This window comes from Anser cygnoides, chromosome 4, assembly GCF_040182565.1.
Source record: "Anser cygnoides isolate HZ-2024a breed goose chromosome 4, Taihu_goose_T2T_genome, whole genome shotgun sequence".
NCBI lineage: Eukaryota > Metazoa > Chordata > Aves > Anseriformes > Anatidae > Anser > Anser cygnoides.
In genome coordinates, this window is record NC_089876.1 from 15,352,756 (window position 1) to 15,424,844 (window position 72,089).

Genomic DNA, 72,089 nt, shown 5'->3' on the forward strand with positions numbered 1-72,089 from the left:
GATTCTGGCTTGTATATTCTGCTACATATTTGGAATGGAGCTCCTTAGCTCCACAGTCTGAGCAGAAGTGGACTTGGCAAAGGAGAGGATCTAATCAACTTCATTTGTACTTTGCCTTCTTTCACAGAAACTGGGAACATATGTCAAATCAAGAAACCACAGAAGTGTCCAGGATCATGGTTTTCATTTTTCTGGAAAAATAGAACAGATGGAAGGCCAAGTAACCACATCTATTCATTGTACGTGACTTTCTGTCGTGGGTGTGTAAGAGGTTAAGTATCAGCCTTTCTCCTGTTGTCTGCCAATTAGATTTTAAGGAGTTTGACATGGAATTATTCTTAAAGACTTCTGTATGAGGCTGACAAAATCAGCTAAGTAATAAGGAAAACAAACAAACAAACGAAAAAGCACTGCACTGTGTAAAATACAGTGAAATACAGTAACTGCAAGACTTAAAGAAGTTGAGAATTACTGTGGTGTGCTGCTATTTTTCTATGGGAAGGAGGTTAAAATCTCCATATGGTTTGGTCTTATTATAGAATGATGCACATAGATACTGTAATTTCATACACAACAAGTGAAAAGGGTGATTTCTGCATAACAATATGTCACTTCCTTCTATCCCAGGCTGCTCTGTATTCTGACCATTCTGGCATGACCTTTCTGGTGTTGAAATCAAGCAGCTCCCTGACAGCACGTGTGAAGGGTTTAGCTATGTTTGGTGTTCAATATAAAGATCCAGGCGTGTCGTTTTGCCATGGTGAATTTAGAGTGAAAGAATGGATTAGTCATGGCAAAAATGCTAAGTATAGATGAAACTCAGCAAAAGCTATGGGCTTGTTTTCTAGCACTTTGGTGAGGCTTGTGTCTTTCTATTTATTTGAAAGGTTTTTGCATATTTGTTTTCTGTTATTTTGGGTTTTAAACATGATGGTAGCTAAGAGTGTGCTGGACGAGATAGTGCTGCAGATGAAGGGAAGCAAAGACCACTCTAACAATACTGCCTTTCCATACAGAGAAAAGATGTTTATTATTTATATCCATATTGCCTGAGAATTGCCCCTATGAATAGGAGTTCACTACGATGGTCTCAGCAAAGACCCTCAAAAGCTTTAAAACTAGTTATAAAATGGCTATAGGCAATAGCCACAGGGCTACAAGGAAGCAGTGGCATGGAAGCCATTCCTCAGAAGAACTTCCAGCCGAACGAGCATTCTGCTGTCCAAAAAGTTTGGGTGGAAAGGAAAGGGAAAATATGGAGGAAGATTTTGATGGAGAATAATAAAGTATAATGTTGTGAATATTCCTAGTTCAAAGCATAAATTAGTCAGAACTAACTCCAAATCCATGGGGACCGTACTTTGTGATTTCCAGCACCTATGGCATGGCAAAGTCTGAACCCTAAGCAGCCATGATTGCCTTCAGCTGATATGAGGGAAGAATTGTTTTTGTCTTTCTGGGTGATGCTCAAGACACTCCAAGGCAAGTGACATTGGGGCCAGTTAACTCACCGAGTTCAGTGTTGTGAATAAGTGTAAGACTCACATTTTCCTGTTGTGAGGCTTGCTTTTTATTTGGGACATCTGTGGTCAAAGCAATCTGTGTGAAGTTCATGGAGCTACACTGTTTAATTTTTCTCTGGGAGATTCAAGTAAAATGCTCAGCAATTGTGAGATTTCTATGCTCAGCACTTCTGTCTGTCTAGATTCTTTGTCCTCCTAGGAATGCACCAATGCCTCATCATACTTCTAAATGCTGAGTTTTGAGTGGAGTTTCCTTTAATGCACATTCATTGGAGTATCACAGTCAAGGCTGATTGATTTCAATTCAAAAATAAAAAGGCGTGATATTCTCACATTTATCAATATTCCCCCCCCCCTTCTTTTTTTTTGGGTTTTTTTCTAAAAGGACTTTGATTTTCAGGTTGAGATTTTAAACACACATAAGTCTAAGCTATGTCTAAGAAATTCTACACTATCGTTACCACAGCAACTAGAATTATTATATATGCCAATTAAGGATTGTAAAACTAATGACTACACAGAGAAATGTCAATTCCTACAAAAGGAGTCTCTATTCTGTCTAATAAGAAGCTGTTTTCTCGAGTTTGTGGTTTTATGTGAATAGAAACACACATGCAAATAGTGACGTTTCTCCAAACCAAAAGTCTTCCAATTAAATTGCAATATAAACTTTGTATTGCAGAACTTTCTATTTTTCTGGCTACATTTTCCTTGACTTTTGACTTAGCAAACAATAGTCCTTTTCCCCAATAGCTGCAAATCTAAATTTTAAATATATATAATTGTAATAATTCTGAATAACAAACAATGAGATAATTTAGATCCTAATTACCTGTGGCTTAGTTCTGCAAATCTGATTGAAGAACTTCTGTAGCAATGAAATTTGCATTTAGAGCAAAATCCTGTATATAAAAACACGTTAATATTGGAGTAATTAATTTGTTTAGTAGTGGTCTTCAATTTATCACCCTGCACCTAGAAGTGGGTAGAGAGCTATGATGAAAAAAAAAAAAAAATCACAAAAATTGGAACACCATCTTTTGACAAAGAAACTGTATGAACAGGATTCTTACTGAATTTAAAACTGTGAAGTATATATGTCTATACATAAGCTACTCATCCTAGATTTCTTTCACAATCATTGGAAAGTAGCAGTCATTACTAAGGTGCTATTAGACATCAACATGAAGGAAGGGAACTCCAGCCTATTCTTTCCACTGACTTTGAACACCGGGAGCTCAGACACATTGCTCACCATTGCAGACACCACAGTGAACTGAATCCCACCCCATATAACTTTTGCCCCATTACTCTGTATCTCATATGCCCCACTACTACAGTAACATTTCAATGAGGAATTTCTCAGGCATCTTGAGAAGTCTAAAATATGATGACATTAAAGCCCAGTTTTGCAAACCGTGGAAGACATATCTATGGTTTAGCAGCAGCAACAGCTCAATCCTAATAGCCAGAGTGCTTTAAATGTTCCCTTATAGATCCATGTACCAAAATACTTAACAAAAGAGTAAATCTTCAGAGAACTGAGATAATTTTACAATTAAGACTGGTCCAAACCTCTTTTTAGGGCCCTAATTTTGTCACTGACAGCAAGGGCTCATAGGAGAGTGGATCAGCAGGTGGTCCTAGGGCAGCTGAAGTAGATGGAAAGCATTACTCTGGAAGAGTACATCCTTCTCCACTGACTGTAAAAGGGGCTGGCAGACAAGCTGGAACCAGAAACCTAACTTTTACCCTGTAGATTTAGTGAGATCATTATTATTATTATTATTCATAGCTGATGCTTTTTTCTTTTAATCACTGGAAGTGAAGTCAGCTTGAAACCAACATCTGCGGCTGACCTCTTCATGCTACCTCCATGCAGCTGGCATGCTTTAAAGAAAGGTGAAGTTACTGGGACATTAAGAGACTCCTAACAAGTGGACCTTTGATGTTCCTGGTATACCAGTTCTACAACATCAGAAAGAAAAAAAAAAAAAACCAAAACTTTTCAGGACTGTTAAGCTAACAACATGGTCAAGACAGGCACCACTAAAGGGGTGCACACATGATGAGGTGACATACTGGACTTCACCCAGTTAGTTCCAGGTGGATGACATCCCCACACTGTACTTTGCAGGTTTCTCAGGCCATACAGTACATTAGCAGCTTATATGGCTTGGTTTTGTAAGTGTATATACTCTTCATTGTGTGTGTACATACATGCCACCACTGAGCAATTAAAGCTGCTGTAGGTGACAGGCCTATGCTACTGTAATAGGTTTAAGCTTTGCTCTGTCATAACTGAAGGAGAAAAAATGTCTTTTAAATGGGAAGCAGTGATAAATAATAAATGTTAAAATTTCAAAGAAAATTGTTAATCAGTCAGACAAAGCAGTGTCTATAGGTTTCAACAAAAAAAAAATATTAATAGATTTCAAGGACAGGAATGTATTTCTGAAAATGATGGGTTTTATCCACCAAAATTTCACCCAACCTGTCATTTCAAAGTGTTTTTTCTTCCCTCCCATGAACTGATGCAAGTAATCAAAACTTTGTAGAATAACTGCAGTTATGTAAAATTTGCTAACATTGAGCTGCCAATGTCTGGCTTTCTAGATCACCACATCTATCCTGTTTGTAGTAACGTTTATTTGTACTCCTTGGGGAGAACGCTTGTGCCTCCTAATCAAATAAATCCAATAAAATCAATTTCCCATGCAAATATAAGGAAGATTTTTCATTTCCAAACCACTGGAATCCTTAAGGCCCACACACAAAGATGCCACCCTGTGCTTTGAAGCATTGTTCCTGAGATGTCCAATAAGGTAGTCATGTTCTAGATGGATATTTTGCAGTATCCAACAGCTGGCAGCTTCACCTGTTGCTAAACAGAAGCATCATTTACTCTGAATCACAGAAGGACTTTTTTGTGGTTAACCTGGAGTAAAGGAGAATCATGTGAAGAAAAACACATACAGACACTAGACAATGCAAACACATAAAGAGGCTGGTAAGATAACCCCCATGCTGCTTTTAGACTGTGCCTATGTTTTATCTCCCCCATCACCTATACTTTTTCTCTCTCACAGACGCACACCTGAGGGTAGGAGTCATCTCACTTATCTTTATTCATCTAAAAAGCAAGTGTCTAGTCTAAACTGGTTATCTAGGTTCCCTCTAGATTCAGTGGAGAGAAAAAAAAAGTGAGAGGCAAGCATATCCAGAGGGCAATTCACTCACCTGCATTAGACACTCAGAATGGGATGAATCAGCCTTTAGAAATGCTCCTCTCTCTCCTTGACTGCAGAGGGAATTTAGGCAGCATGCCTAGAAAAGACAAGTAACTGATAGAGTTAGGTAGAGTGAATACCACTCCATATGAGGGTATATCCTGCTTTTGGAGACTGTGCTGTCCTTTGTTGTGATTTATCATGCTAGCAGAAGAGAATAAATCTTTCACTGAGACAAACCAGAGAGTGGTTGGAATCTAATCTGTGCTCCAACTGCGCCTTTTTCCTAGAGAAAAAGTGTTTGGAAAGTGTCCTCAAGTTTTCATGCACCAACATGCTTCCCACTTCAGGTAAACAGCACAAGCCATGGCTCTGTTGCAAAGTAGTTCCCACAAGATTTCTTCCCAGGATGAAAGTTAAGGATGATGGAATGGTTTAGTAAAGCTCTGAGTAATCGTCCCCACTTTGGGATGCAGCAAACAGAGCGGTGCAATTGTGAGATTCTTCATGGTCTTCTTCAAAGACTGCCTGAACATCATTTGAAACTTCAGGCTATTGTAATATAAAGTAGACCAACTGGAATGCAAGTAAGGGCACATAGAGAATACAAGGCACAGTGCATTAACCGCCTGTGTAATTCATGGACATAGTCATTATTTACTACAGCTCTGAAGAGGCTACCAATAGCCCCCTCAGGAATTACCACTCACTTGGTGCTTGTAGCAGTAGCATTCATCCAGTTAAAGCCCAATATACCTCTCACAGTACCTCTCACGGAAGATGAAGCTGGGAATTATAGGGATGGATGCTTGTTTAGTATGTGGCCCCACACTGCACACTACTCAGACACTTTCTGGGGTGAGGACTGTTCCTTTCCTCCTGGAATTCAGCAGTGCTCTGCACACTGCAGCAGCAGCACGAAGGTGTAAAGGCCAGAATCTTCACTAACATTGAATGCTCATTCTAAGGCACCTAACACCTGATATTTTTAAAAGACAAAGCATTATATAGCATTTGGCATGTAAAAGGAACAGATTTTTCCAATTTAACTGGTGACAGTGAATCCTCAGAACTGAAAAACAAATGAACAAACAAAATACAGATCCTGGAATGCTTTATCCCAGGTAAATGTTTAGAAAAATGGGGCGAGTTAAAAGAAAACAAAATAAAATTTTAAAAACACAAGAGTTCTTGCAAAAAAAAATTAATTTGAATGTCTTGGTTAGCATGAAAAGAGAGTGTAATGGAATATATAGACAGATTTCTTCATATCAGTAGATAAATGCCTTGCAAGTCTTACTGCAGTTTATTCTTTGTTTCCCACGTCTTCCCAATTTTGCAAAGGTTCTACAGAAAACATTTCATTAAACAAACGTCTCAGCTTTCAGTCATTACACTATTTGCTGTATTTTAAATGAGAAGCTGGAGACCTCACTTATAATCTTTTGAAATTGTGCTCCACAAAGCTTAATGAAAATAGAATCTTAATTTTTTTTTCTTACTTGTCCCTCTTTCCAACCAGGCAAGAAGCTCTCAGTGGGACTATCTAGCCTCCAAAAATTCTTTGTCCCTTTCTTCTTTCACTCTTCAAAATCCTTCAATAATTCATCTTTTCCTTCTACCAGATTCAATATAGTCTACATTTTGCCTCATTAAGCTGGGAAAAATCCTTCTTCATTTAAGAGTGAAAGTAAAGTATCTCAAGACAATTGGTTAGGGAGTCACAGTCATCAGTGCTGCAATTTAATATCAGTTCTCCCTTTAAATAAATGATAATTACAGCTTTTGAATTAAGAGGTTCAGAGACTGAGCTCTGCAGTTCATTGTCCAACTATGTTAAAATGGAATTAAATAAAATACTCCACTTTTATAAAATAGTGAGAATTTGCAAGGTGCAACTTAAAGATGCAAAGGCTGTCATGTCCAAGTCTGATAGAAAAGCTCTGGGACTGACAGTCATCTCTTTTTTGAAGGTAAACAGATGCTTAAAGAGAAGCAAGGTGTCCATGACATACTTTGGTCACATCTATATTAACAAATTCAGCCTATGTACTTAACAGCTATCATCACCAATAATGACCCAACTGGAAGAAAAGCTGGAAAATGATCTCTAGTTTCAGTTTTATTTTCTGAAGAAAGGACATTTCTAGCCTCCTTCTTTGTGATTAAAACCTTGGACATGCAAACTGCTAGAAAACTGATGTAACCAGATTGTCAGGATAGAAAGAAACAAGCAGCTGGGATCCCCATCTGCTGCAATAAGGAGCTAAGCTAAAAATCCTCCCAACATACCCATCTGAGGTAAAATGAGTCAATAAAACTGTATTTTTATCCATCGAATCAACCCACCAATTCCTTTCTTTTCCTCTACTTCCCTTTACCCTCCCCTTTTACAACATACTTAAACCAGTATTGTCTGATACGGTCAGGGTTTTTTAACCAAGTCAGCGATCTGCTATATGAGTAAAAGTTGTCACACATAATTTATGTTTAATGTTAAAGACATTTTTGTCTCATTGTCTTCAGCAGTGCTACACAAATGCCAGTTCTGGTACTTCCTCTGTCAACAGTTCCCACAATTGCTACTCCAGTATGATGGAGGCACTGGTGTCATTGAAGCTGCATCAAGTATTTGATTTTAGATTGAACGTTTGTCAGCAATATAAATAAACTATAACACAGCAATTCCACTGCTTGTGACTCTGGAAACGGAGACATAGGGAATACAATTTTAAATGATTGTTTAAAATATGATAAAGAAAAGATTGGTTCAGATGAGAGACGTTTCATATTAGCATGGAGGAAAATAAAAATGAAAAAAGACGAGGCAAAGTTTTAAAAATGTATCATTTTTAACAAAATGGCCACTCAATATTTAATATCAATCAAGTTGAAACTGAAGTCATGCAGCATTTTTCCCTTTGTTGTTATTAATTAATTCCCTTTTCATAAAAAACAATACATGCATTTTATCTCCCTGCCCTTAAAATATTTTTCTTTTTATATTTTTTAAATCTATTTCCTCTATGTTTGATTTTCTTTTATTATTCCAAATTAAAATGTTTTATTCTGTAAGTTTAAAATTTTTCTGCTTTTCTATTTTTTGATCTTGTCCTGGGGTCCTTTATCTCATCTTATTTCAGTTCTTATTTACTGAATATTTAACCCATCACCATAGTTCAGGGCAACCCTGTTGTTTACTGTTTGACTTTAATTTATTTTTTACCGAACAGAAGCCTAGAAAGGAAGATATTTCCTTTCAGAAAGCCTTGCCTTTTATTTAGAATTTTAAGATCTTAACCATACCAATCATTTGGTTACTCTATATATACTCTTTGTATATGTAAGTTTACATCAAAATATTTATGAAATTCTTAGCTTTTGGGTACACCATTATTCTAGTAAATACAAACAACAAAAAAGCAAAACAAGGTGAATGAGCCATCCTGTTTTGATGAGTTTTGGTTACAATGACATTCTGCTTTGTTTGACAAAAAATGGTAATCACATGCACGTATTCACTCATCAACCTACTGAATATTGTCAACACTAGTAACAGACACAGACTACATCCATAGGATTGTGGCATTATGGCTATATAAGTTCATAAACACCAGCCTATCATAGTTTCACAAAGGTTGTATTGGCATTGATGTGATGATTTCAACATATTTTTCAAAGTACAGGTATCTTTCTGCTCTTTCATATAATCCACATGACGATCTTCCTATGCATGGGCTTGGTTTCCCCATTTCCCCCCCCCCCCCCCCATCTAACAGCTTCAGTTACACATCTTCAAACACTTTTCTTTTGAAGGAGTATTTAAGGATCAGCACTTTGAACGTGTTCATCACTATTGAGAATAAAGCATCATTGAGTGCAAAGCCTTAGTCCTACACAATGTGTTTTTGTCAGGCACCATCAGCGACAATCCAACAGCTCGGCAGCTGGCTGGTAGATGTGACCCAGCAGGCACTGCAGCAGCATGCCTGGGACTCCACTGCAGCTCCATTTGTAGCATCATGCAGGGTACCAGACACCAGGCCCCTGACAAGTCCACAGGCAATGAGCACAGCTGAAAGGACAAAATGACAAAAAAGTCCCAGAGAGGCAACATTACACCATGGCTTATTGGTTATGGTAAAAACAAGTTTAAGGAGTATAAATAGCAAGCAGAACTCTTATCTCTAGCATTGATGGTGCACTGAGGGTTTTTTAAAGTGCTCTTCAAATTTGGTGCATGAATTATCACCTCTAATAGCTGATAATTAAACCACTTCAGTAAAGCTGTGAAATAGAGAGGACTAGCAATAAAATCTCAGTCTCACCCGGCAATTATTTTGAAACTATGCTCCAAATAATCAGATAAATAAATCTGTCTACGTCACAGACAATTCTCTGCAGACTGACAATTCCATAAATAAACACACACACAGATGCACACATCCACATCTATATGTATAAGCCTCAGTGAAATATGGAATAGGTCTTAAATCAGTTGCACAATCAAGGAGAAGAATAATATAAAACTAGAGAAGCACTCAACAACCTCTCTTGAACACTGTGTTACTGGCTCAAGAACATAACAGAAATGGCTAGATAAAAAAAAAAAAAAAAAAAAGAAGCCAATAAGCAGATATTTTTCATTTGTGGAATCTGAAAAACTATCTGGCAGTCCTGCTCACTGTTCTGTTTTAGAAGTAAAACAAACTGTTCTAGCGACAAGTATCGATTTCACCATTAAAAGGAAACTACCCATTCATAAATATTAAGTGATGATATTATCTCTTTCCATGACTGCTTTCTTATAGGAAACAAAAGAAACATGATCCACATCCAGGAAAACAATAAATAGCTTTAGCAGTTACAGAATCTACTCATCCAACACATCTCTAAAATGGAAAACTGGAAGGACATTTTGGGAAGATCTCCCACTACAGAAAAATCTATTAGAATCCTATAAAAGACCCTGCAGTGCCATAGACAAACTTCTGCAGAAATAGAAGGGACACTATTAAGTATTTCAAGCCTTTTGATCTGATGAAAAATACTGTGTTTCTTATCTTCTAAAAAAGAAGTTTTTGTGCTCTATAGTTGACGGATAAAAAAAAAAAGGCTCATACAGTAGTGTGAGAACCATTGTGTTCATTAAGAAGCTTAACATTTCGAATCTCTTATAAAAAATTATGGGTTAGAGCTCAGAATTTGCCTGTGAAGTAGAAAAGAGTTCGTCCTTCCTTAGAAACCATGAGGTTTGGAGTTTTGAATCCCTTTAGGGAAAGAAGCAAACCACTGGAAAATCCTTGATGGTTGACTGTTAAGTCGTAATAGTTTAGTTTTAATTAAGTTCAAGGACATCTTTACCAAGGGCAAGGATATCTTTACCATTTTATCAGAATTACAAAATTTGATTTATAATTATAATATACAAAAACTATTGACTTTCAAAAATTGTCATAAGCTTTGACATTTTAAAATGTACCTGTATATTTCCATATCTTCTTTGCAACTGTGATGATTAAAAGTTTTGATTTATTGTTTTTGTTTGTTTGTTTGTTTTTTTAACACAAAAGATGATATCTTCATACAGTAATATAATTCAGGATCTAGAGCTGCAATAAAAACCGTAAGTATGGAATCAGAGACGGAAAAAGCAGAGGACACTAGGGCAAATTGCAGAAATAAATTGAGAGATTAGAAAGATGTGCATGGTTACATGATATTCATAATGCAGAAACATTTGAAAATGTTTCCTGTGAAGAAAACTTTTCCAATCTGCCCTGAAAAAAATAGTCACTACAGGTTGCCCGAGAGGTGGTGGAGTCTCACTGTGTGGAGATATTCAAAACACATCTGGACGTGTTTCTGGGCAACCTGCTCTAGGTTCCTGATTGAGAAAGGGGTTAGACCAGATGACATCCACAGGTCCCTTCCCATCTTGGCCATTCTGTGTTTCTGTGATTCTGTGAGCAGGCAAGATTAAGCCTATGGGAAAGTCCCAAGTGGATGATATAATTTGTAGAGGAAGCTAATCTGAACCAGAATAAAACATAAATTTTGCCTCCACATGAGACTGCCATCTCCCTTGTATGTTGTGCTATATATTTTGTCCCTGGAAATATTTGAGAATATTTCTTTCTACTAAGCATAGGCATAGGCACTTGCCTGAAGGCAACTTGTAATGCGGAGTAGGAGTGAGCAAGGAAGGATAAAAATAGGAATGGGAATATGCATGGACAGACAGAGAGATAAACTAGAATTATATGTTTCATTGATTTCTCTTGAGTTATTCCTAATTTGCCCAGCAGGAAGAATATCAGGCCCAACAATTCATAGCTAATATTTGATTCAGAAATGTCAGATCAGAAGGGAACAGTGCCAGTGAATAAAGTGTTTTCCCTAATGAATACATACATATCATTAGAATTGAACTCTTTATTTTATAATCAGTACAGTCACTAGAATTAAATATAAAACCAAGTGCTTCAGATAAAGCCATCATCACTCATGATAGTCATGTTTCATGCAGTAGCTTTTATTATACTGTAGGCAAGCAATGACTTTGTTTTTGCAGTACCAAAACCTCCCACTCTATAATCTACATCAGAATCACGTAGAAAAAAGTTTTCAAAAATTCTCTGAAGCTGACAAAGAGAGAGCAGCAACAAGAACTGCAAACAAAGAATATTTCAGTTTTGAAAAGCTCCTGCAAAAATTGAAATATTGTGAAATGTGTGTTTCAGATAAGTCCAAGAGCATCAGGCAGAAGCTTTCAACTGGAAAAAATCATATTACAGAATTTGGATATATTCACACATTTTAAGTCCAAAGTCATAATTCAAGCATCTTCTTGTTCTTATGAAGAATGAATTAAATTCAAGTTCTACAGTTAAGCAATTTATGAGGAATTTTTTGTTAGTGTCTGGATGTTATGTTAGAGAGGGATGTCATAGCTTCTTTTCAGTATATTAGTACTACAACTGTGGTGCTAGAAGGACAAATGGCCTGTCAGTACTTAAGTCACCTTCCTCTTTATCAAATGCTCTATCCATATCACAATTAATGGCTTTTATATGATGTTATTGTTTTATATTTCATTGTACTGTCTTATATAATAGCAACTCAAAATAAAAAAGAGTAAGGACCAAAAAAAAAAGTACTAAAAGAAAAAAGTGTTTCAAGCAGTACAGGTCTACTGTTTTCTGTCCTGGTCTCAGAAGACCAAGCATACACAATGATGAAAGTGACACTACAAAAAAGGTTATATTAAAGGAATCCCTGAAACAATTTATGCCAAGAAATATGACCTCAGATAAGCTGTGCTAATACAAAAATTAACTGCACTGGTAAGTTAGACAGAGATTGATAGGTTTTGCAGATGGAACAGTGAAAAGTGAAGTGGAGAGTGAGGTGGCAAAGTCAGTCCTAAGCCGACTGTGAGAAGTTGCAGATGGATCTCAAAACACCAACCATCCAGATGGTTAATGTAAGATGAAATTCAGTGCTGGTAAGTTCAGTGCATGTGGCAAAACAATTTTAACTGCATGTATACAACAAGAGCCTCTAAAGTACCTAATAAAACTCAGGAAAAAAGATTTTAGATTCATTGTAGATGCTCTCAGAAAATGTCGGCTCAGTGTCTAATGGTGGTTAAAAGAGCAAACAACATCTTCTGAATTGTTAGGACAGGAAGAAAGACTAAAGCAGAAAAGAAAGTATTATGCTGCAGTAGAAATCAATGGTGCACCTATTTCTTGAATCCTATGTGCAGTTCAGGTCCCCATATTACAAAAATAACACAATAGATCTAGAAAGAGTGCAGAAAGGAGCAATAAAGATCAGATTATTGAATGGTTTCTTTGGGCAGAGAGACTAAATATGATATTAGAGATTAAGATAATGTTCTTAAGCAATGAGTAAGGGTGAAATACAATAGAGGTCTATAAAATCAGGTTTGCCAAAGAGAAGTTGCAGGTACAACATATATTGACAACATGTGCAACGAGTCAAACAGAAATACCATTAGACAGCCTGCTTAAAGTTAACAAAAGGAAGTACTTTTCTGAACAACACACAAATTGTAAAACTCATAGACACAGGAAGTTCTGAAAGCCAAAAATATAAATGGGTTAGGGATTAGACTGGCTTTTAAAAGCAGCAGTATGGGTGTGACCTCCAACTAAGACAGTCCCTAGGCTGCTGATTGCTGGAAGGCAGGAAGGCAAGGCTGAAGAACATAATTTCCAATACGCCTTTTAAGATCAGAATATTCAGAGGGTGATATTTTCCTTTCTGGCTTGCAAACAATAAAAAGCATTACTATGTGTTTTCATTCTCTGGAAATACAGCCTATTAAAATTTTCCTGTTCCCTTTAAGGCAGAAAAGCTAAATATCTGGCTCTTCATTCTATTTCAGACTGAAACTGTCTTATGCTACTGCTTGTCGTAGAAAGAGGGTTATAGAAGTAAATGGGGCTTTTGCTTAACTTTTTGCTAAACTAACAAAACAAGGCTCACAGAACCAAAACATTCTTAATTGTTTTTAAACAAATGTTGAAGGAAAAGTAAAATCCACAGTGCATCAAATTACAGGTTTCTTACAGTATCATATAAGAATTTTCTTCCTTGCCATGTCAGCTTCACCATTTTTTTATGGCTTACACAAGCTTTGTATCAGTCACAGAAAGCACATCTGATTTGTAACTCAAAATGTTCTGGTATTATACAGCAGAAAAGTCTAAACTTAAGAGCTAGAGAAAAGGACAGCAAGAAAGTATAATATCTTCCTTAATGGTATCATCAGGCAGTTTTACTTCAAGGGTCCTGTAATGCCTTGGTTTTGTCTGACATAAAGCTGCATAGCCAGGAATACCTTCAGAAATACTGTCAGAAAATCATTTTTTAGCTTTCCTGCTACCAAAAGAACAGAAACTTTCTTATGATTTATATTTCCATTTCTGGGAGTATATGGTAGTGTCTATGTTGTTCATAACATCAGGTAAATAACAGTTCATCTGCCATTTCTTTAGTCTTCTCAATATAGTGATCTTAATAGAGACTAACTGTACTAATGTATCCTAACTGTACTTCTGCAATAAATATGTCCTATTAGTTATCTGCTGTAGGTAGAGTTTCCCTATTTTAAGATCTTATTTTACTTTTCAAGCCCAGCAGCTAGAGAATCTGGACACCAACCCAGCTGAGTATCCTGCCTGCAGCAAGTCTGGAGAGTTCATTAGACAAAGCTTGCAGGGAAACCAGTGGAAGGAGACAGAGGTAACACTGAAAAGGCATTTATTTCAGGGCTGTGGTTGGAATGCAGCATCTTTATAGCAGCTGAGGCAGTTTCTTATACAGGTCTCTGTGTAAATAAATTGTGTTAACTTAGCAAAATGTGTACTGAAATGCTGTTATACTAAGAAGCTGTCTATATATTAAAGTTTTTGAGTATCTAATAATCAACAGGGAACAACTTTGTGTGTTTTGTTTTCTTCTAAATACAACTGGAGGTACTGAGCAGGTAATAGCAAAGATGAACATTAACATTTTAAGAGAAACACAGGTTTAGTTGCAGATCTCTCCGTATCTGCTGATGGAGAGTTGAGTGGGGAGAGGGATGACCTTCTGGGTGCAGTTCAGCATTGGAGGAGATGTTTGAGCCCTGGAGCCTGTCTCTCCTGTTCTCCCACTGAAAAACCTCAGGGGATGATCCATACCTCCAAGACTGCAGAGCCACATCTCATTCAGATGCCCTGCACAGTTAAAGCAGAGAAATAGACACTTCTGGGGCACAATTCACCTCACACACTTTAGTTATTTACTTGAGGTTGAGATGAATTACAATCTAAAAGCAACTATTTATTTCTACTGACTTTAAAGGGAGTCTGGATGACTTGCTCAGGTACAGCCATCTGTAGTGAAGTGCCTACAATTAGGTGAGATAAATCCCCCACATTTTTCTTGCTTGCTTTCCTGCCATGCATACAACCATCAAATCCTCATGCCAGTTTCCTTTGTCTATATTCTCTTCCTTGGGAGAAACTGAAGTCACATAGACCTGGTTTTGCTCTGGGCTTTGTTCACAAAGACACGCAAACCTCAATGGCTTTATTCACAAGACACATAAACCTCAATGGCTATGTCCCTTTTTTCACTCTCAGCTCTGCAAATGTTAAACCACAATCCTCACCTGCTCATCTGAATTCAGTTATGTTAGATTTTATGTTAGTTACATTGGTTCCGTCCCATGTCTTCCTATGCCCAGGAAAAGAAGAGACAACAGCATGCCTTGTAATCACTCCCCATTCCCCAAGGGAGTCTGGTTAGACAGGCTCTGCTTTTTCTTTCCTTAGAGCATAATTCTTCTGTCCTTAGTCATGGACACAGTCCCAGTAGTGTCCAGGAGAATTACTCCCTTGAGTTAATGCTGCTGAAACCCTGTTTCACCTCTCTTTAATCATGTTAATCTTCATCTTTTATTCACTACCTGATAACAATGGAATTGCAAGCTCTGCCTTACCTTCATCTAAATTTTAGACAATACTGCATAATCCAGTTAGAAATTCTAGAGAAGATGGGAGATATAACTCTTTATTAGGGATGCCATAGGTGAGTTAGTCATCTTGTGATCAGAGGAATCGGGAAAGAAAAATCTGATAGACAATTTTTTTTTTTCTGTTGTCATATTTTTCTGGCTTGGAAGTCATATCTTGTCCTGCTTTATACAATACTGAAAGTAAAACTGATCCCCTGACTTCACAGCATTTCACTGGGTGGCAGAAACAAACAGGCTGATTTTTAAATTGCTGCTATGGCTACTCTGACCGTCTGTCAGGAAGCCAATACTATTCAACACCTATATGACTGATTATACCTCAATCCCTCACCAGACAACCAAACAGATGTCACCACCAAGGATGCCTAGTGGCTGCTGAATAACATTTCTGCTGCAGCGACACGGCCTCAATCAGGAAGAGAGGGGATTTTCTTGGGGAGGTAATTACCTCTTACTGCTATGAAATCTGGAAGCTGAAAACAATGAGGGTCCTAAACAGTGTGGTACAGGGAACAAATTTTAAAAAGAATAGAGGCATCCAACCCTACCAACAAATGCTAAATACGAGAGTAGCAACAAATATTTTACAGAACCAGACTGAACTTTGTTTGAATGAATACCTTCTCAATGTGCCAGGGATGACAAATACTGTATTCTTGACTGCACTAACACATTATTCAGTCAACACAACACATTCTAGCGAAGAAATACTCTTTGCTTTGAGCTGATATACAGGAATGCTACCAAGGCTCAGGCATAACATTCATACATATTTCTAGTATATTTTGCATAAACCATTTCTGAGGAAGTAAAAAAGATTCTGAAATATGAAATTCACAGAAAAACAATGAGCATGTTGATGGATCCATGACTTATTGCAGAATTAGAGCAGTAACCTGTGTATTTTCCCACCTCCTTGAAATACACCGTGATAAACATGCTGAGATAATGATAGTGATATGTAGTCCACTCACACAAGAAGAAATACATTCCAGATATGCATTCATTACAGCTTTAGTAAGCCCTGGAAATAAAGCAGCATTCTTACCTGTACATAGTCAGGTTTCTTGGTAGAGACAAGAGCAGCATTTTAACTATCTGCTGAGTCTCCACTTCATTTCATTGTATTGCAACTTTAAAAATGCTTTTTCTCTGTCTGACCTTGCATGGATTTTTGTGTTCTGGGGACATTTTTCTTCATTTTTAGCTTCATAGTATACTCAATATGGTCAACTGTTAAATGTGTAAGGCTTATTTATTTATTTAGTATTTTGGCTAAGTCCCAGGTAGCTCTTAAAAATATAAGCTTTACTACTTCATTTATACTCAAAACACCTATTATTATTTACTAGGATCTGGGCTAGAGCTGTTTAATGTGAATGTCTAAAACATCATGCATAAATCTACTGAGCCCCCATAAAGAGATTGACTCAGAGGAGGGAAACTTTGTCCCAAGACAAAAGCTGTGATCAAATCCTGTCGATAAGAGTAAGCACATAAACTCCCTTCAACTCCACCAGAGTGACTTACCCAATTCCACACCAAATCTCTGTGGCAGAGCATGAACCAACAATTCCAAGTTTCAGAAATTCCTAATTCCTATATCATTTTTTTTCGAATTATGTATTTTTGTTGTTGCTGTTGTTAATATTTTTAATCTGAATTGGAATAATACTTAAACAGAATACGGTCCCTTGAGGTACCGGCTATACCTGCAGAGTACTGTTGAAGAAACCTGTCTCTGTATACCACATGGGGACTGTCATTGCTTGAGGCTTCTCCATTGCCTGTGCAGCACTTCAGGCTGCCTTGCAAGGTAGGGAGATCCACAGAGCCATGACAGGGGAAGTTTGGCCTGGGTGTTAGGGGAAGGTTCTTTACCGAGAGGGTGGTCGTGCACTGGAACAGGCTCCCCAGGGCAGTGGTCATGGCACTGAGCCTGCCAGAGTTCAAGAAGCGTTTGGACAACACTGATCATTTGGACAGCACATGGTCTAATTTTTGGGTGGTCCTGTGCGGAGCCAGGAGTTGTACTCGATGATCCTTGTGGGCCCCTTCCAACATAGGTTATTCTATGATTCTGATTCTATGATCCAGAAAAACAGGATCTGATGGCTCAGCAGGGAGCAGAAGACCCAGTACCTTGGGGAATACTGGAAACCACACACACCCCTGAAGCCTCATCTCTCTGTAAAACCACATGAACTGCTTGCCAGGGTTGCTTGCACCATGGAGAGGCCAGGCCATAGGATGTACTCGTTCCCTCTGGTTGCTCCTGGGCTGTGGTAGTCATTTCTGTAGGCCTACCCTGCTACTCCATTTTATATTCTGGATATACAAACCATAGCATTCTGCCTCTATCTCAGGAAAATAGGAGATAAAAGTTTCCTTGAAAAGTAGGCTCTGAATAGGAACGGCCATCCTTTCAGGGGGATTTTATACCTCAGAAAGGCCAAGGAATCAAGAAACCAAGACAAAGGAAAAGAAGGCCTGAATCAGGCCTTACATAAAGGCCTGGTTTATTTTACTGTTGACTTTAACTGGCTTTGCACCAGGCCCAAATTGCACAAGTTGTTTGATGAATCAGATACTTAAATGAAGCCAACTGAGAGGACCTAAAGAGGCTATGCAAAGGAGACATTGCCAAATTCCACACATACAGCAATGTGTAATGTTAAGAGGCCAAATGTTTCTTCAGAAAAATGTAGACAGTTTGTAGAAAATATGCAGCTTAAAGCTGATCTGTATTGCACGCTAGGCATGAATATTTTACTGAACCAGCACAGAAAAAACCCTACAGCTATCTAATTACAGATCTCTCAGCTCATCCACACTGATTAAGAACCAGACAGTGATAAGACAGGGGCCAAAGACTGTTCTTTCAGCTCACACTTGAGAGGCTGTGTTAGCCTTGCATGATCCCTGATAGTGTGATGGAAAGGAGCAAGGAGCATCTGTCAGTTTAGGCTGCATGTCAAGGCACACAAATGGCAAGTGTATTAAGCTAAGATTGTGACAACACAGAAGGCTGAATACAGCTTTCACCTCCCTGCTGTAAGCCCAAGAGTATGTGTAGTTACCTTAACCAGGTTTTTAAGGGTTTCACAGCTCCTACCTCAAGTCCCTCAGGAGCATGGTGTGCCATGTAGCGCTGAAGGTCACCAGCAGGTCCTGCAGAAGAGTCTCACTGGAGCACCCTTAGGCATATGTTAGTGGGAGAGTTGGCTGCAAATGCTGAGGTTGGGGGGGGGGGGGGGGGGTGTTTAACATCCACACAGCTTTGGGAACATCAGTGTCTTGTGGCCACACAACTTTGTTTATACATGTACAGCAGTCACTTTAGACTTGGACATGCTACTAATAGAGTTTATTTTGCATTAACTGTCCAAGTGCACTTACAGACATTTATACACCTCAGTAAATATCTGTTTACTTCTGGTAAATATCCGTTTCTACAGTGGATTTCTACAGTGAATGCCATTAAGATAGTTGTGAATCAGTGAACAAGAGTTTTTATTGCCTCTGTTACAAACCTGGTAATAAAACATTGTCTTTACCAGTATAGCAAGACTGTTGAAGAGCTGATAATGAACCTTGTGTCTTTATTCACCAAGAAAGCAATTATAACTTGACAAGCTGGAGAAGGTAGACAGCAGCCATTACTTAAAACATAACGTACTTCTAGAGCCATAGTTCTAGAAGACTTCTTCATACTGCGAGCAGAACTATTTTAGGTTTTATGCAATGCTATTTAAGAGCTGTAGGGGAAATGCTAAGCCCAACACAGCTCTTTTTAAGACCTGGGAAGAAAAAAAAAAAAAAAAGAAAAAAAAAAAAGAGAGATTCAAATTGTGAATTGACCTTAAGGGCTTTATAACCAGGATAAGAATCTCATACCCATCTGTAAAGCTCCCTTCTGAGCTTAACCTCAAATCCCTGGTGCAAAAAGGCTGAAAAGGTTATGTCAACTTTCTGATAGTCCTGAGGCCAAAGAAAGAGACAGAGAGACCACTGAAAAATATGTCTAAATTACACATTTGGCTTCTGCAGCCTAGCATAAGACCTAGGGTAGAAAGGTAGTTCAGTGAGGAACCTTGCTACTGTATAATGTAACTGTACATCATAATGTCTTCACAAGAAATAAACTGTACTTTTTCATACTAAATCTTTTTTATTGTAGACTAAGGAAAACAATGATCAAATTAAAGAAAAAGAATGTTCTTTTTAAAAGACCATGGTCTTCCTTGTAGGAAGACCTGAAACCTTGATCAGAACTGTTACCCATGTAGAAAGCAGCACATATAATTAAATGCAGAAAACTAATGAATATAATGAAAATTACAGTTGCCTAGCAGAGGGAGCTAAACCTAACATGATGTTAGCTGGTGTGACTTAAGTCTCAGTTTGGACAGTTTCCAGGACAGAATATAAAAATTATAGTTTAATGATTGATTTCTACTCTTTGTGTTTTATGGAAAAAAAAAAAAAAAGAAAAAAAAAATCCTTCTTGTGTTTTCCTTTACCAAAAAATAAAACCAATGATACAAAATAGGTATTTCCAGGAAAATATGGATTTCACTATAAAAGGTGTTGGTAAAAAATCATCTGATTAAGCATAAATCCATATTCAAAAAATTTAAATTAAACTCTGAAAAAGGTGCTGGAATTAAATTCTGAGATAGGTGCTGGGAAGGGGACTAGGATCAAGGCAGAGGAAGATTCACATTGCCTGATTCTTCCTTTTACTTGAAATGACAAATATGATACATACATAGAAAACAAGAAATTCAAGGGATTCTGAAGGGTTAAAGCACATTTGCAGTACAGATCGGGATGATTCCATTAATGAAAACTTTGCTTTGCTTGGGGATGTATTACAAGAAGTTAAAATGTGACTCAATAAACAGAAGAGGCTTCCTGCCTGTTGTTATTTATTCTTTATCATTTGCTCAGTGCTGACAGTGCATTCTCTATTGTGCATGACACAAAGACAGCCCCTTTCTTACCGATTACAAGGGGCTTGTAAGATTTACATCTATAATGTATAATTTATACTCATACACTGTTATTAACTTTGTTCTTATGGGCTTTGCATACAATGGGGAGTTATTAGGAGGGCTTTGAAAGGGGAGTCGTGGGTAATTTGGCAAACTCTGAATGGGAATTTTAGGTTTCTGCATGTATTCCATGCCCATGTCTAGCCTTCTTTCCTCATTAATCTAATTTCTTTCTGAAGGTTCTTTGCCCAAGAGTTCCAAAACAAAGAGAGAGAGAAAAAAAAAAAAGAAAAGAAAAGAAAAGAAAAGAAAAGAAAAGAAAAGAAAAGAAAAGAAAAGAAAAGAAAAGAAAAGAAAAGAAAAGAAAAGAAAAGAAAAGAAAAGAAAAGAAAAGAAAAGAAAAGAAAAGAAAAGAAAAGAAAAGAAAAGAAAAAAGAAAAAAAGTAGTTCCATTGTATCAAACAGAAATTAGGAAAATATTCAGCAGTACCATAAAATGACATATTCCTTTAAAAAATAATAATTAAAAAAAAAAGTCTTTAAAAGCTGCTGAAACTTCCCGGCATTTTTTTTTTTTTTTTTTTTCTCCATGGAGCCACTGTTTAATTTACAGTAAGTCAAGAGGCAGGAGGGATGATAAAGTTAAGCTCATGCTGTTGAGAACAATTATCCTGGCCCAGAGACATATGTAACCCCAGAAGGTTGAACAGACCACCATAGCTTAAAGGCACTAAGATAAAAGGGCACGTGCTGCGTGGGCCCAGTGGGAGCAAGGCCACAGCCTGTGAACAGAGCCCACTCTGCTTTCATTTGATTTGTGCCTCTCTCTCTCTCTCTCTCTTTTTTTAATTTTGATTTATTTAATAAGACCCTGGTGCATTCATTGTAAAGGAAAAAAGAATGGTAGCTGGGACAGCATGACAATATTAATCTAACATTTGCTCCAGACAAAAATAGCTGGGCCACGAATCATGGCAGACTCTCTTTCTAAAAGACTGAAGACACTCAAGCAAGATGTGCAGTAAAATAGATGAAGTCACGGGACATTTAAATTCGGCACCAACAGAATAACAGCACCTTTTCTTTTATCCCTTTCTCATTAATCATGCTGGTTAATTGTTGGGATCATGATTTCACAAGTTCATGTAGTACACAAAAGGATTATCCTCCAACTGCACATAGTACTTGGCATTTACCTCTACATATGCCAGTATGTCTACATTAAAATGTGAGGGTGTTTTTCATTTTCCTTTTTTTATTATCCAGTTTTCCTGGAAAACAAATTGTATGTTGTTCTCAAAAATGGAAATACATAAACAGAGAAAACTTCAGATAACAATTAATAAAGGAAATCACAGCTTTTTGAATTGAAAAAAAAAAAGAAAAAAAAGAGAAAAAACAGTAAAGGAGATAAAGATAGAGAAATAAAACAGTTATGTAGTTTAAAAGACTAAGTCATTCCTATAAAAGAGGATTCAACCTTTTGATAGGGGTCTAGTTGGTTTTGTTTTAAGAAAAAAACAGTGGGATTTTTAATAAATGTTGGCAGCTGAGTTCAGATTTCTAAAAATAACAGAATATCAAGACATTTTTTCTGTGATTTTACTCCTTACTGTCCAGAAAAATGTCTGTAGTACCTGAGAAAATGTGTATCACTGAGGCTAGAGGATGATTGCTCTTCTGGATGCCTCTAAGAAACCTACCTGCATTCTTAAGCACATAATGTTTAATGCCTAAAAACTGAAATACTTTTACAAGCTAAATGATCAGTTAAGTTCTTAGTTATCCCTCTCATGTATTTTTGGGCTGGTAAAATTTTATTGCTGTTTTCCTCTAGTCCTTTTCCCCCTGTTTACGTACAGATCTGCATACAGAAATTCCAACTCTCTCTCTCTCTCTCTCTTTTTTTTTTTCCCTGCCAAAACCATGCTAAGTATTATTGTTTCCAATATCCAAACTGGAAAAAAAGATACATCAAGTTTCTGTGCACTATTCTGATCCTCCAAAACTTTGAAATCTTCCAACAAAGTGCGAATTGCAAGGCATTATTATTTCTAATGTAATCATCAGAGAGAGACTGATTCCATAGTTTGGCAATTCCAAATCACCCCCTTTTAATTCTGAAGAATTAGAGGTTTATTCAAAGAGCATGGTTAAATATAGAAGAAGAAAGGAAGAGCAGATTAAATATGAGAATTCTGTTTCTCGTATTTGTACTGTTTATTTTGCCATCCAAAATGATGCTTAATCAGATAAACAGTGAGTTGTTGCCATGGTAGTATTTTATGATGTCAAGCATCTACAACTTGCACTTTGCTTTCTCTTCTTGGTGGAAAGCAGCTTGGCAGTAATCCTCTCAGCTTACCTCTGTGTGCTTCGTGCTGCAGTATGAAGAGCTATTTCGGGGCTTTTTCTGAGCTGAGTGTTTGTAACTCCTTCCGACAAAAATTTGGCCTTGTCTGAGGCAAAGCCAGAGTCTCTCAGGGTGAGATCACAGTCATATATTTTACCATAGCAAAGAATGAAAGACTGATGAAACACAGCTCAGAGTGACCTAGTTTTGTCCTCTGTTTTATAAGGGAGGCGTCAGGAAATACTTTACTTTCTGCGTAAAAGGGTTGGTTCACAATGTGATGCAAAAGGTGTAATTTGTTTTGAAAGAGGTCTGCCTGTCATAAGCAGTGTCCCCCTTAGATGAAACCCTGGATTAAGTCTCTAGAATTAATGATAACTTTTAATGATAACTTAATGATAACTTTCACTTTGCCTCCTCACCTCTGATGCCACTGCAGCCATCAGATCAAGGAAGACAAAGAATACCTTGTGATCTGTTGGGAGTGTCATAACACACTGATAGATCACAATAATAAATACCTCTTCCTTCCCTTCACCCCTAAAAGTTGTACGATCTTGAATCACAAGTAAGTTTGAAACTACTGCAATCAGTGCATGGGGACTCCAAGAGCAGAAATGAAGGTTAAATTCAAAGGCTAAATTATTTATTGCAAACTATTTGCTTAGCCCTGGCACCGAAGAACAGCGGAACAAATGGAATTGTTAGATGCAACACATATTGAGAACAAAGGCTGCAATCCCATTTCTAGTACTCCATGCTTAAATTTCCCCTGTGCTTTCAAAAACTGCAGCGTTAGCTTTTCTCTCTCATTAAACTGCTCCTCTTCTAGATTGAACCTAACTTTTCAGTTTACCTAAAAATCGTGTGTTCTGAAAAATTCAATGGGTGTAATGAATGAAAATAGAAACACTCGATGAGGCAGTGAATATACACTGGACTGTACTGGAAAGTCATCTTCTCATGGCTGTAACAACGCACTACAGAGGCTACAACTCAGCCGAAATGTAGAAGCTCCTCTTGTCATGCTGCAGGAAAAAGAAAAACTGGAGTGATGGGGGACACAACCACTGGAGTGCTGCCTTTGGAAAGGAAAGGTGGTGAGTGATCAGCGGGGAGCACCTCCTGAACCACTGGGCTGACCCACCTGCAGAAAGGGACTCCAAACCCACTCTTGGGGCAACACAGCACTCACCACTGGAGGTCTCTGAATCTCTTCATTCACCATCAACACATCAGAAGGCCTGCAGCCATGGACATGCTCCATCTCACCCTTCTCCATCCAAGGCATCAGCTCAGTATGTTTGATCAGTAAGGGAACCACTGTTACTTTTGAATGTGGCATCTTTCTACCCTTGGCACTGAGTCAATCTGCGTAGTCTTGGTAAGCCAGACCCACTGAAGGTGCAGAAACCTTTCTGATGGCACTCTGGGAAGGAGACAGCATTCTACATTGGTTCTTTCTGCTACTTTTGAAGCTTTCATGCTCTAAGTTGTTTTTATGCACTCTTTCAGCATCTCACAGACAAGGGAGCTCAGCATTTTAGTCATTTACAACCAAGATCTGCCGTCACATACACCCATGCAACTCATGGCCCTGGGAGACAAATAAGTCTGCCAACAAACCATCATTTAAAGTTCCTTTTCTTAAGAAAGAAAACAAACAAACAAACAAAAATCCCACCAAAACAAATAGAAGGATTTTGCCGCAAACAAAGTGTGGTCAGTCAAGTAATACAGAGTAGAGCTTTGAGTAAGTTATGAACTAATTTGCTGTGATGAAGTGCATTATGAACCTGGTAGACTACAGAGGCTTCCGAAAACCTGGTGAGTTCTGTAGTTACTCCAAATTCAGGAAAACAAACAGCACTATCCCACTTTTAGACACACACACATTCTTTTTCACTCTGATCCTCTATATCAGTCAGTAGTCACAAAGTTAAATTTCTTCTGGTAGAGCAAAGGAGTATTACCATGCATCTTCTAAGTTAAGGCGTCTAAAACCCTATCCAAAGGATTTTTCAGAGACACCCTCTTGCTCTTAGAGATAAAGTTCTCTCAAGTGTTCTGGATAAAGCATCCTTCTGACTTTCTACTTAGAAAAACATCCCATTGACCTCAATAGGCATTTTTTACACATTAATAACATGGTAAATATTGTGAAGATTTATGTAATGGTAAATATTGTGAAGACTTGCAGGACATAATATAGTCATTTAATTGACAAATGTTTTGTAAATAAAGAAACGTTTATTCAGCTTTCATTACTAAAGAAAAAAAAAAAACAAACATTAATGTCACTGCTCTAGGTTATATGTGAGACTTTGTTACAGAGTGATGTTTTTTCCCATATAAAGGCAATCTTTGGAAATGTTTTGAGCTCTGTTTTCAGGACATTCTTTGTGAGAAGAAGTGTGGTATATCCAAAGGTTGGAGTAAAGCTTCAAAACAATATTCTCTTAGCTCTTCCCAACACAAAGATATTCATATCCGTCTTCTAAACAGTCACTGAAAGTTTGCATTTCAGGATAAAGGGGAATGAGAAGGGTGGCTGCTCCCCAGGAAAAGCTACCAGGAGGTCATCCCAACCTCCACAGCTGTGCAGCCAAATACCTGTAGATCTGCTTGTCTTCTGCAGGAGTTAATGATGCCAAAAACCTAACAATCCCAAACTAAGTTAATCATGCTGTAGTTCTATTCCCATCATCCCATATTTATTCACTTTATGATGCAATCTGGCATAATGCTAATGCTCCTTCTAAATTATCACAGTATTTATTTTCATTCTGGCCTAAAACTTCCAGTATCAAAAAAAAAAAAAAAAAATAAAATAAAAAGGTTTGTAAATCTGGTAGTTTTTCATAGAAAATATCTTCTGTGAATCAGATGTTTATTTTCAGGCTGTTCAAACACTTCATAATTCAGGAATAAAATAATGAGAAATTGAAAACATACAAAATTCTCTGGTTAAAATTGTTATAGTGTTTTAACAAATTTGGGCTTGTTGCTTTTATTTTATTTTTATTTCTTCCAGTACTTACAGTGTTTGTTGTCAAACATACTTGCAAAGTTGTAGAAACTGTGGTTGGAAGGGACCACTCTGGAAGTCGCAAGGCCACCTTTCTGCTCAGCGCGGGTCTCTCACCAGCACAGGAACAAGCTGGCTGTTTCCTTGTCTGGCTAACCCTTGCAAACCTCCACAGATGGAGACTCCATAGCTTTTCTGGGAAGCCTGTTCCAGCCTCAAACTACAGTTTGCAGCACAACTTAGACATACATGTTTATGCTGTGGTACACAAGTGCTAAGCATTTCCCAAACTTAGATGGAGACACAGTTCATGTCTTCATAAGACTGCAACCATAAAGGAGAAGCAAACACACAAACAAGAACCAATTAGCTGGATAGTGCGGGTTACATCTAAATGCAAAAAGGGTGATCACTCTGTCAGCAGTTCCACTTATTTGGGTTTGATTTAAATCCAGCCTAGACCAACATGCAAACTCTTCAGTACAGAGATAAATTTTACTCTTGCAGAGTTGTAATCTCTAATGAAACTGAGAAGCACGGCTATTTGTGACTATATTGACATTGCTGTAGTACATTGACCATAGTAGTCTATCATATTTCAGTATAATATTCTGCCTTTTCCTTGTATGGATAGTGTATTCCTCTTTCTTTCCAAATGCTTTTGATCCAGCTATAATATAAAAATAATTCCAACATAGAAGTGGTTGCATAGAAGTGGTTGCATTTAGTGATAGAAAAAAGGCAATTCACATGTATTTACACTCTTTAAGAATGCACATACTTCACAGAATCACAGAATCGTCTAGGTTGGAAGAGACCTCCACGATCATCTAGTCCAACCTCTGTCCTAACACTAACAAGACCTCCACTAAACCATATCACTAAGGGCTACATCTAAACGTCTTTTAAAGACCTCCAGGGATGGCGACTCAACCACTTCCCTGGGCAGATCTTATATACTGCATATATCTACTTATATCTGCACGTGTGTTTGTATGTATAGTATAAATATACAGATCTATAGATATAATAGGCAAGAAATAGGCAGATATAGACATAATTATAATTACCATCTAATTTCATATTTGTAACAGAAATATTCAGCCATTCATAAAAAAACTGTAAATAGTTAATTATTGAAGAATTTGCTTAAATTATAGTTTAAAAATACTCATTTCCAACACCCAGAATTGTTATTTCTAGTGATCGCTTCTTTTTTTTTTTTAGCTCATGCTTCCTTGTCCCTTTGTTCTATGCCTTCTCAAATATGAGAGCTACTCACACCTCCCAAGTGCACTGAGTCACATTTCAAAATCACCTACAAACTTGTATTAAATATCCACTGTCATTAGGTGTCCCTGATGGAACTATAATGAGATGGCACCAACTGATGGATTAGACATTCTACTCAAGAAGAAGTGAATAGAGTAACCTTTGAGGTGAAATGTGCCACAAAATAACACAATACAGATGACATTTCAAGAATAAATATGTCTCTCTGTGCCTCACTGAGTAAAATATACTGATTCATTAATAATAAACCATATTGGTACCAATTGTATGCTATCAGAACACAGTTTATATTGTTTATATAGTATTTATGTTGCTGTAGATATGCTTTTGAAGATATTTTAGGTAGTTCATATTATTCAGGATGGAATTTATCTTTGTACCTCAAAAAGCTGAAGGACTCTCCCAGAAGAACACAGCTGACATCTCCCACACAGTTTCTATAGCTCCCAGAAGACCCTGTATGAACAAAGACTTTTTTTTCTTCTTCTTTTTTTTTTTTTTCTGTCTAGTTAATTTTGTACAGTAGCATCCCTGCTTACTTTGAGACTTCAACAAGAAGCATGCTCACAAGCTATACCAGTACAGCTAAACATGACAGAGACCTCATGGCCAAGCGGAGGCTTGGAGACACACAGCTTAGAGCTAGCTGCCTCTAGAGCAGGATGTCTATGTTTTATAATATTTGAACTGGCTTCTCTGGGCCCTTGTTGTACTGCAATGCAAAAATTACTGAGGGGAACAGATTCCAGCTAAAAGCATCCATAATAATGTAAAGGCTGTTTTGCTCCCCTCCAGGGAGATGATGGTTTATAGCGCGGACCTGAAAGTAGGCGTAGCTAGCATGGAGTGAGAGAATGTTTGGGGTGCAGAAGGAGGTAAGGTCACCTGGTATATTTCTGGAGGACCTTGTCAGCTGCACAAAGCCAAGTCAAGTGCAGTCTTATCCATGCTGCCTTTAGGAGCAGTTCTAATGAACCATCCCCAGAACCTTACTCAGATTTATTTCAGATAAAACTAGTTGGTTGACTCTAAAAAAGAAGCAAAGATCAAGCTAGAATTTATGCAAAATAGACAGTCAGGCATCGTGGTTTAATCATGGAGACCTTAAGGGAGAGGAGCTGGAAACAAGGTTCACCTGACATGCTTTTCATCACTTAATTGAATTACAATCAATCAGTTAGGTACTCCGGTTGGAAAAGCTGAGAACTGTCAAATGAAAGACTCTGGAAGTGATTGTTAAGGTTTTGTTGGTACCAAGAAGAACATTCTCAGTGTTGCAGCAATAAGTGGACTGCTGGTATGTGGGTTCATGGTAATAAATAATAATAAAAGCAAAAATTACCTGGGTGAATATTTATATAGGCCATCAAAACTGTGCTTCTGCTCAAGGTGGAGTTTATGGAATTGCTTACTGAGAATCCCAAGTTACTGCCTGAATAGAAAATTTCTTCCTGAGAAACAGGTATGGAGAACCTGACAGTAACACACCTGCGTATGCTTTTTTTTTTTTCTAAATGTGTTTTGCCATCTCACATCTTAATTATGGGAATGTGACTTTATTACTTCTATGGGCATATTCTGCATCCCTGCTAACCTGGGAACCCACCTCCATTACCAGACCCAACTTCTCTCAAGAAAGACAATGTGAGAGATCCTTTCCATAGGATCACATTTTTCCTTCATCTGAAAATACCATTGACTTTACATACAGAAAGCCATAATTTTACACAATAAATGATAGAATTAACAGAGCTATCAGGATAGCTGTAGTCTTCACTTTTTCGTACTACATTTTTATTTTTCTATGAGCAATCTGAAATTTAATGCAATACAAAAATTGCCAGCAACTGAATTATATCAACATATTGTAATGTAGAAGTTCTACTTGTTTCTCGTTAAGTCTGTCCTTTCAGGAGATAAATGTTGTTCTGACCCCTGAATGCACACTTTAACCTAAGTCCTACAGGCTTCACACTAACAAAGTTCTCTTCTCAGAGAATTTTTTCAAAGAGCTTTTGGGTCAGGTTTTATGCTTGTGACTCATGAATAAAAGCTCTCAGTCCTTCCGTAACATTTCATTCAAGGTTAATCATTATATAATACAGAGACACCTGAAAAAAGATTCCCCTGCCTATACCCTCTCCAGAATACTTTACATTCTAAAATCCTTGCCTTCCTCATCAAGCTCTCTAATTGCTTAATTAAAGCTACAGTGTGTTTCTAACAAGCTACTGAAGGCTCTTAGAAATATAGTTTGCAGTAATTAAAACACAGTGAAGCCTTTATAGCTTGATACACCTTAAAACTTCTTTTTTCCATCTCTTTCCTCTTTCTTACCTCAAAAATCCTCTTCTCTTTCATTTTGTTTCATTTTGTTAACATCCTGTTCTTAATTTCCTAGAATATACCTGCCAGCTTGGCAGGTACCAAATTTACAAAGCCCCTGCCTATACCTCTAAATGCCAGTGCTCGCTGCTATACTGGGCTGGTTCCAGTCTACCAACATCACCCAGTCAGCAGGACACTGTTAGTCATTTTCAGACCCAGATGGAAACAGACACAAAGATCATGAGCAATGGGGCTTGCTCTCCTACCCATTTCTCCTTACAGGAACTTTCCAGTCTTCCCCAAACTTTGAGAATTGCCCAGCTTTTGACTAGCAGCTGAGGAAAGCCCTGCCTGAGCTTCCCACCTGCAACAGTCATCAACCACCAGGCAAATGAGACCGTTTCCAATTCTTCAGCTCACTGCCGAAGTTAGTGCAAAACAGCACCCCAACATATACTGAGGTTACTACCAATCTGCAGGAGCAAAGAGTTAATAGAAAATCATAGGCTCTTTTAGATGGCATCAAACCTGCAAGTCTCCAGTGGTTCCAGAAACGATAATCACTCAGAGAGCACTTTTTTCCCTATGCTTTCACCCCCTGAGGGTGACCTTACTCTACAAAAATCCATCCATCTCGTGCGTGCTTTATGTGTCTTCCCCATGGAGTATGCATTTTATGTAACAGATGATTAATTCTTCATCTTTACATCAGGGAGAAAGAGTTGCTTGAAGAGGTAAAGCTAAAGGATTGGGGTGATGCAGTCCTTGCTGAAACATACTTTCATGAGGCTTTACTTTGCTTTTGTGCTCTAAGATGTTGTTATTTAAATGGATTTGATGCTGGTACGTGAGAACAGAGAAAGTTTCTGTTATGCTATTTCAAGATAATTGATTTTCAGCTTGTCCCCTGGAGTATTTAGTGCCTGCTGGGCATTACGTGATAGACTGTACTCTGTATCTGCTCTTCATACCAGTTTTACTTGTTTACAAAGCTGCAAGTGTACCCAGCTCTGGTATTAAAAGATAGTCAGCATGACTGATCCCTGGGAACTTCAGCCCCATGTAAACTTTTAGCTGCTGCAATTGAATTAATATCACTGAGGAGATACTATTCTTGTGTGCCCTCAGCTCACCTTTCACTGTTCCTGAACACTAAGCAAGGAGTTTCAGTCACGTGTATTACTACCTACAGTCAGCAGGCTGCCTTAGTATAGGAGCAGTATCTATAACCTTAGCCCATACATTTAAAGAAGTGTCTAAAATTAGGCACCAAAATTTACATATTCATAAGTACCCTGAATGGAAAAACTTAGCCCAATCAAAGCAAAAAAATATACATATATATATGGTAGCTACTGAGAAGCTCAATGTCCTTTGTTCTCTTTGAGCACCAGAGAATTTGTAGCTTCCATCTTGTTAGAAAATGTTGATCCTGTACACAGAGTAACAGATGAACTGATCTAACTAGTTCTTTCCCTGCATGGTCCCAGACCATGAAAGACTTTTTGTCACAGTGCTTGAAATAAAATCAATTGTTTATTCTGAGGTCACTCCCATTTACGATTGTGAATAGATTAGTGAATTGCAATTAGTATACTCACAATTCCCCAGAAGCTTCTTGATTCACGACTTTGAAAATTCTGATGAATGTTGCTGATAGGAGTTCCTGCAGATAAACATTCATTGCAAAGATGCCAAAGACAGTTGTTTAACCAAGTACTTCTGCAGCTAGGTTGTTTCCAGTATCTCACCAAACTCACTGGTATTTCCAAACTCCTGTCTTCAATGTAGGGATGTCCAAAAGATGAAAGGACTTTTTCAAGTCATGGGGGAAGTCTGTCAAAGACCAAGATCTTAAGTTTTGACCTCCTGATCCTCACTGTAGTCCATTAACCCATGACTACTACTACTACTACACACACACCCCAAAACAAACAAACAAACCAAAACAAACAACAAAAAAAAGATAGGGAAACAGGCAGAGGGGAAAATTAACTTTCAGCAAATTATCAGTGTATCATAGATTCATTGGAAATATGCTCTGCTAACTCAAGTGGCTTAGATCATTAAACCCTCGAGTCTGTTCATTTATTCATTCTTAGACCATATTACCCTTTATTCTGCTCTATCACTATGAAGTTGTGTTTTTCAGTTTTTGTCTGTTTGTTTGTTTGCTTAATCCATGTGAGAATTGTTAGCAGGTTGCTAGTGCATGTATATGTGCATTGCAGACAACAAAGGTGTCACATCTGTTCTATCTCCTCACCACCACATCTGGGAAATCTCTGCATTCTTCACCTGCTATGACTTACCATGTGGCACAGCTCAGTGCAGAATAACACACAGAAGTCAGAGTGAAGTTCTTCATCTGTCATATCAGCTCAGTGTCAGCATTTGACAGAGTCAGGACACACTCTGAATAGATCTATCTGTTATGGATGGATGAGGCATCTATGAACAATACTGAGTTCAGTTATTCAAAGAGATCACTCACTAAAAGCCAAGAACACCAAAGCCACCCTGGGTAATGTGTCCACCCTGGGCACGTGTCCGTTGTGCAAAGTCACCAAAGCTAAGATCAGGTCATATCCCACAGTATAAGCCTCACTGTATTTGAGCACAGCTTCCTTTAGCCTCAACTTGTTTAAAACAATAAATCTTCCAGACATTCCATTAAACATGTCAATTGAATAAATAAATAGCAAATTTTGAAATCAAATATGAAAATTTTAGATGGAAAAGTGCGGATCCTCTTGGAATTTTTTTGAAATAGATTATTTTAACCTTATCGTTTTCACCTATAGAAGATAAAACTAACTTCTGAACAAATTATTTTGGTGACATTGAAATAAATTATTTTGGGATATAGCTATGAAAAAAAATAAACTAGGGGATTTCAGTCTTCAATAAAATTCTTAAATCATGAGCTATATTGAAATATTGGTATTATTTTGTGATAGAGATCCTGTTTTTTTCTTCCAGTTCCGGTATTGATGCTAGACTGAAAGCTTACAACAAGTAAAATAAGAAGCTAGATAGATGAAGGGGCAGTAGGTGCAGTGTCTATTTTGAAGATGCTATTGTAACTGCATTGTGGACAAGACAGATCTTTTAAGAATAAATACAATTTCATGTTGCAATAGCTCTTAAAGAAGTCAAAGTTAAAGGAATATTATTAGCTGAAAGGATGAAGCATAATTTATCCTATTGCTGTGAAATATCTCTAAGGCTGCAGCAACCTAAAAGAGTCTAGCAGATCCGTTCTAGAAGCTTAGATTTAGTGTTAAATCAGTCGTTGTCCTCCAAGAGGATTTTTATATTACAGAATGAAAAGTAAAGCAAATTTCCTCTCCTAGAAGATCTTTTTCATGATGTATTTAGAGTTATAAAATTAAATTTTGATTTGGTAGGATGCAAAGGTGGTTTTAAAACTGTCTTTCTTTCAAAGCTCTGGAACAACTGGATAGGTGGTTCTAAGAGTTTGTGGAACATCATTAATTTATTTGAGGAAGAGTCACGAAAGTTCAAGCTGAGTTCCTATACATAGTGTCTCATGGTTGTTAGATAATTCCCAGTAGACTGTCATGAGCATTATTAATGAGTCTCCATTAATGTTTATAAAAACCCTTAGTTGAACTCTGCTTGCAGTTCCATTCATTAATTGCAGTAATTAAAATTAAGGACTGCAAAAACTTAATAAATATTTTTTTCATTAATTCATATGTGATGCTTCCAGTGAAATAAGGGACTTACAGAACCATAACTGTAGAGTGGATCTGAAGCAACAGCAGATTTCCATTACAAAAAAAACTTGCAGATCATCCTTTGATGTTTGAGTAGAGAGAGAAACCATACACCTGAAACTAAGGAAGATGCCTATCACATTGTTAACATGGCAGAATTTATCTTTCTAGCCAAGTAATCTGTTTCTAACTGCAGAGTTGTTTTTTTGTTGTTATTTGTTTGCTTGTTTGAAGGTGGTTTTTGTTTGTTTGTTTGTTTGTTTGTTTTTCTTGGTTTGGTTAGGTTTTGCTAATATATGTTAAGTTTTTGGCACAATTTTTTTGTTGTTCATTTCAGCAAACAATCACAAAAATGATTATGATCATAATACAAATTGAATAGAATGAACAGCCAGGGCAAGAAACAAGCAACCAGAGGGGAAAAACAAACAAACAAACAAAAAAACTTTCTTCGCAAGTTAGGCCAAAATCTTCAAACAGGTGTGAAAGTAATTGAAGAATAGACAGTTTTCATTACACTAATAAAATAAAACTAAATAAAACAAAACAAAAAGAATGAATCCCCCAAATGAACACAAACCACATTACAAGAATAGACACAATCAGCTTAGTTTATCTTCTCTCTCAAGAGCATATAAAACTTGGAAATAGTCCCCCATGGGAAGCCAAAGCAACAGGTAGAATTGCCACCAGAAAGAATAGATAGGATGTCATATTGCTTGTTTTTTGCTTAAGGGAAATGCATAAATATCCATCAGAATATGATTACAGAACCCAAAGGAAGATATTAGCAAGACAAATTTAGAAATAAAGAAGTTAGAAGTGAATATTTAAGTTGTAGATCAACCAATATTTCTTCTTAGTGAGAATAGGATACCTTGATTTTGGTTTGTTTCAGTGAAAACAAAACCAAAGCCCTGATGTATCAAGCTTCTTTGAAGTATTTCTAGTTTTCTTTACAGCATGTACATCCAAAGATTTTCTTTAGAAAAATAGTTATGTTAATGATAAGATCTTTCTCAAATTCCAACTGGATAATTGCATTTTGTCTGATTATATTATGCCACAGCTGTGACAGGAAAAAGTTTTATCCACCTGCTGTTTTAAGCTATTGTGTACTTTTACAATTAATTAGTTGCTACATTTCACCCTAGAAACAGCTGCACTTTCAAAAGTAGATTTCACAAACTCCTGAATGTTCTTTGCACATACATGTGTAAAAGTACTTTGATCCTTTAGAGTATATGACAGTAATATGATTTTAATTAACTCATAATTCTGACAAATATTTATCTAGTGCTTTCAAAGTCTGGATAGCTTCTTTTCCTTCTTTAAAAATCTGAGCAAGGTTGAATTAACAGGCAGATTCCAGCTACTGATAGAAAGATGAAGTACATATTCTTGCTTTTATTCAGTTGCTGTGAAAATAATATGGGAACAAAAGTATTTTTACCTCATGTTCAAATGTAGCACATTTTTACTCCATTAAAGTAGGACTTTTTTTCCTTCAAGCCTGGGGGGTTAAATATTTCCAGATTCATCACTGCAAAAGAAAGCAAGTATATCTTTCATTAAAATTGATTCACACAGTGTCAGAATATAATGTTATAAAATTATCTTTTCACTACTCTCTAGAGAATGTTGTATTCTGTGCCTTCCAGGAGGCATTGTCATCTTTACCATCACATCCAAAAGCTACCTAGAAATTGTGTAGTTTAAGTGGAGCACTTCTGTGGCATTGAGAAATCTTATTGACTGTAAATTAGAGATGAAACAGACATAGAAACCAGCAGAATAGATTTATATAGCCATTATTAATTTCTTATTAATACTTCAGCTAAGTATTAATCATCTATATTCTTCCTGCGTATGGATTAGTATTTGTACAGGGAATATTGTTCCTTTTTGGGTTTCTGTGTTTATGACAACACTGACATCAGCAGAACTCTATTTCCCTCCTCATAAGGAGCAGGATGTGAAGGGTCTTAGGGTCTGGAAAATCACGGCTGTGATCTGGCAACAGGGTAACATGTAATCTCAGTGCATTCTTACAGGACCCAGGATGCAAACAAAAGCTCATGAAATGGAGGTTCCTTTCATTGCTGCCTCAGGTAATACCACGATTTAGTATCAGCTGAATATTTGTCTGTGTGCACCCAAGATAAAATGCCTTTCAGTGTGTGAGAAAGTGGGAAGGACCAGAGCATGGAACTGCTTGTCCCATGAATGCAGGCACCATGTTGCACAGATGGGTGACGGTGGGTTGCTGACTGACTCAGAAAAACCTGTATCTCAGCATGAAGATGCTGTAGGTCTAGCAGAGACTATGTTACTGGAATTCACCTTAAGCTTCAGTGGTAATTCATGCCCTGGTTCTCATCACTGTGGACAGCAAACTACTGTGACAGTCCCAGGGCCTGGATTCAGTCGCACGCATGGGTATTTGAACAAGTCTTCTCAGCTGTTTCTTCTTTCACTGCCTACCTCCTATATGGGTTATTCTGGCTGCAAGATCAACTGTATGAGGTCTATTTTCATGCTTACTAGCAAGAGCTTGGCACAGTGGGAGGCTCTAAGAATGACTGGCACCTGCCTGAAACAAATACCAGCATCAAAATACAACATTTTTCTCTGAGAGAACTGCAGTTCCTCCCTCTCCTCTGAGTTTCATTTGAGGTTTCTCATCTCATGAGAAATAAAGGATTAATGTCTTGCAGAAAAATAGCCTGTCACCTGGGAGAGTCATATTTTGTGGGATTTATCTATTCCTTATCGGTGCAGACACTTAACTAAGTTTATCCGAATGCTCATCAGTGATAGTGAAATTCCATGGGGTCTGGGGTTGCACAGACCCATTTTACTTCAAAAGTTTTCTGGAGCAGTATTTACTTTAATCCTTCTTTTCCTTCCTCTTCTTTTTCTATAACAGCTTTTATTCACATGTGAGTTTCTGGCAGTTTCAATATGTTAAAACCCATTTAGACAACATTAAAACTGAGAATTCTCCACTGTATAAATTTAATTCCAATTACTCTTATTCCCTTGTTATCTGCTGGTTATAATGTGAAGTACTTTCAAAATTGGCATATTAAAGAAGCTATAATTTGCTCAACAGCTGTAGAAACTGTGATAATTAAAGGAAAAATTAATCGGTTTTATTTTGATGTTTCTTTTATTATATTGCAAGTATGAGAATTTTCTTTTCAAGGTAAGAAGTCATCATTTCTCATCTGTCGATTTATCTATATATGTACCTCAGCATCATATTTCTCTGAGCACCTTCCAAAAATGAAAATATGGAAATAATTTTTATCTCTTTTTTTCTCCCCTCAGCCTGTAGAAGAAATAGATTGCTATATTTTAAAGTCAACAAGGACCACTAGGTTATTTAGTATGAGATCCTCAATCAAGCCTTACATCTAGGTATGCTTTTATTGAGCACAAGGATGTGATTTCAACTCGGGCAATTCCAGACGGGCATTCAGTTGTGATATGAAAGCTTCAAAAATGAAAAATTCAGCACTTCCTTCAGCAGTTCATTCCAATGTGTGTTGAGCACCAGTATAATTTCTTTCTACTAGAATCTCTCCAGAGTTAACTTCTAGCTGCTTCTACACTGCCTTTCTTCAGTAGATTAGAAAACTTCTTAGTACTGTCTTCTCTGCATAATGGTATGTATACCATAAAATCAAAGCTTATCTTGGTCTCCTCTGGATAAGTTAATTAGATTTAAATCTCTATGTTTTCCATTGTAAGAGGTCTTCTTTCAGGCCACAGGTGAGATGCAGCCAATTTTTAAACTTTTTTAAACTATAAGCTCTAGAACCAGACTCAGAAGTTTAATTTGGCAGGATTACTACCAGATGAAGTGGTAAAACCTCTCTCCAGCTCTTAATCCACGTTTCCTTGTTTGCACATTTAAAGAGCACTAGGCTTTATGCCATGGCTTTGCACAAGTTGCCTACATGGACCTGCTTCATCAGCATGATTCCTAAACCTTTCACAATCCATTCACACAGTCCCTTCCTGAACTTTAGCTGTAAAGGACAGATATCTAGTAGCCTAGACACTGATTTCTAGTAAATGCTCTACCAAGTCCAGTTGCCATAACTGATGTCTTCTATGTTGAATCTTACTATGTCTGGTGATTTAATCTCTAGAAGAAAGCTCCAGAGAAAGCTTAGCTCAGGCAAGGCCTAGTTCTGGAGATACTTACAAGCACAGAGTGGACTTATTTGACTAGATTCATAACTGGAGCAGTTTAGCTCAATTTTTAGAATAAGTGGTATGAATCTCTCCAAAATTAAAATTAAAGGATCATTGACTGGTCTTGCAGATATTTGCCTGAGCCTGTCTGTTCCTTAAACTTCTAATCAATACAATGAGTATACAAATATTTATCTTTATAAGTACTTTTCATTAAAAGCTAATTATAGTATACTTCTGCAATTAATTATTATCTGCTTTAAGTAGATATCTTACAAGATTATACTTAATAAAGAGAATCAGTCATTCTTACACTCTGCAGGCTGGGAATTGTTTTAAAGATAAGTTTAATTCCAGTTAAACAAGATGTACTGTAAATGTTCCCTTATACATTCATTTGACATCCAAGTCTCTAGAGAACTTTTTGCTCTTTTTCTATGTTGCTCTGCATCCATTTTACTTCCCCTCTGGCCATCCATTACAAAGAAGAATTGGGTTGCTGTGATCAGACACCACTGCTGCAGTGCTACCCTGAGCAATCTGTTTCTCTAGCACACAGGTTCAATTCTGGTTGTTTATTGACTTTCTCTGGGTTTCTCAGAACACCTCCTTCTGGATGACTGCAGACTGACTGCACTGCCAGCCAGAGGCATGGGTCTGGATGAGGCAGAAGGAAGCCTGTCCCTAGGGGTAAGAACCCAGCAGCATCACAAACATGTTAGATTCCATGGTGAATTACACAAATAGTTAGTAACAGGTTAAATTTCCTTTCCAAAAATCATCAAAAATTGGATCATCAGAATGAACATGATAATACGTAGAAGAAAAAATGTATACAAGACTGAATGATTTTTGGTGTCTTAGTTTTCACAGTAGGAAGAAAATAATTGAAAATCAGCATTTATCTTTCTCCAATTTCTTAACTCATGTATTGAAAGCTTTTTAACCAATGAAAAAGTCAGTTCTAACTTATATTCTCCACTTAGAAGAAATACCAGTTGTGAATGAAACCTAAAGCAAACAGGGTTACTACCTCCTTATTACCGCCTGTCCTTAAAGGGTTAGAAAAGAGAGTGGTAATAATGTTTGAGCATGCTTAAATTGCAGCAAAGGAGACACAGGTTCTATTTTTTTGCCACTGCGGATAAGATCCAAAAGAATTAATCTGTGGAGAGACACAAGAATATCTCACCTTCCAAAGTCAATTACTTCCACAGAGAGAAGTTGTTATAACAAAAGCTTTCTGCTTTCAAAGTGTGAAATCAGCCTTCAACTGCACACATCTGCAAAAGGAAAAAAAAAAGATCGTTAAATTACCAGACTGGTATTACAGATTTAATATAATATAAAAAAATCTACATTTCATTATAAACAGTTTAGAATAATTTCCATACTTAATCATCTAAGTTTTACTTCAGTTTTTAAATCAATGGTTTACCCGCTGTACAACATGACAAAATCAAGGAGCATAGTACTTGTTAAGGCTCACATGCAATTGATTGACATCAAAGGGCCCTCCCAGACATTTCACTGAGATTTCAGATATAGCTTTATAAATGCACTTTGAAATGAAGCTCTGATCCCAAAGCAAAAAAAGAAATCATAAAGAAACCAAGGTATTTTCTTGATTACTGCTCAGCATTTTTTCTGTAGACGGAAACAAGACCCAGAAGCTTGTCTTTCAGCTGTTTGATTCTTTGATGCAGGGTAATGGTATTAAGATTTTAAGGGTAAAGGAGCAAATGTTAAAAAAAAAAAAAAAAGGGACAATAAAAATGATCCACTGGCATCAGGACAGCATAGATTATTTTGGTTTTGTTACTGTTGATTTCTTTTTTACAAAAGCAAACAGTTTTATTGTTTCAACGTCTGAAAGAGGAGATGCTGTCAGATAGGCTGCTCGGATGACTGTAGAGACCAGGTCTACCATGGTGTGCTGTGACACGGTATATGCAAAACAAACTGCAAAACAGTAGTAGAGCCTTTACACTCCAGCTGGTACATTGTACATCTGACCACATTGTACATCTTTGATTTAGCAGGGGAAAATTACCCAAATTATATTGTGAAAAAAAAAAAAAAAAAAGCTGTTGTGGAATTTTGAGGGAACTTTTTCATTAAATACTCTAATAATGTTCAGAACTGGTTCACCTGGTGCTCTCTGAATAATAATAAAAATAAATAAATAATAATAATAATAAAAATTTGATTAAAATACTTGATTGAAATACTGGTTTTAAGAATTTAAATCATTTAGATATAAGTCCAGAAGCGATATAAAAAGTGTGATTTCTGCAGTGATTGTCTGGACAGTTGAAAGATAAATATTGAATTGTTCCTCACTTGTTATTTGAAGGAAAGGATTAACTCTTTTACATTAACATTTTTCAGCAAAGTTAACATTTTCTGTCATTTTAAAGATATCATTGCATGTGTTAAAGGCCCATTGGCTTCTTTTTTGTGTGGTTCTGTTTACTAGTGATGCACTATACATTAAAGGGTCTGAAATCTGTTGAAAAGCATTTATGTCCAGAAAGCACATTTATACCCTTTCAGTCCAACATATCTCATGAAACAAATCAATTTGACATAATAGACTTTATAAAAAAAGGTGAAAATATAGAAGGACTTTTTACTCATTAACACAAAAGAAACTACTTCTGACATAAAAAAGTGTCATTTTTGTGTCTCTTGCTTAAGATGTGTAAACAACAAAGTAATCCTGAATTGTACACTGTTTCTGGTAGAAATGAAAGCCAAGTGGCCAATTTGAGCCATTTTATGTCTTTCAGATGAATAGCTGTGAGGAACATCCTTTGAGGCAGACAAATGATCTGAGACAATTCCCAAAAGGTATGATTATATATAAGCACCTGCTTGCTGTTATGATGATTCAGTCAAGAACAATTGTGAATGCTTTTATGAGTTCTGCAAAGTTATTAACCTCAGCAGAGTGCAAACCAGTCTTTTCTTAAGTGTCATAGTTCTGAAAAATCTCCAGCAACTCTCATGTTTAATATGATGAGAAAGTCTTTGTTTATTGGACTACCTAGTCCAGAAGAACAAACTTCAGACTGCTAGACTACAAAGACAGGGGTAATCAGAGAACCTGTAAGTGGATGAAACTGGACATTGAAATGAGTCTAAATCCAATAAATATTGGATCTGTGAAAGGCCTTTTCTAGTACTCTTTGTTATCTGAGCTGCTGAAACTTAGTTTGACTACCTCCTGGCAGAGTTTCTTTTCAGATTCAGATTTTCAGATGTTCAGCAAAGCTGGCAAAGACTGTGTAACATGGGGTCCAGATTTACTTCAGCTTTAGTCACAGGATCACAAAAAAAAAAAATGCAGTGAGACTAACACGACATCAAGAGGCCCTTAACATGCATGTGTTTTCGATGCAATGACAATTAGACAAATATGGAGCATGAAAGGGATGGTCCAGGAAAAAAGAAATGTTATTAGTGCCTATATGCAAGATGGGCTATTAAGAAGGCTTAAATACTAGAGTGCAACAGCACATCCTGCCTTTGACTTTTCAAAATCAAAGACATTATTAAAGAGGGAAAGGCAACATTGTGTGGATATGAATAATGGACCTTTACACTTCGTGGAGACAGAAATTATGAACATATAATGAGATTAGAGTTTCTTAACAGAAAATATTACGGAAATGAATGTAGTTTAATCACAGTCCACACTAAAATGCCATGTAGCAAGTTTTGTACAAAATAGATAATATAAGAAGTAGGTATATGTAATTGACATAAAAACTTTATTATGGATTTTGTTTCTTGATGCATTTATTTCAAAGCCAGTGAGGAGAGAGACAGTGGGATATCATCATGAATAGCATTAGTCCATCATGAGCAAAGTTTCACTATGAACAGAACTCCTGAGGATGCAACAGTTGTGTTACAGCCCCATCTTAACTGAAGAGAAACATAAAATAATCAAAGTCAGGACCTTCTGTTCTGTGCTCACTGATCTCCAGATTCAATAGGAAATTTTTCAGAGCTTCAAATGTCAAACACTTGCACAGGAAGAATTTATGCATATGTAATCATGTATTTTTCTTCTTTGTGGTAGATCATGGCTATTAAGTTGCTGGACATCTTAGCTCTACACATTTACCTACAGTACAAGAAACTTTCTCATGTTTGGCCTGTGTCATTGATAGCTGTGCATGTAATTTAATTCGACAAATAATATTCTCATAGGCCTCATCAGATAAAAAGCTCTTGTCTGCAGAACAGCATAACCTAAATCAGCATAGCATTAGAACATGAGAACATTTATGTCCATTTTGCTACAATGTTAGTACACAGATAAAGCAGGTTTTGGTTCAGTGCTGACCACCTGGTCTCCCAGTCACACTGAATGAGTGAAGAGCGATTAGCAGAAAGACTTATTTGGTGTCTTCCATTATCACTCTTTTGCCTCTTTGGCTTCATTGCCATAGCAGAAGCTGAAATCTGCACTGCCATGGGCTCTTTTCCCACCCTCCTTTTTCTTTCTGCACTTTTAAAACTTGGTAGGACAAAGACTGATGCTAGCGTCACCCAGATCAATGATGTTTTTCAAAGGCATTGAGTTGAGTGTGTAAAATTCCTCATGTCAGCCTGCACTTTGTAGCATACATAACCTTGATTGACATATGTGAAGTGGTTCAGTGAGCTGTGATCAACTAGGGATTAATCTGATCTTGTGTTTCATGCACAGATGAAGGGGTTGCATAAGGGAAGTCAATTTTTTTTCTGCTTATTTTTGCTTATTAGTGGAAATATCTGTCTTGTTTGCAAATGCTGTTGGTAGAGAGCTTGATATTGACCATTTCTCCTGAGTTGCATAATAGGCATGGAAGAAAAGACTTCATCTGCCTGTGGTTTGCTGCTCTTCCAGTCCGAGGCCATGCTTGGCCCAGATGCCCAGCCTTCAGACAGATCTGTCCAGCCAGCAACTGCTCACACACCAAACCCCTGCACTTAGAGCAATGTCTGTTCTCCATCACTGAAGACTGGCTGCAACCTGTATAAATATACCAAATCTAGTTTTAATCTTGCTGGTTTGTGTTCAGGTGCAGCAAAGATATGTCAACACTGGGTATGGCTCCTCAAGTAAGAGCTCGCACTCTCTGGCAGGCTTGCCAAGGGTTTCAGTGTTGAAATTCATGGCACCATCTCTTCATTTATTGGCCAGTGGAGTTAGATTAAATCTAGCTTGGCTTTGTGCCTAAAAGCAGTGCATTCATTACACCCGTTGCAATGTAAGTTTATTCCTATGGGGTGGAAACACTTTCAACTTGAGCAACTAGTTCATCACACAGCCTAAACTTTTGTGCATTCTTATTTTCCTGTTGCCACAATTTCTGCTGTGTGCTCAAAAGAGCAGTCACATTTTTCTGTAAACAAAGTGAAAATATCCCAGAACAAGTCAACTTATCAAGTGCTAAGAACAACTGGACATGGCTCTTTGATACGAATGATACAGCACCACTTTGGATACAGTTGAGTTGATGTGTTTGGTGAAGTTTGCAAAGACCTTGCGATAGATCTACCCACTTGCCAGGATCAATTCTTGAGTTACTGCCTATAGTCAGGCCTTGATTCCAACATGTACACCCAGAGCTGCTGAGGAATGACTCTGATAAAATATTATGTCAGTTGCAATTGTTGGCTTACTAAGATGTTTTGGAAAAAAAAATGTTGGGATTTTCAACAAAACATTCACAAAAAAAAAAAAAACTCTTAAAAACATGATATCTGTTTAAAAGAAATTTCCAGATTCAAGTAATCGCCTGCACCTGTGTCCTAAAAAGCTAGCTATTTTGCAGAGGATATTTCTCCAACATCATTTGCTAAATGCAAGGTAAAAATGTCTGAAATCAGGATAGTAATCATAGGGTCAAAAAGCTGTTTCCCACTGAGTATTGAACACATATATGTGCAAAAGGTTGGAGGGGTTCACAACAGCTGATTTTAGCCCTTTTATATTTGGCAGGGATGGGGTTGGGGGAGAAATTTTGGAGCACATTATCTCTAAATAATCCCAGATTTTGGCTCCAAGATTTGTTTTAAAGAGAGCAAAGTAATTGCAGTTTTCCAGTTAACCTTATTCTATACATGCAAGCTTTAACCTTCACTTTATTTGCTGAATGGGTGGGTCATGACTCATCGACATAATCTCTTCAAAGTCTGCCAGCCTGGGTGCCTTCCCTAATGATATTGCTTGTTTTGTGCATTGATACAGTGACAGTTGAGAAAAATGCTTATTCTTTGAAAGGTCAGTGTACAGCTTAATCTACATCAGAGCAATCACTTTCTGCAAAGCCTATTGCTGAAACATAGATTTTAACCTTTTTACATCTCAACTTTTCAGTTTTCTTTTCATTTACTGTGCTCTGGACTGACATACCAGCTATTTGACATTAAAGTTTGAATTCCTCTCTCCAAAATGGTAAGTTTGGTAAGGTCAGGATTATATCTGTTCTTCCTTATCCTCAAGAGTATTTTAATGAAAGACCAGCATTACACAGCTCAGTGCTAAAAGGATAATAGAAACTGCAGAGCACAGCATTCACAACTCCGTTTTATGAGGAGAATCAAAGCCAAAAGCGCTCTGATTTTTCATTACAAATACTACTTTACGTCCTGTTATGACTGGACAAAACCTTGAGAGATCTTTCTGTCTACCCACCTGCACTATTGTTTTGCTGCAATTTGCCATCAAGTTGTAGTCAGTAAGTAACTCAAGGCAGAACTGAACTTGCTCAGTACAGAGTATGCAACCAGCATTGCTGGTAACTAAATTAAATTAACATTGCTCTGCGTTAAGGCCTTTAAGACAGTATTGTGCTCTTGCAAGTGTTTCAAGCTACATGGGAACATACACATACACAAACAGAAGGAATACATACTGTTGGAAAAACAGTCTTTTGATTTTGGAAGTTTTTTCAAGATAACAAGAGGAATTATTCAGGCGGGACAGATGTAGAGGTACAAACATTTAATAAGGCAATCAGTAGAAAGGTAGTGAACCAAATAGAATCCTACCATATGACTCTACTGAAATTTATTGTGTGAATTAAATAATACAGTTCAAAACCTTTCTACATCACTTTACTGTTCTCCCTTGGCACAAGAGAATGAATTAGACAGCTGTCACCTTGTCTGTAAATAATGTTCAAAGCTAATTTCTTTGAAGAAGTTCCTTTATGTGCACTTCAGTAAGATGAATGTAGATAATTAAATATTAAGATATTTAAATCAAGTTGAATATAGTCCACAGCCAAAGTAAATTACTACCTTGTACTGAATCTTTATCACATGAATCTGCTTGTTTTGTTTTGCTTTGTCTTACTCAATTCAGAAAGCAATACCAAGGCATTGTCACTAGTTTTGGTTACAGTGTTCAGATGACGTCCTCTTTTCTGTCACACTGCCAGTCTTTTTCCCTGACTTGTATCCTGCCTGACTTGATGTGAGGTGCAAGAGGTGAGGATCACATTCTGATGCTCAGTTGCATTCTCAGCTTTGTACCCACAACAAGTTACTGAGCAAAGCACTTCTGAGGTCAGGGGAACAACCAGAAGCAATGCTCACTATGCAAACAGCAAAGCCAGGGAGAAAGATGGCCACAAGTCCTGACTGAAACACCAAATATTAAGAAAGTTCTTCAAGATATTTTAATGCCCATCAAGGCAATCAGGATGTGGGCATACAGTAACCTATTTCCACATCATCAAAGTCAAGGGGAGCTTTGTGACTGGGCTTTGTCTGATGCATTAAGATGGGGCACACTGTGTATCTGTTTTAGCAGGAGGAGATGGTTAGCTAGGTGCACCAGAACTGAGCCCATGACCCAAGCTGTGATATACCATTGAGCTATGTTCACTAGATTTATCGCTTACTAGTCAAAAATGTATGTCACATGAAAAGCAATACAGTACATTAACTGATTGGGAAATTGTTCGGTATGAACTCAGTAAATCAAATATGGTTACTTTTTATTCTATGAATTTTATGCTACATTCTTAAACATTCACAGACTAAGATATTTTAGAGCCACAAATCATTTGTAGCCATCATCAGCCTACAAACGTGACCTGACTCTACAGGGAACCAGGCACCTATAGCTACCTAAGGTAAAATTTAGTTCATACTTATGATGTTAGTATTAAAATGTTGGGAGGAGAAAAGTGGGCACATGTGTAAGTTCTCAATTGTAGCAGCACTGCATGGAGGTGAGAACAGCAGAGCTGTCCAAAAATGGCACTGTTTTTCCTTACTTCCAAGCTGTTTGGTGTACCATACGTTGTTATGTCAAGTCATCCCACATGCAGTCTGGTTTCGTTTGATTTTTAAGAGTCTCACACTCCCTGGGTCAGGAGAACACTGCCAAAAAAATATATTTAACAGTGATAAGAGAGAGACTCTCCATTTGCATTCCCTTTCTGTACCTGCAGCCCATAGTTTAACAGAGGGGAATGAAAGTGGGTAATGTATGGGGATGGTGAAAAATAAAAGCTTGTATAGAAACAAACAAACAAAAAGGCTATATTCCTTAACGGCTCAATTCCAGACATCCTAATAATAAAATATGTTTAATTGGATATTGTTCTAGTAAGGAAGATGTAGCATCATTTTGGAATGGCATTGCTCCACTGCAACACATTTTCAGCCTTTCCATTTCAGTAATTAAGTTATTTATTGGAGAAGTACTCTATAAATTCCCCCCAAACAGGCTGTAAAGAACAACATATCCACACATAGTGTATGAGTGATTTATAGGGACCAGTCACCTTTAAGCTATGTAGCAAAATAATGATTCCTTCAAGTTAGATGGCTAGTTTTAGCGACATGTATACTAAACAGTTGCCATGTAATACCTCCCTGTAAACTGATACATGGCAAGTTGTCATTGCTCTTTGCAGTATAAAAATTGCGACAAACATACTGAAAGAATGATTTGTTTTCTCTTTTAGCTGACTGTTCTTTCAGAATTGTGAGGGGAATGGCAAGCATGTTTGTAATTAAAGATAACACACAATTCTTCTGTGTTATCATTTTACCTACAAAACCCCAGGGTAAAACAGCTTTAGCATGAAAAGAAACACATACGGAGCTGCTGATGGGATATTCTCTACTTGAAGTATGGCTTAGAGAGAAGAAAAATTTGAGCACAGATCCTAACAATAGAAAAATAAATAGGATTCCATCTTATGCCTCTGTCTGCTCAGTATTCTCATATAATAGCTATCTCCAAACAAAGTGGCACAGTAAAACTTTTTGTGGACTGCCATTACCTGCTGTTATCATCTTGGAAGACAGGACTGCCTGTAAAGCACCGTCTGCAGTGGTCAGCAAACCTTTTTAATGTGTGGAGTCTTTCAGGTATTCACCTTCCGCAAAGGCTAGGCCAAGGCAGTGAGAAGGTCTTCTGCTGACTCCTGTGGACACATGGAAGTGACTGAGACAATAGGAAAATGTGTGCTCTTAGGAAAACATCAGACTGGCATGCAAAACATGCAAATTAGCTCTGAAAAGCAGCACAGTGGTGTTAATGTCTTCCAAACAGCATACATGTTACCAAGAAATTTTAACTGAAGATAACATGATTAAGATTTGCTTTTTCCACAGAAACCGATGAAAACTCTTGAGTATTTTTCAGCATATACGTAGCAGACATGCTACATCTGTTCTGTTGATATGCCTGAGACATCAGTCTGCAATCCAGATGTCACCCTGTTTTCAGTTGTATATAGGCTTTTGAGACCTCGCTCTTCGGTAGAAACAAGGTTGCATGACATGTCTCAGGAATGAGCCCTTGGTATCCAATTTAGAAATCAGACCAGCTCTTCTCATAAATAAGGATTATCTCACCACAGTTACCTCTCACTCTTCCCAAGTTAAATAATCATAGCTGTCTGGTTTTAAAATTTACTAAATCTTGACCCTGGATTTAAATTTTTTCAGACCTTTGGAATATTTAGATAAGTATTTTTGTTCTGATCAATCTTTATATTCTAATAAAAAATGTCACACAGTTTTGCCAGTTATGGAAGCAATCTCCATACCTATGCCTTAACTGGAAAAACTGAGCACCAGTTCATTACACTCCAATTTATTAACATGCCTCAGTAACTCCCAATGGGAACCAGGCAAAGGTTTTCACAGGAGCGTGGAAAAACATTTTGAGAACACAATAACAATCTGGTATGTGACATCTTTTAGACACTATAATGGAAAAGACCGTGGCAATTTTATGTGGACTTTATGGAAAATAATGAAGTATAGAAAATGTATGAGTAGAGCACTGTCAATGAAGCTCTGCAATCAGATTATTTTTCTCCCAGGCTCTAACTCCTGCTTCATGATGCATAGCGTATATCACAACCTAGTATTTCCCAGTAGAGCCCACAACAGTGAGAACTATTGATTAAATGTTAACCCCTTTACTTGAAAAGTTGAAATTTCACAAAGTGCATCCCATTACCAGCCATGGTAATATGTCTGAAAGATCAACAATTCCAAACAGTTGCTGCAACATGAATCTTTATTTGTGGATTGGAATTTAAATTAAAATAGTTGATGCTTACTTTCATTGTATATAGTAGTAAAACAAGAATGCTTCAGTATATGGTATTGGATACTCTCTATGCAATTTAAGCATACGCACACAGGTATATATTTATGTAGTAGTGATATAATATCAAATTAACAAATTGCAAATTACTAAAGAATAAATATCAATCATCAATCTGCTTATGCAACTCAATATACTGTCATGCTAAAATGTGTATGTGTGTTTTCAACCACTCACCACATTAAAATTGGCAGTTTCTGATAATTGGTTATTTGCATATGTAATTATGGGATTTGCACACAAACTCTAAGTGTATAAATGTGCATTTCTTTCTAACCTTAGAGTAAGTTAGTTTACTCTGAATTTCTTCATTGGTTTTCTTTCTGAAATTCAGCTTCTTTCCTAACAATTTTTTTTTCCTAAAACCTTGACATCTTATCTGTAAGTCAAGCTCACATGTTTTCATTTTTTCTGATGAAATATTTATGAGAAGTAGGATTTTCTTTATCTGAAGAAAATATATAATTTAAGTCAGAAAACGTTCAGCTCCTACAAGCATAATTGGCAAATTTAGAAATAGGCAATTCTCAAAATATTCATTCAGATGAAAATCTCTGGGGTTCACACAGCAGAGTAAAAATCTCAAGGTTAAAAACACTGGAATTCTCTGTAACGCATTCTCTGGGTGGATACTTTTGACTTCATTACACAACAATGATTTTATTCAGTGTCTTATACTAAGAATGCTGTTAACAGAGAGGGCTTCAAGCCAAAAACATGAAGTTTGGGAAATTTTAGAACTGGGTCAAAACTTTGTAGTTTTGTCCATTCACTGGGTTATTTATATATTTATTTGTTTGTTTGCTTGTTTGCTTTTACTGCATAAGAAAATAATATTGATTGTAAGCATTGCTATTTGTTTCATTAGTGCTCTAGACACTAACACTTGAAGACATTTAGATGCCTCCTTTCACTAGTGTTGTGGTTTAACCCGGCCAGCAGCTAAACACCACACAGCTGTTCACTCACCCTCCCCCCTCCCTCTCTGGGATGGGGGAGAGAAACAGGAAAGTGAAGCCGGTGAGTTGAGATAAAGACAGTTTATTAAGACATGAAAACAATAATAATAATAATAATAATAATAATAATAATAATAATAATAATAATGTGTGTGAAACAAGTGATGCACAATGCAATTGCTCACCACCCGTTGACCGATGCCCAGCCTATCCCCGAGCAGCCGGCCCCCCACCCCGGCCAGCCACCCCTATATATTGTGTAGCATGACGTCAGATGGTATGGAATACCCCTTTGGCCAGTTTGGGTCAGCTGTCCTGGGTCTGTCCCCTCCCAGCTCCTGCTGCACCCCCAGCCTGCTGGCTGGCAGGACAGAGCGAGAAGCTGAAAAGTCCTTGGCTTGGTGTAAACACTGCTCTGCAACAATTAAAACATCAGCATGTTATCAGCGCTCTTCTCATCCTAATCCAAAACATAGCACCCTACCAGCTACTAGGAGGAAAATTAACTCTGTCCTAACTGAAACCAGGACAACTAGAAGTTACCTCTTTAATATATCAGAGGATAGATGTGTCTACATTTCCCAGTGGCACCAAATAAAGACACAGCATAATGAATCAGTGTGTAAAGCATTGTTGTATCTGCCTTAGAAATATTTGTAGGACATTCTAAAAGCATCTTCAGCAACGCACTGTCTCAGTCAGAGCCTCTATACATCAAATACATGTTTATGCAGTAACCTATAAGGTTACTCCTTTGGAAAGTCCTTACCATGTTGTAGTCAATAGCAACAATATGATGGCTTTCATTTATCAGGAGCAGTGTAAAACCCAGACACTGTACTAAATAAGGTGGGAAGATAGGACAAGTCCTCCAGAGTTGTACTTTTCATTACAGGGGTGTTCCACTGTAGTGGATTTTATGAAGTTGGGATTTTATGCAGTGTGCTTTTGATTTCTTATTTTTTATCTATATCTATTCAATCAACCACTTTAATTTACTCTCTGGGCAGGCTGCTAGTTACTGAGTGACAAGTTTCCAGTGCTTGCAAACAGGACACAGCAATATTCATCATAGAGAAAAGATATGCCTTCAAACGCTTTCTGCATTCTTGTTTTCCCCACCCCACAATGTATTTCTTGGGTATGGTGGTTATTTTCGACACTACAGAAAGGAGAAGATAGTAGTCAGAGGTCCTTTTACATTTTTAGGAGTCTCAGTATGTTGCTCATAATGATACAGTGATTACTGAACATTACAAAGGTCCAACTTAATCAATGAACAAATTACAATGAATATCAAATCTATAGGCAAAAATTATTTGTTACCACTACACAAATCCATCTGGAGGCTTTGTTGGAGAAGGTGTCACAACAGTTTGCTAAAATTTCTCACTGGATTGCTTTAAAACACAAGCTAGCTGGGCAGCATTGCACAAGCAGGGAAACCAGGCAAATGGTGCCTCAATTCCCTTTGCTCTCCTTTAGTTCTCTGGACAAGGAAATCAGCCACAGTTTTTGTCCTCAGTAAGTTCAGTATGCAAAGGGACAGGTCAAAGCAAAACATGGGAATGTGGTTCCTGGGGGTATTTCTCAGTGTGAACACTCTTGGTCTGAGCCTGGGCGGATCAAGCTTGCTGTTCTTCCACTGCCTCATCTGTACAACAACCAAGAATAAAACTAGGTGCCCCAGCTCTCCTTCTATTTAGAAAAAAAAAAAAAAAAAAAAAAAAAAAGGCCCCAAACAGACCTTATGTGAATTTTAGGCAGCAGCAGCCACGGTTACAACGCAGCTCTGTCCCCCCACCCAAGGTGGCCTGCTGTCACTAGAGCTGCTTGGAGCACCCACAAGGTGCCAGCCCACCCTGTGCCACCCAGCACCTGTCTTTGTCCCAGGCCTAGGTGTTAACTAAGCAGGGTCGTGCTGAGCCCCCAGTGCGTGATAGAACTGTAGAATCATAGAATGGTTTGGGTTGGAAGGGACATTAAAAAAATCATCTAATTCCACCCCCCTTCTTCCCCCTCCTCTCCCCTGTGCCATGGTCCACACCAATAAAACAGCCCACAGCATGTAGAAGGCACTGGCAGCACTGGGCTCCTCGCAGAAGAGGGAAGCATTAAGTGCTTCCTTTCTATGACACTGCCAGTAGCATGGCCACAGCCACCTCTCTCCCACCGTGTAATATGCAAGGTTTAAAGCATGCACACAAGAAGTGGGAAATCTGGGTTTTTAAACATTAGGAAGAAGTTCTTTACTCAGAGGGTGGTGGTGAGGCATTGAAACAGGCTGCCCAGAGAAGCTGTGGATGCCCCATCCCTGGAGGTGTCTAAGGCCGGGCTGGATGGGGCTTTGGGCAACCTGGTCTGGTGGGAGGTGTTGGCAGGAGGAGGGTTGGAATTAGATGATCTTTAAGGTTCCCTCCAGCCCAAACCATTCTATAATTCTATGACCCTTTCAGACACTGGAAAACCAGGTTTTTCCATTTCCGTGGGAAATGTCTTGAGAAGCCCAGAAATTTTCCTGGGAAGTGCCCAGACCATTAGGCTGTGATTCAGATGGGACATTTAGTTCTCCTGCTGAGGCTGTGACGTGAGACAGGCGTGGAAGATTGATGGAGCTGAAAAGAGAAGGTAACAGACAGGAAGGAGCCTGGTACTCACTGGAACTCACTGCTGCTATGCTGCAGAGAGCAAAAATACAAATGTGCTCCAGAAAGGATTAGACCAATTCATAGACAATAGGTCCATCAGTACCTATTCAGTACAAAGGCAGAAACAATTTCATCTTGTTCAGAGTCTCAAATCACTGATTGCTGGGTGAAGATGCATATCAGTAGAAGGATATTTCCACTTTTGTTTTCTTTATCATATTCTTACCTGAACATTGACTCAAAACAGGGGGCTGAGTTAGGCAGACTTTAGGTGTGAAGCAGAAAGGCTGTTCTACTGGACCTTCTTCAAGGCAGGTGGTTCCAGCTCCCAACACACTTTACATATTTTATACTAAACAGTAATTGATGAGAAGGGTAAAGAGTAAGAATAACAATAGAAACAATCCTACAATAAAGGTCAACATCAAGCAAAATCACCAGAGAAACAACTGGGAATGAGGGGACTTAGTTCAACCTTGACACTACATTAGAACTTAGTGCTCCTGATGTGCTTGCAAATATGCCATAGCATGCCATTTTGGCTGGCTGCGGTTGTGTGATGAACCCGTTTGTCACAGGGAACAGAGGACAACACTCATTTCACATAGACCACTAAACATCTGACAGATGATAATGACTTCATGTCACAGATGACCCAAAGGTGAAGGTCTTCACATCTCATTACACAGTCCCTTCGCTGTCCAGTAATCCCAAGTACTTTTTGTCAGGCCCACACTTTTGTGTCAAGTAAGTAAGCTTTCGATCATGCAGAATATTTCTCTCCTTTGGCCTGATCCTTCCTTCAGGACAGGAAGCCCCTCAAGGCTTTTCAGGTCTAAGCCGCTGTATTTGGAAGGTTATTTTCACTGGCTTGCAAAGCCTGAAGCAGCATCACTAGTCCCAAACACACAGAGCTCTAATTGAAACCGTTCCCAGCAGCTCTGTATCTACATATACACATCCTGATTATGACAAAGCTCATGAATAATCACTGGTATGAACTTGTTCCTCATTGTCACAAGTTCAGGAAAGCAATGGGGATCCAATTGCATCACCCGATCCCTCTGCATGGCAAAGATGACAAAGTTCCCATTTTCTAAAAATAATTACATAGCCCAGTGTGAATATGTGCTGCAAAGGACGCCAGGATGACTCACAAGCACGGAGATTATGAAAATGTATTCGTGCTGCAGCATTAGGATTAAGACTGAGTGAAGTTGTAAATATTCAGCTTTACTTCAAGTTTCACCTCAGCTCTTCAAACTTCTGGCTAACCCCATTTGATGAATTAACACTGCATTGTTGTGTCCTTAAGCACCCAAAAATATTCCCTTCCTCTAAAAGCTTTTACATGAATGCAGCAAATTCTGCTTTTAGTGCTGTGCTCTCCCTCTCTTGTTAACTTATGTGGTTTTCAAAAGAGGAAAATATAAGCCAGGCAATTTCTGTTTTCTGACCCCATGAATCTAAAATGAGATGGTTTCATTGTCTTTCTTTATCCACACTGTAATTGCTGTTCCTGGTATATTTCCAGAATGCACCTCTCTGGGGATTCACACACAATCACAGTATATTAGAATATTTCAATGCTTTTGTTTTCTTCATGGCTTTTGCAATGCTTTTCTTTCATATTCCCGATCTTTGCTGGCACATCCTGGAGTACATCCACTGAAGTCAATGAAATGTCATTTAATTGTACCCACTGAGGATTTGATCTGAGACCTTTAGCTTTATCTGTGGTCCATCACAACCTAAAAACTTTGTTCCTTTGAAAAGCATAAATGTATACATTTTTATATGCAAATTAAGGTTACATATCAAACACTCAAAATAAAATCAAGCACTCACAAAATTTATGTGATTGAAGACTTTCAACTGCAATTTTTTTCCTTGATGGTTTTGATTGTTAAGGGGTATACATTGCAAAACATCCTAGTGTATCTATAAACTATTTTCCAAAAAAAATGTTTTGACAGATTTTTTAAATTTGTCTGTTCAAGAGCAGAAGATGTTGTTGATAAATATTTCTAAATTAAGAGCAAGAGACAGTAACATTTTCCCCCTGAAGACATTCAAGAACTGGAGCACACTGTCCAGAGAGGCTGTGCAGTCATCATCCTTGGAGGTTTAGAACACCCAACTAGAACAATCTCGAGCAACCTGGGCTGATCTCACAGCTCTCCTGGCTTTGGGCAGGAGGTTTCCCTAGAGACATCCTGTGGTCCCTTCCAACTTAAACTATCCTACTAAAATATATTTAGAAAAAAATATACTATCATAAAAGAAATACCATGTATTTGTTATTTTCAGCTTTATAAGTGCTAAACTGTAAGTGTTCTGTGTTGTCTCCAGTATATGGCAACATCATATGAACACCTTTATCATACTTAATATGATAAAATTGATAGGTGGAAATAAATACAGAAACACAGAACTATATAAGCCAGTGACAGAAAAGTAGGCATCAAAGCTGATTTTTTTTTCTTTGCCCCCAACCTTGTACCTTCACCTGTATTCTCAGAAGTTTAAGATAAATATTTAATGTTCTGCCTACTCTTCTGAGTACTGCATTTGGGATTTTGTAAAATGTTGCCTGCACCTTGCAAATTTTACCTTTATATTCAGTTGTAATCTTATTATTAGTAAGCTTCTCTAAAAGATTAGAGGATAAATGGAAGTAGCTATGAATTACTTGTACATGCTGAATTTTGGAAGCTCAGATCCAACCTTTTGCTTCTTCAGTTCAGGTCTACAAATATTCACTTTTTCATTTTGGAAAGGTTTTATTTTGGCCTCTGTATGTTTTGCATCATATTAACCAATTTTGGAAGAAAGCAGATGTAGCAGGTGCTGTGTTTACTTGTAGACAAAAAAAGCAAAGATCTCCTTTCAAAACAAATAAAGCGCCAGGCACTGAGTAATACCTTGATCCCGCTGAAGACCAGCCAAGGAACCTGAAGGTGCACAAATCCATGGGACCTGATGAGATACATCCATGGGTCCTGAGAGAACTCATGGATGAAGTGTTAGCAACTATTTTAGCCACTATCCATCATATTTGAGAAGTCGTGGCAGTCCGGTGAAGTTTCCACTGACTGGAAAAAAGGACCTCCATTTTAAACAGGGAAAAAAAGAAGACCTAAATGGCTAAGTAGGCACCACCACCAGAGACTGGTACAAGGCTATGTGTTCAGATGGCACAGGGTCTTACTTGCTCAGCGCTGGAAGTGTTGGCATTTCCCTGGCATGATTTTCAGTGAGAACCACAGCCGAACTCTGGCATGAGCTACTGGACTCTTGTTGCTGTTCCAGCAGACCCTTCGGCACATTGCAGGAGAAAGTGCAAAGGACTTGCAGCCTATGACTCCTAGCTCACAATGTGTATGAGGCAAACACACCCTTTCTTGCACAATGTAATCCTGAAATGGATTGTGGATCCTAGAGCAGTCATAGATAATACTAGGCAGAAAACCAAACAGAGAGAGGCTTGGGTTCAGTGAGGGAAACCCAGTACTTTGTTGATCCCAGTAACTCTTTGTGATGTTCCAATTCAATGGACTTTGTAGCTTTAGAATCTGTATGAAATTTTGTGTTCAAAACAATACAAAACAATAACTATTGAAGTTAGTGTGACAGTATTTTTTGTTATCCCTAATCATAATCATGGCCCTATTATGCTCAGTGCTGTAAACACACGCATTAATGAACTGTTTGTGCCTCAAGAATTTGCAGATCACAATTATTTTGGTACGCAGAAGTGAATCGGGGTGTGCCCACTGAGGATTTCAAAAGCAAAGCAAGGTGGAAAACCCTATTTCTAATTTCAGCCATCTAAAATGTAGTCTAAACCAATTTTCTAGGCTTAGTGTCCTTCTAATGGGAGATGGAGAGGTATAGGTATCTCTCAAGGCATACTCACTTCATCCTAAATTCATGCCAGTTGAAATGAACAACTTCATGGGAGACCTACCTCGTCTATAGGTATTTAAATTCTGAAGCCAAATCCAGGAAACATTTCTCATAATTATGGAGGAAAAACATCTAAAATTAGAATGGAAATTTCTTTAAATTCTCATATCTGAATTTTTAAATCATAAAATAAAATATTAATCTTAAGTTCCTAATTATCAGAAGAAAGAATTCCACTTTCATTCCTTTTCCCACTTTTCTTTATTCTTTTGTGAAAGATTTTAATAGCAGAAATGAAATCTAGATTTTTTTTTTTAATTTAATTTAAATTTAGTTCCTTTTTTCTGCTTCTCTGGCTTTTTAGAGCTGTCTGTGGTTTTAAGTTGTCCAAGAGTATAACACTTTGAAATGTATTATTGGACTTTATAACAGTGTCTACAAGTATACCTGGAGCATGACAATTTCCAAAAAAGAAAAAAAAAAAAAAAGGGAGTGGGGGAAGAAAAATAAAGAATTGGAAGGGAACAGTGCACATTATTCCCACAAACAGAACCACAAAAAGAGGCAGCAAACTTTAAAAAATATAAGGTATTTAATTGTAAATATTTTTCTTTTAATCTGAAACCCCAAATAAACCATTTCAAAAATTTCTCCCCAATTTACACTATAACCATTTTGAACTTTTTCTTCCTGCAAAAAGTTACAGCATATAGCTAAATACAGATACTTGTAAGTAAGTAAAGAACCTTCCCATCTCAAATCCAGGCAATTCAAAGAGATGTATGGGACCTTAGCAACCTGGCTGTCTCCACTCCACTTACAGACTGCCAGCAGACCTTTAGAGCAGAACTAATCACCTAGAAAACATCAGGGGAGCCGACTGGGCTCATACCAATACTGATCTACAGCTCCCATGTGTTTGAGAAGGGTCTGCAGCAAAATAAACTGCAATAACAGTATCTAAATAGGTATTTAGATTAGGGCACTGTTGCCAGCATTAACGAGGTTGTGTTGACATTCAAGTCATTGCCACCACTTGCTGTTTTTTTTCAAGTCCTCTATAAATCCCTTAATTCTACATAGGAATTGAGCAGATAAGGTGGTCAAAACCATAACTGATGGTTAGAAATTGGCAGGATAGATCTCTGAGAAAAGAGCTGAGCATAATTGGAACTAATTTATAGTAGACTCACTGCAGTGGATATGGAAAATTTTGAAGACTGGATAAGCTGGAAAAAGAGCAATGTGGGGGTTAAGTTGGCATCTCAGTCACTACAAGGTCCTCTGTGATGCAAACTGACCACAAATGAGGTGTCCTTGCTATGTTCTGTTGCTTTTTTTTTTTTCTCTCTGCTCCCTCTCACCAGTTAGAATAAACTAATGCTGATCTATCTGGTGCAGTGCAGAGCCCTGACAGAAAGTAAAGGGCAACCAAGGCAAATCACCACCAGCACATACACTAGTTGCTGAAAATTGCTAGGCTAAAGCATTCATTTTAAATGTGTGTCTTACTCCTTTCACCTCAGTGCAGATTGAATGTTCATCAACGTACTGCTTATTGACCTCACTGTGCTCATATAAGGAACCAAAGCACTATATTATCACTGATCTTTTTCTTGCCTTTACTGTGTTTTTAATGCACTTTGAGAAGTCCACATCTCATAAGAGGTTGTAAAGATTAAATTCATCGTAAGGAGGAGGAAAATCATATAAACTAAGTACTGAAGAACAGCAGAATTGAGAACATTTCCAAAGACCTCAGCTTAAAAATGCATTTTAGGGATAAGTAAATAAAAAAAAAAAAAAAAATAAAAAAAACCAACTTGTATCATGTTTCTTGCTCTGAATAAATGTAATGAAGATTCTGACTTTAGAGACATTTAACTAAAGCACATTTCTAATACTATAGTCCACTGAATGTTATAACACCTTCTTGCATTGATTTCTAATGTTCCACATTTAGTACTCACTCATTTGTTCTAGTGGGTAATAGGAATAGTATTTATGAGCCAGAAATCCTTTGAACAGCTCCTGTCCTTGAGAAGCCATTCGCTGCACTTGTATTCCTCGTACACCGTTCTCTATCATGTTTAAGAAGCTGCTCACACGTACAATATCGTGTCTTCAATTCCAGGGCTAAAAAGCTTTTCCAAATCAAAAGCCTCACTATGCCTATATGTTCCTGAATAGGTTTTGGATTTTTTTTTTAAGAGCATTTTATCTGAGTGCTTAGTGCACAGCACACCTCAGCATAGGAAAATGTATGAGATGTTTAAAGGATGAAGAAAATATGCTATAGGAACAGTTACCTGTAGGTTTTATGTAAAACAGTGGTTTGTACAAATAAATAAACAAAAAAAACCCTACTTGTTTTGTGTATCTATTTATTAATAGAAATTCTTTGTTTTCATGATGTAATGGAAATAAATATAACCTTGATAATGGCTCCACAAAAGATTGTACCTCTAGCTGAATGGCATTGCTGCAGGAGAGACATCTTAATATATTTAGCCTAACAGGCTTCCTCTTGCCATTGCAGAGGTTAGTTAAGTCAAGTCCTCCCATCTATGAGAACCTTGGCTGTTTTACCTTCATCTTTTTTTGTCTGAATCCAGATACTTTCTTTGACATGTTGCTAAACCTATTCATTTTCCTTGAGTTTGGATGAAAAAGTCAAGGCCAGCCTGAGCAGGATATTGTTCAAGAGTATTACGGAACAGCATGGTAGAAGTCAGAGAGAGCTGAACAGAAGCAAATACAGACAACAAATCATGTCTTCTATGGCTGATAAATCATGGTGCAAAAAAATTAGGAACTTTGTACCTAAGCAGAGGTATCCCTCATACCCTCACCTGTCTAACAGTTTGAGTGTTGTCTTTGCAGCAGGGTGAATATTTTAAAGGAAATTGTGATATGGACTATATATGGACTCTGAATATTCCAGGATGTAATTCATCTACATGGTCTTTTGAAAATGTGTTGTCTTTCTAGAGTAGGGTCTCTGTTCCTCCTGCCCAGTCATACGAAGCTCTTCTGTGACTTGTTAACACACAATGGATAGAAGTGGGAATAAGTCATGCTCTGTGCATGTTGTCACACAAGAGAAAACAGCAGTGCTGAGACCCCAGATAGTGTCTTGACTGCTTTTCTGGGAATTCCTGCTGTTCCACTTGATCATTTTATGATACTCCAAGGACTACAGATACTTCTGCAACCAAAGGGGAGATATCTTCACCATACATCTTTTCTCATTGTTTCATGAAGTGAGAAATCTGTACCTGAAAACCTAATGGTGTAACTGTTTCAAAGAGGACATACCCCACTGGGAGCACCCCTACCAGTCCCCGTCCAGTAGATCCAGGGGCCTGTCCAGAGCATACATGTATTTTTGTTCAAAAGAATCAGAACGTGGTGTTTTGCACTTCTAATATTACTGAAAACTCCTTGCAGAAAGCTAAGTATAAAACAGGCAAAGTCAGATAAGCCTAAAGCAAGCAGCTGAATACCCTTGCTGGAGAAATCCTGAGGCCATCTCGTATAGAGCAAATTCCATTAAAATACAGATTGTATCAGAGAAGAGATGTAGCTTTGTACTTTAAAACCTGCCTATTGTGCAAAAGGCATTAGGCTTATATCAGTCTAGCTGAGATTTTTATGGCAATTTAGATGATGGCAAATTATTAATGTAGAAGTAGCTGTTTTATCGAGAATATCACTTTGCTTTTTGTCTGATTTTCATCATGTGCCATATGTACAGCATTTGATCAAAGGCTGTGAATGCATTATCTCTTGCCTCGCTTATCATTTCTGAGAAAAGATGAGAAGGAGGAGAAGGGAGGGACAGGAGATGATGATCAGAAATAGAAAAGTTTCAAAGTAGACCAAATAAGGCTGTCCATAATAGTTTCCCTTTAATGAAAGGCATCATTAATCAGCTGTAATGGTGGCTAAGAGTGTTGGTGAAACAGTACATAAGCTGAAAAAAGCAGTCTCTGAGAATAAATGTACACTGCATTGCAGCAGACATGCTTCTCATTAGTTTAACTCAAATGTCACTAGTTAATGGGTAAAGCGATTTAGCAACTGTCCTGCATGGTAACACTCTAGTTTCTTCATCAGCCTCTCTCCAGGCACCTGACCAGTGTACACACGCAACATCACAACAGCAGACGTGGATTGTTTACAAATGCTTTCCAGATCTTTTTTCAATGCCCTCCTCCAACAAAGTGGACAGGGGGATACGTGGATCTCTATTACTGCCTGTGCAAGAAAAATTGCCTTGCATGAGGCCATGCCAGAAGGATTTACACTGCAGCACAGCCAGGGAACAGCTAGTAGGCAAACAAATTGATGGTATTGATGATATTGGTGCAGAGCCCATCCGAGGCCAGAGCACCCATCTTCGGCACAGGGCTGAAGGCAATGGTGAAAATCATGCTGCAGTGGTTCCCCCATTTGCCCTCGCTTTCTCCACCACCCAGCGTTTGTTCTGCCACCTGTCTTATTTCCTCTCATCAAGGGGAGACTGCCAGCATGGCTGGAGAAACTGCCCTCCCTTTTCAATAGTTCCTCTAGAAAGATCTTGTAATAACCTTCCTTTAAGAATTCTCTGTATGAGTAATGTTGGTAAAGGCATTGTACCATCCTCCTCTGCAGCTTTGCAGAGGCAGACCACAAGGCTGTTCATAACCCACCATGTGGTTCGTGTGCTAGCCAGAGGGCTGGAGGTGGAGCAGGGAGACCCCAGGAGATCAAATTCACCATTCAGAAAAGTCCCTAAAACTACACTAAGGGGCCAGGGATTAAAGAGAGTTTAAATATGTCCTAACTCTGCTCCTGCCAAAGCCAGGAAAGAGCACCAAGGGGAACCCTGATTCCTCTGAGACATCCCATATTTCCCAGGCCTGCAACATTCACAAAGCCCATATTAACAGTTAATCATAGAATCCTAGAATGGCTTGGGTTGGAAGGGACCTTAAGGATCATCTAACTCCAACCCCCCTGCCACAGACAGGGATGCCACCCACTGGATCAAGTTGGCCAAGGCCCCATCCAGCCTGACCTTGAACACCTCCAGGGATGGGGCATCCACAGCTTCTGTTGGCAACCCGTTCCAGTGCCAGCAGGTATGTTATCCAGATGAATCTATCAATCTGAAAAGTTACAGTAGAGCAACAGTGGGAAATCCTTAATACCAAGTACTCAGCTCTAAAGACAGGGCTTCAGTTCATGTAGCCAGCAGTTTTACATTATCATATACAGCCCACGTTAAAAGACACTGAATGTGAATGGAAATATCTTTTAAAAAATTAACTTAAAACTGTGTGGACAGAGGCAATACGATACTAATTGTGGTTCACCCAAACTTGTGTGGCTTTTGAAATACATCAAAAAGTTTTAGGGAACATCAGAGAATAAAAAAGCACAGAAGAGTTATGGCAAATTATGATTTGTCTTAGTTACGAAATGAGTGTCTTTCCTCCACTGTTGAACTTTCAGAAATTTTTCACACAGAAGAGGACACTTTTTTCTGGGAAGAATTAAGACCCTAGATATGAGTAATTCCTCCTGCTTTACTTATTACCACTGAAACTTCATTTAATTGACACCTTCTCCTCTGAATTTGCTATTTTGTGGATGTAAGAGAAGCATGAAAAGAAGACTTCAAACACTAATTGACAGTCATCAAACAGGACCTTTTCCTCCTTTCCTTTAACAAAAGAAGTTGCTTTTAAGAATACTGAAACTGAAAGACCAAAAGTGTATTCAGATCAAAATGTGGAATTAATGTATAAGGAAAGACTATAGGATAAGGACAAGCATACTTGTGTAGTCTCTCTGGTGCATCTAGCTGTCAGAGGTGCAGGGCTTCCTAAGCTAGATGTTGTATCCTTCTCAGTGTTTGGCAGCCCTTGAGGACCTTTGTTTTCCATGAATCCAGGTAACTGCTTTTTGCAGCCATTTGGACTTTTAACATCCAAAATGTTCTGTGGCAAAAAGGTAAAGTCTTCCCCAGATTAGTTAAGTCATGCAAGAATTAAAAGACAGCTAATGAAACTGTATGAAATAGTAAATAATTTTTCCGTATTTTTTTTTCTGTCCCTTTCACAATTTCACATAATTTTAGCGTCTTCCCTTCATTCATCCCTTTTCCAAGTTGCAAAATGCTGATCTAATCTCTCAGCAAATCAGGCACATTTACTAGAAGGGTTTTCTGATCTTATATGACACCGTCATTTCACTACAGATTTCTATAAAACATTGGAGGAATCAGTTGCATTATTTTTGCTCTATGGCTTGGGTCACAGTGATTCTCCCTCATTTCTCTGTCTCATCTTGTACCAAACGTAAAAGGAAAGTGAGAGGAATGATTTGTCATCCCAGATTTCTGCAGGTGCCCATCATGCCTTGGGGTGCTTGTGCTTCAACAGGGACCTTGCTGAAGCTGTAGCAAGATGTAAGCATCAAATAGGCCACAAAGCTGTGGCATTCCTGCTCCATGTTTTATATAAGGGACAATAACCTTCAATAGCTCATTATCAACTTATTTAGCTACTTTTTAAATACTCTATAGATAAAGGCCAGATAACTGGCAGTTCCAGATACTTCTGATTACCCACCAAGTTTTCCTCTGAGAATGAGCTCTGCTAGAACAGTGAAGTGGCTGAAATTCACTCATTCCATGTGCCAAAACAAAAATGTACCCTTTCACCTCCAGCACTAGGGAACAGTTGGTTTTCACAGAGAACAAGCAAAAAGTCATGTCCTGCTGATTTGGTTTACTAACTGTGGAACTAAAAATATTCCTTTTGGCTTGTCAGAACAGCTGATGTTGTAATTCACTTTCAGATCCAAGTGACCTGTATATAAAAAAAAAAAAAGCCTGCTTTGTTTTTTACCTAAGCAATCTCAACAGGCCAGTGCACTGAACAAATGAAGGAAATCCCTTACTGAGCTGCAGCTGGACAATATGTCTTGCCCCACTCTGTTTTACTGCACATTTGAAATGAGAAGTCTGCTGATATTTACAATGGGAACCAGATTTTTGCAACGTGCTAATGCAAGATATACATAGCAAGTGGGAGATTCTGCCTGCACACAGGACAGCCATCAGACAGCCAACATCTTTGCTCAGAAACTGACATAGAATTGCTTGCACCCATCTGCCTTTAGCTGGCAGCAGACTTTCTCTTGTGTACTCTGGGTTAAAACTTGGAAGAAATCTTTAATAATATGTCAAATAAGAGCAGTCATTACCCTGCTTTGAAAAGACTCATTGAGCTTTTTTACCTCTGGCTAACCTTATATCTTTAGTAGTGAAAACTTGTGGTAAGTGCTGACAGTAACATCAACAGCAAATCTTTACCAAGTACCAGAGAGGTAAACTCTGACAAACTGAGATATTAAGCACTCCAAGAGGATCAGGAGTGGGGCAGTTGCTAGAAGCATTATATAAAGGATCAACGGTGGTATCCTGGTCCAGCCAATTCATCACGTAAGTGATGCAAAAGGTTATCCAAGAGCATAATTACACTAGGCTGGAATTAAAATAGCATCCAGGTTGTCTGGGTCTTCCCTGAGATGTTGCTACTAGAGTCAGCGGGATGTGGTTTCTAAAGAGAGGTGATGGAATAAAGCTGAAGTTGTGCATCCATACTGAGATTGGAGGCTCCTTCCTCCTTGGAGACAGGTTGTTACATATACCCAGGCAAAAATACAGCTGTTCAACACTGGCAGTAAGCAGACAGTATTTTTATGCCATTTTTTTCTAGGTCAGACTTATCCCTCCATGCTTTACACTGGACCAGACTGCTTTGAGAGCTATCAAGAAAGAGAGAAGTTAAAACTGCAAAACCGGGAATCTGAAAACCAAAGTGCTGCAGTAACAGCTGTTGACAAACACAGCACAGACACATCTGAGAAACCGGTTAACTGGCAGCATGTGATCAGCCAGATACATGGGCTTTGTGGGGAGACATTAAGAAATATCCCTCCTCCCTGTGACCAACACATGCCTGCACTTTGAACCTTAATCATATGATGCTCCGGTTTCCTTCCATTTTCCAGCTGCTCCAGTGCAGTCAACAGCACAACAGAGACTGTCAGGAAAGATCAGCCTGAGCCGCAATGCGCCCAGCTCTGTACTATTCAGCTCAATTTAGTTCTTCTAATAAAGAGCATTGGCTTTGTTTAATTTGGTAGAATTCAATCGTAACATTGTCATCTGCCAGAGATACAGCCCAAAGGATAAAATTTCCATTTAAACACTTTAAATGTCATGTACAGACTTATCTAGATGCTTGCCTGCATTTTTTGCTGTTTACAGGGAGGGGGATGCTTAGCTCTATCAGTTTACGGTGGCAGAGAGGAAAAGGCGCTGTGCCAAAATGTATCAAATCAGATCACCATCATGAGCTCTGCTATCTCGGAAGGGAAAAAAAAATTAATCTTGCCTGCAGGTGGGCAAAGTTCAATGCTGCCAAGAAAAATGCAAGCAAAACTGCTTTTACCTCTAAGAAAAGTGTCTCCAGCTGCTGCATTATGGTACCAAACAAGTTCCACATGTCAGCCGAGGAATGCAGTGTGGTGCTGTAAAAAAGAAATGGCAGGCACCATCTGTATTCTTATAAATTCAGCAGTTGCCTAGAGAGTTGCTGCCATTGAAAGAACTAAGATTACTTCTCTGCTATTAATAAGAAAACTTGACGAGACTGAAAAGGGTTTGAAGAAGCTGTCGTTAGAGAAGTTTACATTCCACAGCATCTCCCAGCAAAGTGAATGCAGCACTGAAACATGGAGGTACTCACCGTTCTCTGGCTATCTGCAAAAATCCCCAGTAAATAGAACCTAGCTCTGGAAGAGGAAAGGGATGGGACAGTAGCAGACCTATGTATTTTTAAGGCACTTGTAGGTACTGTTTGGCTTCACCTCTTATGAAGATTTCAGAGCAGCTTTAGCAGTGAGTAGGGGATGAAGTGTGTACTGGACAGCCCTGCATGAAGCAGCCTTGAAATCTGTACCATGAAATTGGGAAAGACTTGCTTTGCAGCCTCGCTGTCAGCACGTGTAAGAAGATCTTCCAAGGCAAGGACCACCTGTCTGCATCTGAACTCCTACAGTCGATGGGAAGTAGAGTGAAATAAAAGGAGGATTAGAGTGATCGCTAAGGAAATCTTCAGCAACACAGCATTTTGCATTGGTAGGTAAACTTGTACCTTGTACACTTGCTTGTGGATGTGAGAGAAGAGAAGGAGGCTGTGTTGCGTTCAAGGAACTCTGGGGCTTTCATCTACCTGGGCTGCCTGCCTGCCAAAATGCCGCCGCCTTCGCTATGCACAGCATACCGGGAAAGAGAATGAACTTCTGCTGAGTGGCACGGAGGTGAATATGCCAAGGAGCTCATTAGTGTAATGCTGGTGCATTGCTCATTGTGAAGATGCCAGTTCCTGTTTTGAGCCTGCAGGGTGTGCAAAGGGCAGGTAAACAGTTAATGAATGCGGTTCTTTGAATCCAGCGGCTGAATCTGTGCTGAACTTTTAAATCTTTTATAGCTGTGATATTTCAGAGTCCTAAAAATGAATCAGAACATCTGACAGGTATGCCATGAAGTTCCATATACATGCCGTTCCAAGATTTAGCACCGAGCATTTACCTTCTGATATGCTGACAAAGGGAAAATGGTTTATGCAGAGGTCTTTGGGCTGTTTTGCACCTAAAAGAAACTGGTAAACTGGGGCTTTTTACTGTTTCTTTTCTCACAGAAAAATTCCATTGAAATACATGTGGTGGTTTCCCAGCACTACCACAAGCAAAAGGTTACTTCATCAATAAAATAACGTTGGCACTCAAAGGCTTAATATATACATTACTGAGGAGGTGGCACTCAAGGTCAATATTGAAATAAAGCCAGCAATGTCCCAAATGTTAAACTAATCCTCTGTACTTACATTGCCCAGTTCATCTCAAAGCTTCTTCCTTGCTAAATAAACAAGGAACAGTTAGCCAGCCTGAATTACTGCTACAATTGCAACAAAGCCCCTTTGCGGCATCTATTTACCATCCCGCCAAAAAACTGCCTGATTTTGATTGATGATCAGAAAATCCTGTATTTCCTAGACAAGAAGTATCAAGTTTTCCAAGGAATTTCTAATTTTTCCAGAGCCAAAGAAAAATGGGAATATAATGTTTCATTTTGATATAAAGTAGCATTGCTGTTTAGGTTTCTGCTTTAAGGTTTTGTCTGAATCTACACTGATAACTCCTGCATCCTCAGGACCCATCTGCCGCCCCTTTTTTCATGCCCACACACAGATGCTAGAAGCTTTGCCTTGCCCACAGTGAACCCAGTACAACACCAGCTGCTGGTATCCCCATGTGTTACCAAACCCATGTGGAGGTTTTCACGAACCAGGTGGATGATGCCCTGAGCAACCTGGTCAGATCTGTTTTGAGAGGAGGTTGGACTAGAGACCTCCTGAGTTTCCTTCCAGCCTGAGCTGCCCTATGACCTACTGGCCTGGACAGTATGCAGTGTTAGAGCATAAACAAAGGTTCAAAGAAAGGCAAATAAAGAGTAACTGTTACAGGATGGCTTTGCTTTTAGAAGGATTTTGGGGTAAAAGAAGAAAAAAAATGTGAGATTTCTGCTCCAGAGTTTAACTTTTAAAGTCTACTCAGGACAGTATTTTATTTTTTTTTAATTAATTCCTCTTCAGGATATTATCTTGTACAGATCAAGAATTACTGGCAATGATGCAGGTGTATTGTGCTGAAGCAGAGCGTGGTGTGGGTCTTTTTCACACATATACTGTGAATTTATTTTTGTGATGTGGTATTAAGAACTCCTGAATCTCATCTAACCATCTTCAGCTGCACCTGAAGCCCCATTGCTGCAGTTTTAGTCCCTCTTTCCACCAGTAGAAATATTCTGACTCAAAGGCAGACATTTTTTTCAAACCCATATCCATAAGAAGTATCCATAAAAAAAAAGAAATTAGACATTCACAACAAAAATCTGGCAAAGAGAAAATAAATATTTCTGCCCCTTCCTTGATTTGAGTAAATGTACACAGAGAAGCAATTAAAAAAGGCTTAACTAAAATTGGTTTTCCAGATGAACAATGGTTTGGATAGTAGTGATTGCATATATAACATTTATCCCTTGGGTTAATGATAGTCTCTTCCAATTCTCCTTAATCCCATTACTAAGTTAATAAATATTTATTTTTTCCCAACACTATTCTCAAGCATTGTGTTTTGTTTTGTTTTGTTTTGTTTTGTTTTTTAAAAAAAAGAAGGGAAGGGAAGGGAAGGGAAGGGAAGGGAAGGGAAGGGAAGGGAAGGGAAGGGAAGGGAAGGGAAGGGAAGGGAAGGGAAGGGAAGGGAAGGGAAGGGAAGGGAAGGGAAGGGAAGGGAAGGGAAGGGAAGGGAAGGGAAGGGAAGGGAAGGGAAGGGAAGGGAAGGGAAGGGAAGGGAAGGGAAGGGAAGGGAAGGGAAGGGAAGGGAAGGGAAGGGAAGGGAAGGGAAGGGAAGGGAAGGGAAGGGAAGGGAAGGGAAGGGAAGGGAAGGGGGAAGGGAAGGGAAGGGAAGGGAAGGGAAGGGAAGGGAAGGGAAGGGAAGGGAAGGGAAGGGAAGGGAAGGGAAGGGAAGGGAAGGGAAGGGAAGGGGGAAGGGAAGGGAAGGGAAGGGAAGGGAAGGGAAGGGAAGGGAAGGGAAGGGAAGGGAAGGGAAGGGAAGGGAAGGGAAGGGAAGGGAAGGGAAGGGAAGGGAAGGGAAGGGAAGGGAAGGGAAGGGAAGGGAAGGGGGAAGGGAAGGGAAGGGAAGGGAAGGGAAGGGAAGGGAAGGGAAGGGAAGGGAAGGGAAGGGAAGGGAAGGGAGGGGAGGGGAAGGGAGGGGAGGGGAGGGGAAGGGAGGGGAGGGGAAGGGAGGGGAGGGGAGGGGAGGGAAAACGGAAAGGAAAACCGAAGAGAGGAGAGACTAAATTTAGAATTTGACTTTGAGAACGCTGCTTCCTCTGGAAAATCTTTGCATTAAAACTGATCTCAAACTTCCTCCAAAGAGTGTCACAGCCCATATGGACATGTTATGCCTCACTGGGGGACTCTTGGTACAAAACAACTAGCAGCATACAACAAAAAATAGTCACCTCTGCATCCCATCGCCATAGGAACACTATTGATATGTGGAGTTGCTACAGCTCCTAAATGTAAGTTTCCTAACACTGTACTGGATTATAAAACATTTTGCAGTACTCTCCTAAAGATCTCCATCTCCTCGATTTTCAGCTGCATGAGTTTGAAATAGGACAGGAGAAAAACCTTGTGGTCATTATGTGCCCTTCTTTGTCTACAAATATATATGTGTGTGTGTGTAGATACAAACATATATATGCATGATCCTGTTGATTGTATATACATAAACAAATATGTGTAGCTGTTCATTTCAAAGATACTTAGTGAAACCCTCATTATGTAAATTATTAAGTCAAGTTTATTTATAACCATAATTGCAGCACATAAACATGAGTTAGTTCATCCCAAACACAATTGGATAGATCTGACAGATTTCTTTTTTCTGATCTATTTTATCTAAAAGATTTTGATGTCTTTTGCTGTTTCCCCTGTATTTAGATAATTTAGAAAATGTCTATCCCAAACAGCACAGTCAACTTTTTGCGCATTTTTTTTTAAGAATACCTCCTTTAAAATGCCATCAGAGCACAATCTGGTTTTGTTACGCTCATTGACAGTCTACAAAGCTTTTTTGTTCCTTGAGCTGTGCTTATCAGCTAAACCACAAGTGGGAAGCACAACAAATGCTCCAGAACAATGACATCAGATACTGAAACTTTGTGATTGCTCCTATCCAACCAGCTCTTTATGAAAACTGCAGGTTGCAAAAGATTAAAATTCTGCCTTGACTGGGTTCATTTTTTTTAATAAAGAGGGGGAAAGGGGGCAGGGAGCCTTGGGAGGATCAGAAGAACAGATTAGCTGTCTACAGAAACACTAGTTATGTATCATTAACTCCAGTGAAGCTATTCATAGTTAAAGTTGAAAAATGCCCAAGTTGACATTCCTTCCTCCCATGCTGTCAGGGGGGAGGCCAGACACAAGATTTTCCACTTCATCTCTCAGTTTCCTTTTATATACAGACTCTCAGCAAACTGCTTGTGTTGCCACAACAGAGACCTTGAACCTTCAAAGCTATCTACAGAGACAGACCCTTATCCCGATCAATACAGCTCAGCAAAGAGGCACTGGCTGCCCGCACATATCTCTTTGCAGGAGTGGGACTTATGTTTTCAGTGACTGAATTTACTTTTCATAAAAGGGCAGAATGCCACTGCCAATTGGTGTCTGCAAAGCAAGCTAAAAAAATCTCATTTTCATAGAACAATGAGAAAGGGTAGATGTTTTCTTTTGAGAGTCAGTCATCACTGTGACAGTGAAAAGTCAGCTCAACACCCACCTTTGAATCCTTTCCTTCATCAGGAAGTAAGGCACAGCTAATGGCAGAAGAGGCAATTTTTCTCCAGAAGAGAGTTTTGCATTAGGTCCAATCTGAATATCAACATGCATGACCTAAAGGAGAAAAAGATGCACAATTTCATTTTTCAAATAATGCTAAGCACTGCCAAAGGAAAGAGAATAATACAGCATTTCAGAGCATGAGCAGACAGAAACAAAATAGAAATCTGCTTGAAAATATGCCATCTGAGAGAAGAATTGCTCACTCTGTTGTGACACTGAGAAGAAGAAGGAGAGTGTAACCCTGATGGAAAGTAACATTGGAAGGTGGAAGTTAGGCACGACTGAAATGCTTAGAAACAATACTGAAAACTAAAGAGGCTTGGCCAGAATGTTCCCATCATTTCTTTCCTCAAAGATTTGTTAAGATCTCTAATCTGGAAAGTCTGATTGGCTCTGCTGCTCGGTGATGGGGAGCAAGGAAAGATAGGAGGGAAGGAAGGAAGAGCAGCTTTAGCTCCAAAGATGACACTGAAATGTTAAGGCTCAAAGAATGGCAACTATGCAGTGACAAAATAGGAAGGGAATAGCAGGAGCAAAAAGATATGGCTGCAGAGAGAGCAATGTTGCAAGGAGAGCATGCATGTGTCTCCACTGGCCAGAGAAGCTACCTTCAACAGAGACAGCCACAGAACCCAGGTCAACTTGTCGTTTCAATTCAGCACTGCCTCTAAGCTCTGCCGTGCAGGCCAGCTACTATGTTCAGATGCCAGGTATCATTTATTTAGGGGTACCAGTTAGTTATTCTTATTGCTTTGGGGATCCCCACATGCTTTTGCCACCCTGCACCCCACCCCTCCAAGACAAGTATCTGCTCAACACATACTGACGCACAAATGTTTCTTTAGAAGATCGAAGAGTCATTTATAGAAATGAGGAACTGAGGAGTTCATGATGTTCCCATGATGTTTTGCTTTAAAGTCACTCAGTTTCCAAGGGTAAGCCTACACTTTATGTTCAAGGAAGATGTAAACTTGTTCGGGTGAGGGTGCTGATGGAAGGACTGCCTCCCACAGAGGAGTTGCCTGTATTAAATATGTATAGGCTGACTAAACAAGATCCATAGGGAATATTAAAGTGCTTTAATAACTGGAGTGTAAAGACAAAGAAGAGGGAGGAATGTAGGAGCATATTAATGGCAAAACTGAAATTAAATAATATAATAAAACATCTCTGACATTTGCACGCTAATGACATGATGTTAATACGAGACCTGAAGACAGCCAGCAGGGAGCAATTCTGCATGGACTGCAAATGCTTCCTACAAAATGCACAGAACTATAGCATATTCCTCTCAGCTTCCTTCTCTACATTGGTGTTTAATAAGCAAATATAAGATTCATACTGCATAGACCACCAAAACTCAGGTGTTCAGATTTGATTTGTGAAATATCAACAGCTGTGAATATACCCTAACATAGCAACCGGAAGCATGATTCTGCTGCATCATTTGTACTGAAATCCTGATGGCGATGGAGGCAAAGTATGGGGTCAGTACCCACACGGTAAGAATGAAATATAAATCAAAGATATTTGTGTTGCCTACTCAGCAAGGCCATTCTTTGTGTTTTACTTCATGAAAAATCACTCTGTGTTGATTATCAATACTGCAGCGCTGATTATCCAGACTACAGGCAAGCTGTTTAAAGCTGAAAGGATGAGAACAAAACTCCTAAAATAGTCTAGAGACAGAAAACAAATATCTCTCCTTGGCCTTTGGGACAGAAATGTTTCTGTGCATGACACACACTCAGTGTGACACATCATCACATGCGAGTGGGATACGGGGCTCTGCCAGTATAATATTTCTGTTCTTATAACCGTGGAAGTAAATTCAGATTTTTTCCTTTAGCTGTGTCAGATGGAGGTTGTTCAACTTAAACAAAGTGGAGGCAGGTCTATCTTCTGTAGTGCCTTTAGGAAGAACACAAATAAAAATTTTGAACACACATCTTACAAAGTCCCCTTCACAATTCCTTGCCAGAGAAGGAGAATGTTGCTATCAGCACACATACACACAGTCTTATAGGTGAAACAAGGGAATATTTACCGCGCAAAATGGATGCTGGGATACTTGCTGGAAATAAATGGTCCATCCATCTCTCGTGCCCAGTACTGGCTGGGATAGCAGAACCTTCAAAGCCTGGCAGCACTGAGAGGCCACGGATTCCCTGCAGACATAGGTATTTTCTTATACATTTCCTCTTGCTTGGAGGAGTCACACATCTTTTCTATAACTCCACATAGTTCTCATGAGCATAACAAGCCACCCTCAGCACCCAAGCAGGATTAATAATTATGTGAGCCAGCTAAAGCCATCAGGCATGCCAGACCAGGCAGAAACATCACCCAACGTCATTTAATTTAAGACATCACAGGCTGGAGATTTTCTGAACTTTTGCTTCCATCTTCATGGTAATCAACCACAAACAAGCTCCAGTACTGCTGGCTGCACATTACTATAAATCTTTCTTATCCATGTTTCATGGCGTCTCTTCTCATGCAGGTCAGTACATTGCATGATAAACTTTTACAAAGTAGGCCTTAAGCCCACCTTAGAATATAAGAAGGTTGTGTGGTTATTTCCTTAATTCAGGAATGCAGATGCAGATGATCTCCTTCCAAGCAGAGATCAATTTCTAATAATAATAAAAAAAAAAGTATACCTGTCATTCATGTCTATCCAAACATTTAGGCAATTTGATTTCTGATACCTTAGCTTTGTTCGGCTAAATACTGGCATTATAGCTGCCCTTTCTCAGGGTTCTTACCCAGTGGACTGTCCATGACATGCAGATACCAAAACCCTGAAGCCCATGGCGCTCTTACAGCCCAGGAGAAATGCTGCTGTGAACAAAGCAGAACGGCTGTCAGGAAATGGAGAATTTTCCTAAGATTTTTTTCTGTCATTAACAGCACCTTACACTGCCCAGCACCAACAAATAATCATGCAGTAGGGGTCCAAATGTAATCTTCTGCATATGCCATGTGGAAGGCTTGTGAATTTTATAGAAATAGGTCTTCTCATGTTAAACTGAACCAGGTGGGTGTTGAAGTGACTACGCTCTGTCTATGATTCAGTCTCGTAGCAGTAAAAAACATTCTCAGCAAACTCTCCTTTCTGTATGCCAGGAAGATCTTTC

General features: G+C 38.4%; 1 long non-coding RNA gene across 2 annotated transcripts; it reads right to left on the reverse strand.

The window, feature by feature from the left end:
* Positions 1-20,916: 20,916 nt before the first annotated feature.
* On the reverse strand, positions 20,917-49,078 carry LOC125180000 (uncharacterized). 2 transcript variants are annotated; one of them, XR_010830968.1, is made up of 5 exons: positions 49,046-49,078; positions 46,562-46,705; positions 38,449-38,539; positions 34,504-34,593; positions 20,917-31,143 (listed from the first exon to the last, which is right to left on the reverse strand). It is a non-coding gene; the product is annotated as an uncharacterized lncRNA (long non-coding RNA). The 2 variants fall into 2 exon arrangements; XR_010830967.1 differs by having other exon boundaries at positions 20,917-34,593.
* Between the last annotated feature and the right edge of the window lie 23,011 nt (positions 49,079-72,089).